We start from the raw sequence: 66180 nt of genomic DNA on the forward strand, positions 1-66180 counted from the left end.
AATCCATGATTACATAACACAGTTGCTCCACAGAGGAAAAATCGGCCAAGTCAAGACATTAGTGCGCGACAAACAGGATGATCCGAGACCTCTCCAAGGAGTGAATGAATGGAAAACAACCTTCTTCACACCAAGGGATAGAGAGGTACTGGAGTTTATTGATCTAGACACCTCACAAGGAGGAACTGGGAACCAGAGAGAGAGAGAAAGGCAAAGAAAGAGAGTGAGAGAAATGAAAAGGCAGAGAGAGAAAGAAGGGGAGAGAGACAGAAAAAAAGAGAGAGGGAGTAGAGAGTAAGAGAGGGAAAGAGATCGAAAACACCAACCACCCATGATGTATTCATTCATGCTTAGAATCAGACAGGGGTCCCAGTTACAGTAACATCATCCTCAAACAACAAACCCCTTCCTGAAAACAGACCATAAAGTGCTGAACCGAATCAGAAAACATAGTGATCATGGTGCGGACTCAATGTGAACGCAGAGCAAACAAGGCACTCTAACACAGCCCAGACCGAGGTGTACTAAAACACCACACCATCCCCAGCTCTCCGGGGGATGAGGGAACACCTGCACACCTACGGCCCTTCCGGCTCCTCCTGACAGACACATCTCCGCAAGTGATGCCTTACCTGTCCACGTATCTGCGGCTGGGGACGGGCAGGACGAGGCCGTTGGGGGCGTGGGAGAAGGGGGGCCAACGCAGCAGGCGGTAGCGGAGGGGTTCGCAGCCCTGGCAGAGCGGGCAGTCGGGCTTGGAGGCCAGCAACGTGGCGTCGATCTCCAGGTGCTGCTCGGTGGTGTAGAACTGCACGCCATACACCTCCTCCTGCACGTCAAGCCTGAGCGTCAGGGGCGTGTCGCAGAAGACGGAGCTGGGCCCCAGGGACACGTTGCCCCCGCCCACCGTCAGCAGCAGGACGTCATGCAGGGCGGGCGGCGCCGTCTCCTCGGGCGAGAAGAAGGTGACCCAGACGGTGAGGGAGTCGGGCACCAGCGGCCGGGCAAACTCCAGCTGCAACATGCAGCCCTGCTGGGGGCAGGGGGGCAGGCCCACGCTGGTGGGCTCCGCTCCTGCGTTGGGGCTCCAGGTCCGAACGCTGGGCTCACAGGCCTGCTCCACGTCTGGAGGGCCTGTGGCGGGGAGGGGGGACAAACACAGTGAGCCTGCCACACACACACACACACACACACACACACACACACACACACACACACACACACACACACACACACACACACACACACACACACACACACAGAGTTATATACACACACACACACACACACACACACTCAGCGTTATCTTGAACGCCACCGAGACTGTGGAGATTCCCGCCTAATTTTGGCTTTTTCGCTCTGTGACGCACGGCCTCCTCCTGTTATCAGAGCTGATCTCTTTTGGAAGTGTTCATCAACTCCATTCTTGTTTTACAGGAACAGCAATAATTTGTCATTAATGTCACATCGCTCCCACCCCCCCCACCTCCCCACACACACAGCCACACACACACACACATACACACAGCCAGAGCGATGTTCTGGGTCCCATCACGCGCAAAGCCAGGGAGCAGTGAGTGTACACAGCTTTCACCCCAGAGGGGCAATTAGCCCCTGAATAGTCCAGTCACATTTGGAGAGGGCAGAAGCCCGCACTGCTCACTGTGACGTACATGTGTAGCATTCATCAAGCTCGCTGAAAAGCCAGAGTTGGGTCGACACTGTGTTCCCCGCACTTTCCTTTAGTGCAGTTCCAAACTGGCGACCGCAATACCCATTTCCTAACCTCATTTCTGGGCAGAGCACAAGACTCCAATGTTTAATCAACTGCATTCAGTTCCCAGGCCACAGAGGGAGTGAGAGTGTGAGAGGGAGAGAGAGAGAGAAAGGGAGAGAAAGTGTGTGTGTGTGTGTGTGTGTGTGTGTGTGTGTGTGTGTGTGTGTGTGTGTGTGTGTGTGTGTGTGTGTGTGTGTGTGTGTGGCTGTGTGTGTGTTTGTCTGTGTGTGCAAGTATGTGTGTGGCTGTGTGCATGGTCTGTATTGTCTTTATTTAGTTTCTTGGCAGTTTCAAATGTATGTGTGAGTGTATATTGAAGTTTTTGTGTGTGTGTGTGTGTGTGTTTGTCTGTGTGTGCAAGTATGTGTGTGGCTGTGTGCATGGTCTGTATTGTCTTTATTTAGTTTCTTGGCAGTTTCCAATGTATGTGTGAGTATATATTGAAGTTTTTGTGTGTGTGTGTGTGTGTGTGTGTGTGTGTTTGTCTGTGTGTGCAAGTATGTGTGTGGCTGTGGGTGTGTGTGTGTCGGGGGGGGGGGGGGGGGGTGCTGTGTGTGCGTGCACATTGGGGGAAGGGGGGGGCTGTGTCTGTGTGTGTGTGTGTGTGTGTGTGTGTGTGTGCGTGTGTGTGTGTGTGTGTGTGTGTGTGCCTGTATATTCATGTTCCCTATTCACTGTGGTTTTTTGTTCCTGCTGATCCTTTGGAATTCCATCCATTGTCTTTAACTGTGGAATTTATATATGTTCTGTCTGTTCAAAATCACTGCTATTTTTACCAAATGGCTCACAAGTAGCATAAAAACTTAAGCATGTATTAAGCCATCATCAACTGCTCTTAACATCTGTGTGTCACAGTGTGTCTGATGTTCCAAATCTGTACATATTCTGTCAAAAAAACCTACAGCTCATGACAGTTTTAAGGTCGACCTCATAGACCTCCTTCCCTGCCCGCCATTCTCAAAATTATTTGACTGAATTTTGGAAAATAGGAAAACTTCAAATGAAGGAAAAGCTCTATACTGCATTTCCAAATATACAGAGAGCACAACTGTTTAGGACAATGCATGTTTTTTTCCCAAGAACAGGAAAGTGGAGGAACTCAGCTGTCAATAAACTTCTATAAGAAGAGGGTGAGAGTGAGGATTTAGCCGGTAAAGCCTGATTTACTCACTATCATCATCATTATTATTCTTACTCTTTAATGGGGCCGAAAACCTTCTTCCAGACCAGATTACCTTTTCAGACAGGTAATTTCCCACAGAAAACAAGGCCTTGTTTGTGCACCTTCATTCAGACAAAATGTATTTCTCGTTGGGTTGGCGCAAACTCCAAAATAAAAAAAAATGTAATAGTTCAGGGAGCTCTTCCTCTGAAATTTTCATTAAAACCATATTCCGGATGATTAACCGAGCTTTTCGACTGGACATGTGAGCTGCCGTCGCCTCCTGGACGACCGAAGGGATTTGGAAGCGACCAGACCGTTCCGATTTTTCTCTGAACAAATCCCAGCCTTGCTTTCTCAGTTGATTGGCTAACCCCAGGAGGGTATTAGCCTGTCTAGGAAAGTTCTCATTCTAGGAAAAAAGCGGGGGGTGGGGGGTTTGGAAACAGGCTTTCGGGGATAAATTCCCGCTTAATTGCAGTGGGTTGAATATGGGGTGCTCGTCCACACTCCTGGCCCCCTTCAGCTGTGGGAACCAGGCGGCCAGAGCGAGGTGGCCAATGAGAGAGAGGGAAATGAGGGGATAAGCCGCAAGAGAAGCGCCCAGACGGCCCGTCTACCCGCTCTGACAGGACCGGCATGTGACCCGCACCAAAAGCGCCCCTGCCAATGCCACACACAGCCCTAACGCGCCCATACACATTACATTACATTACTGTCATTGAGCAGACGCTCTTACATAGGTTACAATTTTATTCATTTATACAGCTGGATATTTTACTAAGGCAGTTGCAGGTGAAATACCTTGCTCAAGGGTACAGCAGCACTGCCCCCACTGGGGAATCAAGCTAGCAGCCCTTTGGTTTCGAGCGCTGCTCCTTACCACTATGCCACATTGCTGCCGCACTTATACAGACAAAGATCACAACCTCTCACACTAAACAGACCATCAGCTGCAGCTCTAAGGATCTAAAAAAAACAAGCACCAGAATATGAAGATATAACCGCTAGGTCAATCTGTTTTTTGCTCCCAGGAAAAATGCCCAAACTGCGCCCCCCCCCCCCCCCCCCCTCGCTGCTGTGCGGGCCCCCTCTGATCTTGCTCTGGTTGGCTCACCAGGCCGCCCTCACTGGCACATCATGAGAGACGGAGCACGGCACTGACACACGAATGCCTTCCGGCACAATCAGTTCCCTGTTCCTAGCAAACGACTGTGCGATATTTCAGGGCTTAGTTATAACTCTGCCGCATACTTGCTCCGTTAAGCATTTATGCAGGAGAAACCGAGGTAAACACGTTCTTTTGTTTAACTTGTTTTTAGGTCCTTTAATTTATTTCTATCCTTATTCAGGCTGCTACACCTCGCCGCCATCAAAGGCCTATTTGGTTAGCGCTGCTGGATGTTTATAGCAAAATCTAGGTAAGCTACCATTAGCCCAAACATAAAACATCGACACATCCCAGGTGAGACATATAAAAAGTGTCTCGACAGGGATTCAAACCTATGACCACCAGGTCTAGAGAGTCTAACGAGTTTTTACTAGAGCCATTGTGGAGTCCAGAGGGAAATGTCTCAACTGCAACCTCCCGGTTCAGAGAACGGGAGGCTGATGATATGAATCCTTCCAGATTGTTACTGCCTGAGGAGACCTGTGTGCGGCCACAATATCCACCAGCGGCCTCGGCTGAGAAAATGGTGTGAGTTTGCTGATGTCACTCAGTTCGGTTCATTGACAGACCCAAGTCTTTCTTTCTATGGAATTTTCGTGTATATCTCCTTCTGGAACATTCTGTGGTTCTGTTTTAAATTTTCAGTTGTTTGCTTGTTTGTTTTATTTCTGTTTCACCCGCCTGCCTCCTTTTCAGGATAACTAATGAAAAAAGTCCAGCAGCTGAGAAAGGGAGGCTGTGTCTGCTGTCTGGTCATACCTCCAGGTTTCAGAACCAAGTCCCAAAACAGGAGTCACTGCACTTCTATGGTTCTGAAAAGCAGTCCAGTCCAGCTTGCCAGCGCAAGAGGATTAAAGCACAGTGAAAGCTCTGGAGAGTTCTGAAAAGCGTTACGGCAGCCGTGGGTGGGTATCTTCAGCCGAGCGTGACCCCCCCCGTGTGCAGACTCCCAACAACAACGTTCTGCGTTACTGAAAACCTCACGAGAAATAACAGGGGACAGACAGCCAGGAGGCCAGAGTGTGCATCCAGCCACCTCAAGGAAAAGTCTGCATCCAACCACTCCGTGAACAGAGTGATTCAGGGCAAGGACTTCAGCAGAAATGGTGTAACCACAGGGTGATGGCACAAGCTGAACGTAAGCCAACCAATGAATGACACAGACAAGCTTGATCAATGCACTAGATGACCTATAGTGAGGGAGTTAAAAGCAGCTTCACGAAGCCCGCAAAATGGGCGGAGCTACCATGTGTCACCAGTGACCGATTTCAACTGATCATTAGGATTTACTATGGAGCAAAAATTCTTTGGATTGTTTCTAAATGACTAAAGCTGCGCTCACGTGGAAGCTTTGCCTTGTGCTGGAGGTCATCAGTTTCCAACTGGAGCCCTGTACTGTAGCTTGAAGTGTCTGCCATATTGAAGCTGGACAAAACTGATCTGGCATAGGCTTGGGGTATACTTTTGGGCCCTCCCACCATGCTACGAACAAGCTGTAAAGATACACCCGATAATCAGGTTAAAGGAGGATCTCTGGTATGATCTGTGGCTTGAATTTGAGTTCTCCTCCAAAATAACACTGCCCCCGTAGTTTGAGTGATATTAACTGAAACACCTACAAATGCAAATTTTTATAATTGTATCTTCAGTTATTGACAATGCACAGTAACTGAAACCCTTTGATGGGGTTCAGGAAACCTCAGTCTCCATTCAAGTGTTGCGCAAAAAGACAGGCTATTGCACAATCAAGCGGGGTCATCGAGACCTTACAGCATGGGTTTTCTTTGCCCTTTAATCATGCATATATTTGGTCTGTTCACCCAGACAATAGACTTCTGGCGTTATTAGGGACTAACCATTAATTACTGTGACCACGCCGCGCCTCAGAAGAAAGCATGCTTGCACATCGCTCTCCCATAAGCAGGTTCATGGAGGGCAGCGGGAGTGTGGAGCGGAGCTGGCAGTGGGGGGAGCACTGAGGGTCAGGGCCGCCTGATCATCTCGGGGGTGGGGGGGGGGGGGGGGGGTGGGAGGGGGATGTATCTGCCGACCTCCCGCTTTTGTGGTCTGCTCTGCTCGGGCTGTTTCTCAGGACTGTCGAGGACGATGACAGTCACGCCAGGCATGAATGGCGCTTTCGCTGCTTTCGCTGCATGCTCGGTTGAAGAAAACATGTTTTCTTTTGTTTTTTTGAGGTCGGGGGGGGAAATGAGGACACAGAGAGGGCTTTTACCCTCCATGTTAACTCCAGACCAAGCTCTACCAGCTCTATAAAAGGTGCTGTGTAACACAATGGTAAGGAGCAGCGCTTATAACCGAAGGGTTGCTGGTTCGATTCCCAGCTGTGGCACTGCTACTGTGCCCTTGGACAAGGTAATTAGCCTACAATTGCCTGCATAAATGGATAAAATTGTAACCTATGTAAGTCACTCTGGATAAAAGTGTCTGCTAAATGACAATAACGTAACATTATGCTGGGTTCAGCTTTAAAATGATTGTAGGCTCATTTCAGTTAAGGGAATGGGCTGCCTTGTTTTCTTCTGCATATCATTTTTACAGAATAATTGATCAGACCCTCTAGTAAATTCTAACAGCTGTTACTGTCTGTGAATGTGGGCACACGGTTAATTTCTAATCGCAGGCTCTATCTTCGGAGTAGGCCTTTGTCTGTCATCACTGGGACCTCTCCTCTGTGAGGCCGTCAACCTTCCCATCCTCACCCATGGATCCAGGGTCCTTCTCCTGTTCAGCTTCTGTTTCTTATCTCTCGACACAAGAGACAACGGTGGGGGGTTGAGTCATGTAAATCAATAGCCAGTTGAAAGGTAACTCTAAACGTTGCGGGGCTGGACTCGTCCCTCCATTTCTTTGGAAGGAGATGAACGTTACCAGTCAGTCAGTGAGAGAGGAAGAGGAGGGCTCTTTCTGACCTTGCCAAAACTACAACCACATGAATGTTTTGGGTGTCGTTTGTGTCCTGGGACACATTGATCATGACAAAAAAGAACAGAAAGTGTTGCAATGTCAGGTGGTTCTGTTTAAACCTGCTGGCCCCTGCTCAGGAGTAGCCTACACCTAACAGCACGGGGCTCTGAATCCTGTTAGCTTCCTCACACAGGCGAGGCACGTGACATCAGAGAACCTGTCAGACTATGTTCACATAGAGAAATATTGTGTGTTGCGCAGAAGGCTTCCCCTTTAATCTGAAATATGTCTCTGCAGCGCACCAGGTAAAATAAGAGTGGGAGCAGTGGGCAGTGAAGGATCAAGCTCGATGCTCGGGCTATTGTTGAGTTGGGGGCCGGGGCAGATCCCAGACAGTGAGCACATTCCACACATTCCAGAGTGTTTTTTTTTTCTCTTCTCCTCTCTCCCAGGTCCACTTCAGTGACTCTCCTGGTTTCAATCCACGGCGAGGGATCTTTCTCATGAAAGCTGCTCGGCACGGTTTGTTTTGGTTGTTTTGTTTTCCGTTTGCTGTCCTACTGACGCAGGAATGAAAGACTAACGCGTGAAGTGGCCTTCAGTGACAGGTGTCTGAGGGAGCAACGCCAGCAACACACTCTCCATAACATTCACCAAAAGTAACACATCGCAGTGTATTTTGACATATATTAAAACATAATTTTAATATGTCAAAATACACTGCATGTATAACAGATAACAATGTTACCACTTTTATGGATGTCATTTTTGCATATATTTTACAATATACTGTAAACTGTACTTTACAGTACATACTAGAATGCATGGGTAATAAATATATTTTTCAATACTTTTTATACATTTTTACATATATTATAACATTTTATTATGTTTTGAATGTATGTATTTGTTATTGTATGTATGCATTTATTATTATGTTTCAGAAGGTGCATGGTGGCCACCATCTTGAATTGGTGCCTGATAGTTTAAGGCAGTGTTTCTCAATTGTACTCCTGGAGGCCCCCTGTCCTGCATATCTTCTATCTATCATTGCTGCTTGATTAAATCAGGTGTGCTCAGCTAATCAAAAGTCCCACTGATGAGTTCAGTCAGGTAGATAGAGCAGGGAAAGATGGAAAACGTGCGGAGCAGGGGGCCTCCAGGAGTAGGATTGAGAAACACTGGTTTAAGGCAGGTGAAATGGATGTGATGACTGAGGCAGTAATGGATATGATTGGACAAAGAGATATGACATGGAAGTAGGACTGATTACGACTGGACAGGGAGTGTGAGATGGGAGTGGTTTTGATTAGACAGAGACAGTGAAGTGAGAGCGAATCTGATTGGACATGGAGTATGAGATGGGAGGGGGTTTGATAAGATAGTGTGAGATGAGAGTGATTATAATTGGACAACGCATATGGGGTGGGCGCAGAATTGGGCGGAGCTTACCCTCAGCCTCCCGGGGGCTCCAGTGTCCGGAGGGGGCGCAGGGGCGGGGCGAGGAGGAGTTTGAGGCGTACTGAAGGAGGACACCCCCCTCCGCACATTTATCACAAACAGATCCCACTTCTCTAGGAAACCAAGAGACAGGAACCAACTTAGATACGTTCAACTCAAACCACACCTGACCTTGTTGTTTTTTGGCTCAAGTTTGATTTGTTTGAATGTTTCTGAGAGTTATTTCCTCTCCAGGGTTACTGCAGAAATTGTTTTGGGAGTTTTTTTCTGCTTTTGTGTTATTGATGTTCTAAGGTTGCTGGTCCTTGTATTGTATGATTTTCACGGAAGCTATGTGGAGAGAGAAATTCAGCCAGAATTATGTTTTCATTCATGCAGACACAACTGGCCTGGAGAAAGAAATGCAGATAAAAAGCCAGAAACATTACTTTTTTTTACTCCTATTTAATTCTCAGATAAATGGGCTTACTCACTAATCTGTCATGCTGATAAATATTTTCATAAAGCAACTCCCATCCCATAATGCTCTGTGCTGTTCATTTTCACCTGTCGCAGAACTGGCCAGTAATGGGAGGGAACCACTCCAGCGTGAGGGCGTCGTTCTCCTGCTCCACCACACGGGGCGCCAGAGGGACAGGTGGCGGCTTGCTGTCCGGCTGCCAGGACTGATAGATCAGGTCCAGGTAGCAGTGCATTCTGGACACTTGATTGAGTGTGAAGGAGTCTGTGCAGTCATCGTCTTCACAGGGGAATGGAGGGATGAAGATATATGATCAAAAACAAGAAATGAGGCCATACGACAGAGCGAGAGCGAGAAAGAGAGAGAGAGAGAGAAATAAATGGAGGAGAACAAAGGAAATGTCAGTTAGAAAGGGAAGGTCAACAGGGACATAAATTCCAGTGAAAGTGTTTGGTTGGATGGGTCTTGTGACAGACATTCACATGATGTTTGCGCGGTGCCGCCAGCCACACACTTGCCCTGAGGTTCAGCCTCTTTTTACTTATCCTGTAGATAACTTTAAACCATACATCTCTGTTTATGCTTGCCATAAACAATAACATACATGTAAGGGAAGTTACTCATGATAACAGCAACAGCAGCCGTGACTCTCCTCAGGCACAGGAAGATATCACAGAAGCCTGTTCATCCTCCCATGAAATAGCTCTGTTCCTGTCACACAGTCTTCCCTCTCTGCTATTGAATGTTTCCAATATACCTATACATGTACTTTGGCAGTACAATACCTTGTGTTTGTCAGACAATAAAGCTGAGTTGAATTTGAAATTGAATAATGCTTTGAATCGGAGTGTGTGTGTGCGCATATGCGTGTCTGTGTGTGTTTTGGTGTGTGAATGTGCGTGTGTGTGAGCATGCGTATGTGTGCGTATGCGTGTCTGTGTGTGTTTTGGTGTGTGAATGTGCGTGTGTGTGAGCATGCGTATGCCTGCGTGCAGGTGCACTTTCCCACCTGCGTAACTCATGTAGTTGTTGAAGGGCGTCTGGGTGAAGTGGCGCCTCCCGCAGGTGTCGTTCCCTGGCTCGGGGTCCCTGCAGTGCTTGTATTTGGGCGTGGGGTTGGTGTCGGCGCAGAGGTCGCCCGTCTCCATGGAGGGCTCGGTCTCCAGGCACGCGTCATTGCAGGACTCGATCTCCGAGATGCCCCGAAACACGTGGTACAGCCCCAGGCTGTGGCCGATCTCGTGGATCATGGTGTGGGTGTGGCCAAACGTGCCGTAGAAGGAGGGGTTAAGCACAATCCCACCTATAACAGCGCACAGGGAGTCGGCTTTACAAGCAGTAACAGTCACACACGCAAACAGCCAATCACACACATGGCCCCTCACACACAGAAACAGCCAATCACACACGCACACTCACACACGCAAACAGCCAATCACACACAAGCACACACACGCAAACAGCTAATCACATACATACAGCCACTGTCTCACACACACACACACACACAGTATATACAGTACAAACACTTCTGAAAGACAAAAGACATACTCTTGAAACCTGTTTCAAAAAATGCATATTCTGAACACCAAGCAGCACTGAAGAATATTCTTCCACAAAAGCAATCATAGCTAATTCGGCCGTGGAGATGGAGACCGAAACAGATGAAAAAAAAAGAAATCCCTGCCACATCGTGGGTTTGTTTAGTTCTGTTTCTGTTCAGTACAAACATAATGGGGAAGAAACGCCATTCAGACGTTCTCTCTCTCCCTCGTTTTTACCTAAATGCGTTAGGGCCTCCTTGTCCCACGGCCAGGTGGCGACGCCGGCCAGGTCTTCATCAGAGGAGTTGGCGAAGAAGACGTTGAGATGCGTGGAGCCGGCCAGCTTCAGTATGTCTTTCAGCTCCTTCACGTCCAAATATGCTCTGAGGTGGAGAGAGGATCCATTACACCTTACAACACAGCCGCCCACCCCAGAGACGCGATTTCATTACGTCCTGTTTACTGCGTGCCGCCAGTGTTATATTAGCGAGGGACTGGGGGAATATTATATTAGCAAATATTATATTAGCCGCGGACCCCCCACACACACACGCCTGCATCATGCCAACCCTCTGTGTTTCTGACAAAGGCCGTATTTCACAACAAAGGACGCTGGTGGTCTTGGCAAAGAAATCTGCATGCTAGGCTTACTTGAGAAGGCGAACATATTTGGTATAAATCATATGCAAATGCACTGGCTGTAGATGGCTTTGACTACGCATGGAGACGCGAGTTTAAGGGCAACTGCCGTCTGTTGTTTTGTTTTGTGTTTAATGTTATGTCTGGAGTGCTATTGATAGTCACTGAGTGAGTGGCATGTACATGGTGGTATAACAGACCTCAAAGAAACAATTTAGGATGGTAAACCACACCCCTGATCATAACCGCAGCCAATCCATGGTTAGCATGTCTCTTTGCATACATGTGTCTACCCCATTCCTCCCATGGTTCAAAACAACCTTGTCCTCATATTTTTTCATTTATATATATTTTTATTTTAGTTTATGCAACTACAGCAATTGCATGACCTTGAGAAGCACAGAGAGTCACAATTCTTTGTCAGGAAATGTGTCCAAACCAAGGGTTATTCATTACTTCAATGACTTTAACATCCCACCAAAAACTGTTATTGTGGCCCACTGTCCGAAAGGCATTCAAACATGCTGTAAAATTACATGTTGTGGAGAAAACTGAGGCACTGAAAATCAATTGGCCACATTCCCATCTAATATGTACCTGGTACAAAAGGAAGAATAAAAGGAAGAATAACAACAATTTTCAGCACAGTATCAAAGCCCTATCAAACCTGTGTCATTTATTTTATTGATTTCAGCACTACCAAACTATAATCCATTTATTTCACTATCAAACCTGTCAAGTGATGCGACAAAACTTGTGAAAACAGTGTGTGTGTGTGTGTGTGTGTGTGTGTGTGTGTGTGTGTGTGTATGTGTGTATGTGAGTATAATGAAAGAGAAGGCCAGTCAGTTGAACCATTCCAGAATTGCATTAATGCAGCTGAGGTCAGCCAGTGTAGTAAACAGCAGAAGTTGCTTACCCCCCCCCCCCCTTTTGCTGGTTGCATTCGTGAGACTGAGCTCTATCGGACACGCTTCGGATGTGCACCCTTACCCATGAGTTCACCCAATCTTTACTGGGGAAAAGATGTAACAGCTCTCAACCTCAGCGTTTAAGATCAATAATTCTGGAGACACATTCGGTAGGCGAGCGATGACATGTTGTCTTCTTTGCGTGGAAACAGTGAGGGGGACGTTATCAGAGCAGGACAGCATCGAGCCTATGGGAACCGGGACTCCTGTACTACGACCAGGCCAACACTCCTAATAATTTCCAGAATTTCATTATTTCCTAGGAAAATATTTGTCTGGCTTTTTGGCTGTGTGGAAGGGGGGGGGGAGAGGGTCAGGTTGTTCAATGGTGAAACGAGTCACGCAGCTGCGGACAAAAGCCTCTCTACTGTGGGTCAGAGCCACTTAATCCGAGTTCAGCTCAGTCCAATCCGCTCGGCCCGGTTAAAAAAAGAACCCAAACACAAATCAGATGTGAACTTCGGCCTCTCACAGAAACAGCAGGTTTGCTTACGCACCTACTCGGGAGCGTGTCTTGCATTTGTGTTTTTTAATGTCCGTTTTTATGTGTGACATACAGCAGTGCAGCAGGCGACAGCGTTTTGCTGTGACCCCACACTTCCTGCCGTTGCCCCCTGTCCCCCTGCTGTCTCTCTCTCTCGGGATTCGCCGACGGCGGGCCACCACAGGCTCCGCCCACATTTTTTGCATGGACGAGCCACTAGAGAAAAGCACATTTTTTCCGTTCACACCACTGCAGCATTTTTCACCGATGCATTGGGGAAAACCAAGATTTTAAAAAATAAAAATAAAAAGTAAAGCCGCTCAACAAAAACATGTTATAAAAAGGCAGAATGTTTGACCGTCCTTCTCTGACTGCAGATGACACCGCTGTGAACTGGCTCTGCATGGCTGGGGTTGCAGAGTATTCCCGAGGGTGTGGTAATGCATTTGTATTTTTTTTGCATACTAAGTATGATAATGGATCTTTCCCTGTACACGCCTGTATAATTCATATGAGCCTGTGACATTGGCCTCAATGTTACCAGCTGCAGAACACTGTAGGCCGGGCAGGAGATAAGAGGGCGGCCCCTCTGACGCCCCAGTCGCCGGCTCACTCGGCGCCTCGGCCCGTAAAGGTGCCGTTTACTGCTTCTGTAATCACTGCCATGGAAGGGGGATGCACCAGAAAGCTCCACCGCGGCGATGTAGCTGGCGTCCCCGAGGCAGAGAGGCCGAGGCCGGGGCGGAAAAAGATGGGATGGGCCTGGCGTCCCTCCACGCTACGCGCTGAACCTCCCGACGGGAGAAGAGGGGGGTCACTCTCTCACGAGAAGGTCACAGATTCAGGAGGATTATGTCATCCGTAGCTCTGCCGTCGGCCACGCCGAACCTTCTGCAGGCCTTTGCTTATTAGCGGTTAGCAGCTGCCCCTCTTTCCTGTATGACTTACATAGCTCTCATTTTCACACATTAGCCATTTACTTTGAGCCATTTGGGGTTAACAGCCACACTTCTAGCAATGGGGGATTTCAGCAGCGCTGACAGGTATTTAAAGGGAGCTGCTAAGGGCACGCTTTACACTGTAATCCCCCATTAGGAGAAGCCATTAATGTCTCCCGGCTTTATGGTCTGGGGGGGTTAAGATTTACATTGGGGACTGTAAAGAGCCCCACTCAGTGGGGGCCCTGAGAGAACTACCCCCCCCCCCCCCCCCCTCTCTCAGAGGAGCAACACTGCCCCCATCTTTGAGAGTGATGTCACAACGAGCGCTGCTGACAGCAGAAAGGGAGCCATGCGGCCGTAAATCGTCGACCCGCCGTTTCGGCGCACGGCGGAGGGGAGCACACGGGTTCAACGTGTCCTCAGCGCGGGGGGAGCGCGCTTTCTGCACCTGCACACGCACCACGTCGTCACTTCGTGGAATAAATTTCCAGAATAGTCCGGCGCGCTCCGCCTGCAAGGGAGGGTAAGGGCCTGCTGCTAAATACCTGCAGCCCACGGCAGATGGTGGTACGGATGCTGACAAGACCTTCCTCATGCCCTCAAATGACCTAAAATGGCGCGATTGCCCCACAGCAGTGCAGTATACCGCTGTACCGAATGAAAACTCGATTATCATTAGAGTGCATTCAGATACAGGGTAGACAGCTTTGGAGCCGCGCTGCCAGTCACTAAATCTCTACAGTTAGGCATGGTATGTTACAGCCATTGCGTTGGTTTGGAAAGGAACAAACACGTCAGTCAAGTTCTTCTCGGAAATCGAACCACAGGGAGGCATTTGTGCATTTAGTCTAAAACAGCACGACGTCCACAGACAAACCACAATGCATCCCCAGTAGTGGATCTCTTTCCACACCAAGTACTAAACGCGCTGACAGTCCCACTCCGAGACAGCACACTGAACACAGCCGTACGAGGAAGCTACAGGGATGAAACGGAAGGAGGGTAACAGAAAAACAGAGAGAGAGAGTGGAGGAGACAGAGACAGAGACAGAGACAAAGAGAGAGAGAAATATCATATTCCGGGTTCTGTAATTAGAGAGTAAAAAGAAACCATGTCTGACGGGATCAGGGACTCTAAACAGTCATTGGCTCTCAAAACGCAGCGCAGTCCTTGCTCCGATGCTGAGAAAGAGCTCGCTCTCATCAGCCATCCAACGGCGAGAGAGTTCGCCCTCAGCGGTGTTTCTGCAGCGTCTCCCGGTCTCCTCGGCTCCTCACTGGCCGGAGTTGCGGGTGCGCTAAGTGGTACCAGGCCGAGGGGGGGCCGGGAGAGTAAACTCAGCCTCCCATGGCCCTCGCCATGCCCCCCCCCCCCCACCCCCCCCGGTTCTCCCAGAATTCCACAATCAGCGAGGAATGTAAAGCCCTGTTCGTGATGCAGGCCATGGCAGCGCTCCCCAGACATTCCAGAACCAAACAAAAATAAGCAAAAAGGCTGGAGAGCCCTGGCGTTATAAACTGCAGCCTCCTGGTCCCTCTCTCTCTCTCTCTTTCCCTCTCTCTTCTCCCCCTCATCCTTGCCTCTTTCTAGGAACACTTCTGTGTCTGTTCCAAGCCTTGAGGACGGAGGCCTTTTACTCCAGCCAGTAATCAGTTTCTGAATGTAATCAACAGTGTCAGGGTATTCTAAATAGCCTACATGCTAAATGAGGATAACGGACGACAGGTCTCCCGATGATGGTGAAAGCTTGTATTTACTGCTGCATAGGTGGATTGCACATCTGGACAATGGTCTGCTCTGCCTTGGTTTATGGGTGGCCCAGATTATTATTACTATTATTATTATTGATTTGTTGTTGTTGTTATTACTATTTTTATGATGCTCCTCAGGTATTGTTATACAACCAATGGCAAATTGGTTGAGGACCTGGGCTTTCTACCAGGAGTGGTATATGTTTTAATCCCAATAAAGGAACTACTGTGGTACTCTTGAGCAAGCCACTTGACCTTGACCTGAACTGCTTAATTAAATGTCCATCAGCATAAACAGGTAATGTGTAACATATAAGGTATGTAAGCTGCCCTGGAGAAGGGCTATTTAATGCCCTCATGCCCTCATTTGTAGTGGAAATCAAAGTGCTCAACAACAAACCCAATCTTTTCTTTTTGGGGGAGGAAAATGACCCATAAATGATCCACAGCACAAGGTTGGCATTCACTCACCTGAGTGGAGAGCTGGGGTTGAAGCAGGTCTTGGTGACATCCGTGATGTTGGGGTTGCAGCAGTCTCCACTGTCATAGCCGTGAGCGTCCACGTTACACTCGGGGTCACATACCCCGTTGCCCGGCTTCTCCGGGGGGCAGTGGGGCTTGTGCTTCCTGCAGTATCCAGCATCGTACCCCGTCAGGGTGTGGTTGCACTCCGGGTCGCACTCCTCGTCGCCCACCTTGCCCGCATCGCAGTTGGCCAGCACCAGACGGCGGCGGAGCGAGGTGTTGTAGACGTTGTGCACGCTCAGCTCCCAGGTGATGTTGTAGGGGCCGAAAGCCTCGTTCAAGTGCTGGTGCTGCAGGCTGATCTGCTTGGCCGTGACCGTGGGCCTCCGCCGGCCATCGTCATAGACGTTTACTACCCGGTAGCGCACCGTCCGGGGCCGGCGGAACTCCCAGAAGCTGTTGTAGCTGGCTGCCACCTCCACGTTGTCACAGACGGTCTGGCCACAGGCCGGGGGCTCCAGGGAGGTGTCCAGGGCCCCGCCCCCCACCCCCGGGCCATCCCGAGGGAAGCTGCCGTCCTTTACCGTCAGCCACTTGCGGGAGGGGTTCTCGAAGGTCTCGTGGATGACCAGGTGGGAGGGGTCGGAAGGCCGCTGCCGGCTGCGCATGCCCCCGGCGATCTCCTGCTGAGGCCGCGCCCAGCCCCACAGGGATACGCCCTCTACCGCCCCCCGGTAGTTGTTGCTGAGGGCATTGCCACCGATCATGAACACCTTGCACTTCTTGGTGAGCGGGCTGAAGATCTCTCCTGACTGCTCCCTGCTCACGCCCACCTGGGCGCCGTTGACGAACAGCTTCATGTGCTGCCCGTTGTAGGTGACCGCCAGGTGGGTCCACTGGTTTGGAGCATAACGTGCATTGGAGGTGATGGTGGTGGCCTTGTGGGCGCGGTCGGTCTTCAGGGAGAAGAAGAAGCGGGGGTCCCGGTTCACCTGCTCGCTCACCGCCTTGATGCCCAGCAGCCAGCCGCGGTCGCTGGAGGCGTAGAAACACTTATCGAAGAGACCTGAGGCCGAAAGAGTGACCGGAACACAGTCAGAAACACGCCAGTGTAGCATAGTGGTTAAAGAGGTTGCCAGTTCGATTCCCCACTGGGACATTGGTGCTGTACCCTTGGGCAAGGTAGTTAACCCACAATTAGCTCAAATAAATATCCAGCTGTGCAGGTGTAGGATAGCATTGTGAAAAAAAACTGTAACCTTTGTAAGTCGCTCTGGACAAGAGCGTCTGCTGAATGTCAATAATGTAAAGATGCATGAGTCCTTAGTGGGTCTATTGAAATACAGTAGTACAAGTAAACAAAACTGATTATCCTGCATACTGATTGCTTCTATCCCAATCATAATTTCCACCCTTGCATTTTTACAAACACATGCGCACATAAACACACACACACACACACACAAAACTATATATACATTAGCATTAACTATGGCATTCTTCATTACTGATTCTCCTAAATATCTCCTTTCATTTCCCACTGCTCTCTTTCTGAGTCTGTTAGGCCTGAGGTTTGCAACCAGTGGTAGCACCTGGTTACGCAGTTATATAGTAAGAGAGGCAGAAATCATACAGGTGTTCTGGAGTTCAAGCCGGAAAAGACTGCAATCCCAGAATAGGGCTGAAAACCTATAGGGCATCTGAAAAAACCGTGCGTGTACATGAATAGCAAAGGAAGGCGAATTCCACAAACATTCTCCGGGACGTGGGCGAAGCTGACTGGCTGTCCTGGTCGAACTCGCAGGGGCGCTCTCGTAAGGCCACAGCAGATGAACATGGAGTCTGTTCTGCTGAAATCTGCCTGATCAGCGAGAGAGCCAGAAATGGCACTTTCTTCCAAAAGTCTTATTATGCAAGAGGCACCACAGCCCCTGGTTTCCTGTTACTGTTGGACGGCATGTTTTAGACTCAGGAGGGTGACGCGCTTCAGCATCTGAAAGGATCTTTCTGCAGAAAAACAAACCTGTGGGATGAATCTGAAAATCCGAAAAACGTGTCCATCTCTGCACGTGTGTGTGTGTGTGTGTGTGTGTGTGTGCGCGCGCGCATGTGTGCATGTCTGTATGTATGTGTGTATGTGTGTGTGTGTGTGTGTGTGTGTGAGGAAAAATTAGGTTAAATAAAGATAACCTGCTGTAACAGTCAGACGCCTTACCCAAGACTCAGTTAGAAACTCAGTCTACTCACCGTACTGTAAGGACAATTTGCCAGCAATAACGGCCTTATTACAGCCATTATGTTCTCTGCCTTCAGCAGTAAGCAGGAGATTAGGTGCGAGCCAAGCCATGTCTGAAAACTTCTGAGAATAGGCTACACTGCAGTCTTTCCAGAGCTACTCAAATCCTTGGCATATACATGGCCTGACACCTCCAAGTAATGTTTAAAATAATGTTGTGTTTTGTCATCACACACATAGCTTTTTTCATCATTATTAATTTTAGGAGGACGCCAAACTTACGGCGTGAGAAAAACAGCACGTGCTGCGCTTTGTCGCTCAAAGTTTAAAACAGCACACTGTGTCTGGATTACCCTGGAGTCTGCTCATCAGCCCAGCTGGAGATACGCAATGCAAAACAATTCTTGTTCAGCCTCGTCTTTCCAATGCAAGACTTAGAAGACTTCCTTTTTCCCTGAGTCCCTAACAGGAATTGGTGATGCAGCCCCAGTACAGCAATGTCCAGGTGCAAAGACGAGTGGGAGAGGGGACAAGGGGCAGCAGCGAACGCTGGTTCTGGGGGGTGCTGTGCTTTGAGGGTCCCCACTATTTGACCCCAGGGGGGCAGCAGTGTAGCATAGTGGTAAGGACCAGGGCTTGTAACTGAAAGGTTGCTACCTCTATTCTCCTCTGGGGCACTGCTGTTGTACCCTTGGGTAACGTACTTAATCAAGAATTGCCTCAGTAAATTTCCAGCTGTATAAATGGATAGAACTGTAACCTGTGCAAGACGCTCTGAATAAGAGCGTCGGCTAAATTACAATAATGGAATGCAATGTAACTCTACGGCAGTGGCCCTTCAGCCAGCTCACTCCCGTCAAAGGTATGCGAAACGCCCGCGCCCTTCTTTAGACAAACACCTGCGCCAGCCCCGCTGCGCTCAAGCGGCCGAACACATCAAACTAAGCCAGACGTTTCAAACAAAGGCGTTCGGTTTCAGGCTCCCAGTTTGGCAACAGGTGTCAATCCTGGTGTACCGAGGGCGCAAATCACCCCTGCGAGTGCTTTTCTGAGCGCGGACAATCACAGCCTGCGGCCTGCCTCCGGGGCCGCGCGAGCAGGGCTGAATTGTTCTGTAATGGTCGCATTGTATTCTGCATTCCTGCTGCACCACCACATCGCACTTGTCCAGAGTCAGTCTGTGTACAAACGGCCCACTTAACCCAGGTCAACATCCCAGCTGAATGGTAATGCAGAGTAAGACTTGCGCAACACCAATAAAAAAAAGAAAGAAAAAAAAACTGCTTCGCTGTCAGAAAAATCTGTCTGCCGCTGCCAAGATGAGTTATCTCAAAATATTGTTATGGAAGAGAGACCTTTTTTTCCCTATATGACATGTAGTTTGTCCCATGCGGGAGAGCACTCCATGACCTCAGAAATGTCATGGTAAAATACATTGTGATTCAGATAAATCTAAACCTTGCGTAACGATTTTAAGCTTCACGTTTTTTTTTTTCCTCCCTTCCTCACACAACAGACGCGGCGCTTGTGCGAATCTATTACATAAAGTTTAGGATAAACTGTGCTGTGTTCAGAAGCCAGATTCATCTAGAACCACCTCAACAAACAGACCTGAATCGAACCAGCTACACCCCCAGCATGTCTCAGGTGACGTAAGCCTACAGTCATTAATTCACTGTGATGAAGGGTTGCCAGACTCTTCGACAAATCCCCCAGCTGCACCCGCGCCATGTCGTGTTTAAATTCCAACGTACTTTGCACTTCGCCCTCCACCACGTCCAAATTCCAGCGCGCTAATAATGTAGACCATCTCCAAGTTCTTTTTCACCCGGCGCAGAAACTGTGAGACCAGCAAATCCGAGAAGCAGATGCAGCTGAGGAGGCACAAGCAGAACAAACACGGCCTTTTTGTTTTTTCCAGGCCGCAGCTGTCTGGGTTGCGCGGGAATTTTTTTTTTTTTTTTCGGCGGTGCAGCTGAATCAATTCCCCCTTGCTTTACGGCGTGACCGCGTGCCATGCTGTGCCGCAGAACTCTGCCAGTCTGTTCAGAACGTGGAGTCGGGGGTATTTGGAAGTAAGCGGGGTGTGTGGGGGGGTGCCGTTTGGAGAGGGAACACCAAACCCGCCGCAGCTGAATGGGGCGATGTAGTAAAGACTGCAAGAAAAGACATGGCATGTAGAAACTGCAGCCTGGCGGGCACTGAGATCTCAACTACAAACTCAAGAGCGAGAAGAGCGCAAAAGGGTCAATGGGTCAGATACCAAAAACAGAGGAACTAGGTCTTTTATCTCTGAGGAGGACTGTAATAGCAGGTGATAACTTCAGGTTGAGCAATTTACATCCCCTGACAACCATAGGTCCCCTCCACACCATTGTGCAAAATGACTTCATGTTATGGTGAAACTGAAGCCCAGCTCATTTTGGTTTCGGTACGCTGCTGTTTTATTTTTCTTTTTTGTTTTTTTTTTTTTTCAGTGGGAGAGAAAATAAATTTTAAAGTATGCTCGTCGTTTCCGGCTCTTTGTCTGGGTTCTGAAGCTGCAGAATGAGAGTGTGATCCTGGTTTTAAGAGAGGGTGTGTGTCTGTGTTTTTTTTTTTGTCCTGTTATATCCTGTGGACACAAGCTCATTTTCAAAGCGCTGTTCAAGGTCCTGAATTTTGTTGTTGTTACACGTTAAGCCCTCTTGAAGCAGCTGCGTTCAACGCTTGCATTACGAAGAGAACAGCTACATGTTTTTAACTGACCCATTTCCATTTCCTATCATTAATAATTTTACATAGTTCAGGCAGAAACACATAAAGGCTGGTGTAACGGTTTTGTGGTAGTATAGAAGAGTACAATTTTAGCAATTATGCTTCTCTCTCCTTAGATTTTCCAATGCCATATGATGCGCTAGTTTCCACAAAAGCCCCCAAAAACAAGAATGTTAGACTTTGGCCACCAGTGGAATTCAGAGGAGATAAACAATACATTATGCTCTGCAAAAAAAGATAAAAAAACATTGTGATGTGCTGCCTAATTGTCTATGAAACCAGCCATACTGGAAACCATATTAAAGTGGGCAGAACATGTCTCATGTGGTCTTTAAGGTGGTGTACAGCTGTGAAGTACCATTTGGGACAAGTTCCCTATTCTTTCTTTGCCATAGCAGGTCTAACTTTTCCCGCTTCTTCTAAAGTCACTGAACATGGTCATTTACCTTCATGTTCATTTAGCAGGTGCTTTTTATCCAGAGTGACTCACAAAGTAAAGGTACATACAATATATACAGCAGGGGCAAATGAACCCAGACAGGTCATCAGGCCATATTCATACAAAAGTGTCAGTACATTACACCAGCGTTTCCCAACCCTGCTCCTGAAGGCACACCGTCCTGCATATCTTCTATCTATCCCTGCTCTACCTACCTGACTGAACTCATCAGTGGCACTTTTGATTAGCTGAGCACACCTGATTTAGTCAAGCAGGAAGGATACATAGAAGATATGCAGGACAGTGTGCCTCCAGGAGCAGGGTTGGGAAACACGGCATTACACAGTGCCAGAACCACTATCAGACTGAAAGTATAGACCAGGAGCCACAATAACCAACATGTCAATGACATAACTGAAATGAAATGAAGTGGATATCTGTGCTATAAGACCCCCAAAGTGTTATACATTTAAGTGTTTAACAACACTTAAATGGCAGAACAATTAGTCAGGGGAGCTGTGATGATGTCTAGAGTTGGGTGTTCAGTCTACGGTGCCAGATAGAAATGGACTCTACTGTCCTGCAGGCTATGATAGGCCTATTCCAACCACATGGGTACCAGACCAGACAGGGGGCGTGGCCAGGCTGTGCTACCCAAAAAAGGAGGAATGGCCAGGAGCCCCAAGCTTGTGGAGCGGACAGGTCTGTCTGGTGGTTGCCCGTTAGGTTAGCACCAAGAGCCAGTGCTTTAAAAATAGGGCAGTGAGCTGACAGCAGTGGTACAATTCTGGTGCAGGGCCAATTAGTTAGCGCTTGGCAACGAACCCTGAGCTAAAGGGTCTTCATTCTTCAGAAGTGAAGGGCTTGTCAGCTCGCGTAGCGTTATGACGTCACATGCAGTTATTGCCGCAATATGGCGGGTTGCCTTTACCGATCATCCCTCAATTTAAAATGATACTGATCATCCATTCATTTATTTAAGCTTTTCCAAAAGGCATTACATCATTCACTTACGGTAGTATTAAATGCAATACAGCTTGTATCATTTGTCAGATTTGGCCCCAAAAATATAAATAATAAGTATAATCATTAATACAACATCATTGATAAATGAAGATTACAGCACCGTCAGTAATAGGAGTGCGTGTTTGTGTTATTTGAAATTTTTGTCTCTCTGAAGGTAACATAAGTCTGCAATTTCCACGCAGAGCTTCATCTCAGTTAGGACCCCAAACTGTCCTTGTGTTCGGCTAAATGGGAATTACGCTCTCTGTTGGCGGTCGGGGGGAATCAAATGGGAACTCTCACTTTTCAAAAAACCTCGACTATTTACTCTAATTTCCACTTAGTGCTCATTTATATAACTGTCCTCAAAGAAGGCATAGGACATAGGATACAGCCCGATTCCAGCCCATCGTGCTTCTCCCACAGCCCGAACGAATAAATGCCTCACAGGTGGTTTGCATTTAAATACACAGATACACACACACACACACATGCTACAGAGCCGGTCATATATCCAGTCATCAAAGTCGGGCGAGGGGACCAGGGAACCCTCTCGTGAGAGCACCTTGAAGATAATTAGGAATTCCACCACCGTCCCCTGAATTACTACGCTGCGAAACTGCGCGCGGGTAATGTGACACCGCCTTTCATTTGGGGCGGTCGGGCAGCGGTAAAATCGGTGAGGGGCGCGCTGCGAGCGTAACATTCGCTCTGAATGCCGAGCCGAGCGAGGGGGAAACCCTCAAGCGCTGCTTCTGCCTCGTAACCTCAGCCGACCCAGAAAGAGTCGGCAGCTGCGCTATACGGCGGTCCAGGCAATCCATTATAATTAAGTGGAATTTTACTTTCGTACGATTGTTTTACACGCGCGTGTACACATTGGCAAAGACTTTTTTTTCCACATATGTAAACCGTTACAAGTCGAAGCTGTCAACGCATGTTTACACCTGACCTCCTCCGAGAATCGGCCAATAAAACATCCCAGATTGCCCTGCCGCATATAATACGGCAGTTTTGAGTTATCCACATGGTTAGATACTGAAGCAGTAAGTCAATTACTTTGTGTTAAAATTTACTATTGCGAGTGAATCCCCATTTTTTTCATTTCTCGCTGTCTTTTTACTTGAAATTATCAGGATGACCAAGACTGTCAATAAACATGTTTTGCAATGGCTTTGCAAAACAGCATTCCTTATTGACACACTAGCAGCGGTCTGATGTCAGAATTGTAGAACAAAATAAGTAGGCAAAGGAGACAAAAACACTAGCATGAAACCTGTCCAGAATCTGCGGTTACACGCATTCAGTTGTTCGTTGAAAAACGAAGTCGCTTGTAAATTGATTCATCAATCTGTAGCGTACCTGCAATCACAGCCGGCGAGCGCTGACCTCCCTCTGGTCGAATCCACATTTCCAGGGTAAAGTTCCCTCTTGGTATCTCTACGCCCGGCTTGAGTCGTAGTTGGTCTCCTCTGCCGGTAAAATAAACAGCTTTTCCCCGACCTGAGTTATTGTCCCCCGTCCGAGACTGGCGAGACGATCGCCTATCCACGCCCGGCAAAGAACGTTTGCCCCGGGGCAGGCGTGTGGCACATGCTCCAGGGAACGTAGTTTTGGCTTCCCTAATGCGCACCAACTCTCTTTTAGATCTCGCTTTTCCCCGGACAGTGCCGCACTCTGATCCGTTCCACAGAAAGAATGCCATAAGGCAAGCAAGCCCGGGGAGCAAGGTCAAAAGTTTCATTTTCAACAGGAGTGAAGAGAATTTTTAAAAGAACTAATATTGGCAATAAATAAGTCCCCCCCCCCCAGATCGAGCCTCCACAATATTCCCTCTGACGTCTTCGTCTTCCCGGTTCTTCGTTCGGAATTTATGATAGCTTTAGAAAAAACAAATTCTAAAAGCACAAACCAATAAGGCGATGCAGTTATTTTTCCCTCATAATGTTAAGGCACGACCCCCTGTACTTGCCCCATCTGTGAGCAAAAAAGTAAAATACTTCAACGCGGATCGAGGGGGAACATAAATATGTTAATTCCTGCAAGTGCTCCACGTTAATTGAATGAATTTCATTTAAGCAGAGGGATGGCTAATAAGAAATCAATCATAAGAGCCGGGTTTGAATAATTTCCGACCATTTTTTTCCGATTCATAACCTGTATAGATAAACTTGCTGCATTCTCAAATCTTCACAAATTGTCACAGCGTTCTGTTGTTTCATTATCCATCTCGTGAAAATATTTACAATTGACATGAATGAAATAAAAAATAAAAATAAATAAATGTGAGCCGCCGCATTTCTGAAAATGAAGACGGACCTCCTTAAGTTGATTCTGAGGTTTAAAAGTTGAAATGCGCAAAAGTATCTTGTAAAGCGATATGGAACACGGTACCCAGCATCGATGATCCTCATTGATTTGTCAGAGGCAGAACGCTCTCGCAGCCTGAGCTTGGCGTCCGCGTCGGGGGCGGATTGTTTTGTATGTCTTTGTTAACTGAAGCAAGCCACTCTGAAGTTTCGATTTTTTTTTCTTTTTTTTTTAGCTGGAGTGGGAAGTCACAGGTAACCTCTGACGGCGATTTCATTTCTCTGCGCGTTTCTCAGACGGGACGGTGCTCTTTGGAGTTCAGCAGAAAGCGCACCGGGCCCTCTGGTGGTCACGGATGGATCAGCCAAGCGTGCGCTAAACTTTACACATAAGTCTGGGCACGGAGCGGGCCTCGCTGCGTTGGAGCAATCCACCGTCAGTTGCATTTTGGAGAGCGCTCCATTCTGTGTGGATATGGGCGATGACGTCATCGGGTAATTAGCTGTCGAATTTGGCAGTCCTCAGCTGATCCAGGTTCAGTGGAGGTGAGCTGGCCGGGGACCAGTCTGCTCCTATTCAAGGGGCGTAGCGAGGGGCATTTCGCCACTGAAAGTACCGGGCGCTCTTCCTCGCCAACTCTCATGTTTGTTCTGTCGTTACAGGCCTGTGATTTGAGGTGGTTTATGGCCAGTGAAGTCTGACTTCAACCACTTTTTCAATTGTGAGATTTTTTTTGCTGCTGCATATTCCTATTATTTCTTCAATGTAAGATCTAAGAAGTAAGCCGTTTTAACGTCTGATCTTCTGAGCAGTAACGTAGTGAATGAAATGTCATCACTCAGCGTAGGACTACACTCAGTTGAATTAACTTAAGTCATCTTATTCATGAAGGCTACAAGCTAGCTGTCATTCTGTTGACTGCCACAGTAAGATTAAGGTTAAACGTCCAGTCACGCCAAAGCATTCGGGTCTTATTTCTGCCCAGCTGATGGTAAGAGATTACAGTTTAATTCCTGCAGCACCCCAGGGGGAAGAACTTCTGGAAAAAGCAGGGTGTCCCAGGGAAGTTAAGTCAGGGTGAGGTGCAGGGTTACCATGCAAATGCGTAAACATCCATCTTCATCCACACCTGGAAGAAGACTAACAATCCTGCTAACACTATACATGTGCACTTTCTTACTAATCTTGATTAAATAAGAAAAACGTGCACATGATTTGCCACTCTGAACTTGAAGGACTACACCAAATGCCTTCTTGTTCCAGTGGAAAAAAGGGTGACACACCATAAAAACTTTTATTATTATCATGACTATTATACAAGTATTGGGGAAAAGTATACTATTAGTTTTGTAAAGATTAGTATTGTCTCTTGGCCATATTAGCTCAGCTTATCATGTTTTTTGTTAATTTGATTGTTTTTGCAGAATTTTAAATTTAAAAATACGTGAACACTCTCTGTTCACGAGCTGTGACGCTTAGTAAACAGCTCTGTTCTGCCTTCTGTTTAAACTGCACAGGAAACATTCCTATATCAGCTTATCACCACAAAGAACTTGCATTAAAACAACCTGCCAAACTAAAATCCCGCACCCCCAAAAAGGGATTTATATGTTGCATGGAATGTCATTAGCAACAGGTAGGTTGTTGGTCTTCTTCCTCTCCATTAATTTAACGATAAAGCATTTGACCCTTCGACCCTCTAGCTTCAAACACGCAAGCTGCCCGCCTCACAAATTTCTGTTCTGCAACGTTAAACAGATGCATCTTCTTTCATTCCAACCTGAAAATACTCCCATTTTCTTAGCACAAAGTTGTAGTATTTACCAACTGCTAGTCACTCGCAAAACAAACAGCTGAATGATCCAGCTCCCATGTCTCAGTTAACTTAGTAAGACTGATTTCAGAAATATTACACACTACGTAGCCAACCCTGCTGTTAACAAAAACAGATTTAATATCATGCCAAGTAAAGTATTCTTTCTGAACTGTGAAGCATGCACAAGGTGCTTGATTCACACCCAGACAGTGCTGCACTATTACAAACAAACTAGCTGAGATATGTCAGATATTCGTTACATAACTGTAGTACTTCATTTTACCTGCAGAATGAGTCTCGGTCCTCAGCAAGCGTAATGGCAACGCATAACAAAGCTACGACTGCCCTCCAGTGGTGGAAAAGCAAAACAGGAAAAACACCAGCAATCCATCTCCAGTTCTTGAAAATGTCAACGATTACTATAAACCAAAACCAATCACAGGTTACAGTAGCTTATAACATACAATTCTCAGCCAAAGCCCTAATCATACACTCCCTATACTGTAATTTTATCAATGGGCCAGGTTTAGCCCACTAGCAAAAGTAAATGCATTTCATAACCAGTGTTCATTTTTTTTTGTATTTAGTGGAGTGCAGCCCGTCTCACCTCTTGCACTGTATACAAACAAAAACAGTTAATTGTCCCGGGTGTGTGAAAGGGGAGTTGTGGGAATGTTCTCTGAATTAACATGTGAAACGTGGTCTCTGTAACCTGGGAAACCAGGGTGCTTTCGCCCCAGTGACTGGGATGGGAAACAGTTGCAGAATCGGGGCCCCACATCCCCCATCTCCGGCCCCATGTAAAATATCCCTCAAATCTCTGGCCCTCTGAAACTCTCTCTCTCCCACATCCTGGTCATGGCAACAGAATCCACCTCTTCACACATGTAAAAACCACCCAGGGATAAGGGCAATTAAGATACCCTTCCCAAAATAATATTGCCCCTATGAAGCATTAAAATCACAGATTCAGTACATTTCCATGTACAGTGATTACTTTTTTGTATTATGTTAAATGAACGATGTGCTGTACGAGTAACCAGTTGCAGAGAGTGGTTATGAATATACTAATTCAGCAAACATTTTCACTTCTACATGCAGAGTGACATAATGTTTAAGGAATATGGCCTGTAATTGCTAGCCTCCAGGCTTCAGTTCCACACCTGACACCAATCCCATACTCCTGAGCAAGGCACTTTATCTGAATTTCTTTCTTTCTTTTCTTCAGGTATGTAAAATGCATTCTGTGAAAGTCCTCTTGGACAGAGGCATTTGCAAGGTAAATGAACAACATAGATTTGCACCGGCAATACTCAAATTAGGCCTTTTGCAGAGCCGGAACTAAAGCTATACACATCTGAAAGCTGCGGATCCTGTTTATGAGTGTGTAGAGCAGCGTTTCCCAAACCTCTCCTGGAGGACCCCCTTATCCTGCATGTTTTAGATCTCTCCCTGCTCCAACACAGCTGACTGAAATGATCAACTCGTTATGAACTCCTGAAGCTGCTTAATAACAAACTGATCATTTAAATCAGCTGTGTTGGAGCAGGGAGAGATCTAAAACGTGCAAGACAAGGGATCCTCAAGGAGAAACTTGGAAAACGCTGGTGTAGAGGACACTGCATGGATGTGAAGAGACTTCTGTAGTACAAGACTGTTTTAGCGATGAATGCTGCTTATAAGGTCATTTAAGATATACACCCCAAACTATGATGCCAAATGAAATCCTCATAAATGTACATCACAGCGTTAAAAACACAACAAAAGTCCATTTTTTCAGAACAAGGATACACACACCTGCCTGGCATTTAAGCTAGTTTTATTAACACAGCACATATTATAGTGGGTAACATATTCTGAGCACACTGCACAGTGCTGTGAACCTCTGACATTCAGAAACAAGAGAGACCTTGAACGCTGTCATCAGCATTATATAAAAATAGTGTCGCTAAAAAAGTATAAATTAGGGCCTACCTGATTAGACAAATCACATACACGAAAACCAATGAGAAAAACCTGCCAAGTTCTGTAAAGACAAGACAAAAAAAAAAAAACAAGATGGCTGCATCCAAAAAGCTATTCAAATAGTTTTCTGTAATCAAAAAAATAATAGAAAAAATACAATATTGAATTTAACCATAAATAATGAAAAGAACACTGAAATGTGTACTTATGAAGTGGTTATAAATGGAAAAAAAACCAACTATTAACAAAACAACACAGCGTTTGATTCTTATTATTTACACATTGATCTCTCCCCCCCACCTCCCCACGTAACTCGCTGAAACGGAGAGGAGTTGTATTTCCATTCTTCTCCCTACATAATTTACAACCTCTCAAGAAAATAAAACTTTAGTTTGAATTCGTTTCCCTATAACAGTAATAACCATGTGTTTTATTTACCAGTATGTCTGAGTCAGCTTGTAAAAAAAGAAGAGGTACACGTTATCAGGCGTCATACAGTTTCCCATCTGTGGAACACTTGCTCCCCCTTGTGGACAAAAACAGCAGTTTTTTTTTTATTTCAATGAAGTACACATTGAATCCCCAGACGAAGCCACTTCCTTAAGGAATCCTCAGAGGCTAAAATGGCCTGTGTGTGACATCAGCTAATCCTCAAACCCCGTGGGCTGCCCACAGGGTTCTGGTACAGTAACTGCATGCATATCGTTCAAACAATCGAGTCTCAGTGACAGAAACACCAGCCAGGCCGTGGAGCTAGCCATTTGAGAGGCTGGGCCTTCTCAAGAGGAACTAACACATGGCCGTGTCCCCTGTATACATGTAGCTCTGCTGCAGTTTGGTGCAAAGGTCTGAGACATCTGTAGCCTCAACCCCTTTTGTCCAAAGCAAGCCTATCAAATAAAACCATCTGGGATTGGGTTGCTTTGGAGGTTACATTTTCACTTTTAATGTCACTATAATGTTTATCTGATAAGCAGGTATACTTCAGGCCAGGGATTCACGATGCTTAGTTTCATGGGACATTTCCTGCAGTCAATATACATGGACAGATGATTTCTGTTTTTTCCTGGAACCACTGAGGTAAAAGGTACTTATTCCAGGGTTTAGTACTTCAGATGGAAATAAGCTATTTACAGCTTAAGTGGAGATCTTGCAGACTTGAATCAGCTACTTCCTTGGATGTTGCTACCATTTTTTTCTCAAAACCAGCTTTCACCGGGGAGTCTCACATCACAGCACTGACCTGGGATCAGTTTCACACTGATGAACCTGGGTGGTCAGCCAATCAGTGGTGCTGGCTTGTTCCTATTGCCTTTCCTGAAGAGACACCACGACGTGGTGTGGTGCAGAGCTCACGCATAAAACCCGCTTTCACTATTCTGTCACGGCATTCCCATGCAATGCCAGCATTTTGAAAATGACACTCATATTTTCAGCGCCCTTATACCCTGAATGGGAACTCCAGCATTAACACTATTAATCAAGAACAGTCTTTCGTTGGACTTCACCCTTACAACGGGCATTCCTACCCACTAAAAGCACTGGCCTTTATTCAAAATAACTGCAGTCCACTTTGGTTTTAACTTCTAGAACAAAATTTACACAAACACTGCATTTATTGTGTCTTGCAGAAATTTTTCATTCATGTCAGTAACATTCGGTACTAATATTATAGTGACATATGAATGTATTTTTAAAATTTTTTAGAGTTTTATTTACCTAATGCAAAAAGCAGTGGGTGATAGATATACAAGATACATACACTGCCAGTTAATAAAATTTACGAATAAAAAACTGACACTAAGGCCGTTTTAAGTTTCCTTCTGAACAGATAAAAGAACCGAGGAGTGTTTGATCAGGTCTGATCAGGTCTGATCAGGTTTGATCAGGTTTGATCAGGTCTGATGAGTGTGCTCCAGTTACTCTGAATCCAGGCCTCTGTGTTCACATCTAGGCATGAGAACTCCTGATTGTGGCTATGTCTCACCATCCCGCAGGTAGATGAGTGTTCAGAGCAGAGGTGGCTACATGGGGACCCGTTTTGGTGGCGTGGAGACTGGGAGAAATTTATCAGAGCAAATCACACACAGGCAATGGAACCAACGTTCCTGAACAAAGTGACACGCAGACCGAGTCTAGAAGAAGCTTCCAGAAGCACGAGGCAGCTTTAGACAGAATCCAGTGCATGACTGAGGAGGGGGAAGGAAACAGTGGAGCCACATCTGTATATTTCTTTGGAATATCTGCTACTGTGGAGTATTCTACACAACGAGAAGAGACAGAACTGTATTGTTGTCTATAGCTAGCTGTGGATTTTCTGAAAATGAGCACACAATGAAGTGACCCAGGAAGACTGAGATATTGTTAAGAAGTCACAAACAGGTTAAGAAAAAAAAAATCTCAGAAAAAAAAAAACGAAGTCCGTCTCTAGCGTGCGATGCTGTCATACAGGGAGCCGCCAGAGAAGAGAGAGCTGGAATCTCACCGAAAGCTGACATGGCTACCTGAAGCCCGTGCTCCGACACCTGGAGCCCAGGTGAGCCTGCATCGTCCTGCTGCACCACGCCCAATCTGCGCACCGCCCACAACCTTCAAGTCATCCGGCGTGCATAAATAATAAAGTCCAACACCAAAAAAAGGTGAAATTCCCCAGATGCAACCAGACCTGGCCTTCCATTGTCCACCAATCACACCGTTAGTCTAATCATGCTGTACGGACAAAAACTGAGGTCAACCACTAGAGGAACAATGGAAAACAAGGCCATTATAACATTACAAATTCCACTTTGAAATGCAGGGTTCATTGCAGTACTGGGTGATTCAAATGTCCCGAAGACCGATCCAAATGACAGAGTTCACGACACCTGCACTTCGGTTACAGCGCCCAGAGTTCAACCTCAAACGCAAGTGCGCCTGTACCCCCCGCTGCTGCTGACCTACACTGTGCTCCTCCAGTTCTTTCACTCTTACAATCATCTCTGTTTAAATAGTTCTTTTAGTCCGTAACCCACCGCCCCGCCCTCTGAATCTCACCGCTCCGTGTTCTGGATGTTAAAGTACGTTGCGCTGTGCGTGTACGGTGAGGTTGAAGCGGTCCTCCCTCGTCTGTGGATCCCCTGATCCCTGCTCGTCCCTGGGACACGAACCGATTCGAGGTTCCACATGCAGCTGCAGAGGTTTGTGTGCAGGTGACGCACGCAAACAGAAGCTTATAGACCGGAGTAGAAGAGAGAAGAGGTCTGAACCGTGAGAGACGCTGCACAGAGTGGACAGCGTGGCTTTAGAGTAGTCGTGTGAAGCCAGTAAAGCTCAGCTGCATGTGGACTGTCCTCCCCGTCGGCTGTTAAAGGCAGATGCGTTGCCGTGTTTGGTTAGAGCGTGAGGGCTCGCGCCCTCCCTTGGTCTCAGGCCATGTTGGACTTCAGGAAGATGAGTTTGTTCATGTCGTCGGCGGTGACCTGCTTCCTGCGCTTCATGGCGAGGGTCTGCTCGCACACGGCCGCGCACTCACCCCGCACGCCCATGGCGGGCACCGCCAGCAGCCACAGGGCCAGGCGGGCCAGCCTGGGGTACTTCTCCATCACCGAGCTCCAGTATTGGAACAGGTTGGGCGTGGCGTGGAACAGCGGCTCCGACAGGTACTGGAACACCTCCTTCCTGACCTCCTGCTCGTCCTCACTGCCCCGCCCCTGGCCTCCCCCTCTGTCCAGACGGCCCCTCTTCCCCCCTGGGGGCCCCTCCCCATCAGCATCCTCCCCGCCGAACCCGGCCCCGCCCTCCTTCATCTCGGCCGCCGCCTCCACCACCTTGGCAATGATGTCGTCGTGCTGGTAGGCGGGGATGGGCCGCAGCTTGAGTTGGGGGTCCAACACCATCGCCACCTGGTGGGGGCGCTCCACTTTAAACTTCTCCTTCAGGGCCTCCAGAAAGTAGTGGCAGAGCTTGCTGCCGGTGCCGGCCTCGCTGGCCTTGGCGGTGAAGAGCTTCTCCAGACGCAGGTAGGCGGGCAGCACCTGCTGCAGGGTGGGGCGGCCCTCAGAGCTGAGCTCCAGCACAGCCTGCCGCATGGGGGCCAGCAGGGCCGCCAGTGTCCCCAGCAGGTGCTTGTTCAGGCCCTGCAGGAGGGGCGCGGTGGCCTTGCTCCGCCCGTACGCTTCGCAGATCTGCTCGAAGCGCTCGTGCACCCTCAGCAGGGCCTCTGTGGTCTGGTCCCAGCAGGGTGGGGGCGGGGGTGCGGGCGGGGCCGTGGGCGCGGCCGGGGCGGGGTCCTCGTCCCAGGACACGCCCGGCGTCCCGGCGATGTCGCGGCAGGCGACGAGCAGCTCCGCCAGCTCGTGGAGGCCGCGCGTCTGCAGGCTCCGCCTCCCCAGCACAGCCTGCACCACGGCGCCCAGCGAGCACCCGGCACAGCGCAGACACGCCCCCGCACGCCCGCACGGGGGCCCCGCCCACGCCCGCGGCTCCGTCACGTACACCGTGCGGACCTCGGGCATGACGAACTCCGACAGCACGTTCTGCGCCCACTGGTGCACCTGCTCGCCCCCGTCCCGCGGGTCCAGCTCCCGCACGGCCAGGACGTAGTGCCGCAGACGCGCCCCCTCCGCCTGGTGGGCTGTCAGCACATAGCAGGCGTCCGGCCCCGCCGTCTGGGCGTGGCAGGTGACGGCGATGCCCGGCGAGGCGCTGGAGCCCAGAGCACAGGTCACCTTCACCTTCACCTGGTTGTACATGCGGGGCAGCTGCCGCAGGGCCAGCGTGCCCACATCTCCCAGGGCGTCCCGCAGCGGGTAGGCCCCGTGCCTCGCACCCGTGTCCACCAGCGTCTGTGCCAGCTTCAGGAAGTCCTTCCCTCCCAGCACATTCAGGGCGCCCAGGTCCGCGCACATCACCCGTAGCAACCGCTCCGCCAGCTGCTGCCGCTCCTTCTCAGGTAACACGCTGCTCACTGCGCAGAGAGAAAGAGAGAGAGAGAGAGAGAGAGAGAGAGAGAGAGAGAGAGAGAGAGAGAGAGAGACAGACAGACAAAGAGAGGAAGAGAGAGAGAATGAGAGAGAGGGAGAGAGAAGGAGAGAGAGGGAAGTACAGATGGAAAAAAGATGGAAAATGTAAAGGTCATAGAGAGGGCAAGAGATAGGGAGAGAGAGAAAGAGATGGAGAGAGGAGGAGCCAAAGGAAGGGAGAGAGGGAGACAAAGAGGGACAGAGGAAGAAAGAGAAGGAGTGACGACAAGGGGAACGATAAGGAGAGTGAAGGACAAAGTAAAGGGTAAAGAATGAGAGAAAGGGCAAGACAGTCCAGGAGAGAAAAAGTGAAGGGAGGGATAAAGACACAAAGGGTTAATTTCCAGACTGACAGTCGATGATATCTCGCCGTTAGCGACTGGTTCTCCTGGTTACAGACACTCACGGTTAGCGGTGTGGTTTCTCTGGACTGGGGGCGGGGACTTCCACATCTGTTCCGGGGGTGTGGGGGCAGCTGATGATTTGGGAGAGTCTGCCTTTAAGTGGTTTTCGTTATCCGCTGTGGATAGAGGCAAACAGAGAACAGGACAGCAAATAATGTATAAAAGAGACAGAAACAGAAAAGAAAAACAACAGCACACAGAGCAGTAACCCACACCGAACGCTGACAAGGCCCTTCCCCTCAACTCCGAGGCAGCCAATCAGAGTAAAAGACCTCTCCATGCCCTGCCCTCTCTGTAGTGGTAGATGGCGTGAAGCAGCAACATAGATATAGGAATACTAGATTGTCTGCAGCGTTCTGCTTGGTATGCGTCACTCGCTTATACAAAACGGTGTCCTGATTGGCCACATATACAGGGAATGGCTACCTGGCATTATAGCAGCCTCTATGTGCAAAGGGCTTTAACAAAAGTGTTTTATTTATTTATACGCTTCTTTGTTTCTTAATTTATTTGTCAACCGGAAGGGTTCCGATGCAATGCGGCCACCCTCCCCGGCCCGCATTCCACTCGACCTTCCACTCCCCCTTTGGATGGGGCAGGACCAATCTAGTACTCTATTTCTATGCCGCGGCTCACTCACCAGCGTGGGACTGCATGTGCTCCAGCAGGTTGTTGCAGAACTGGAACTGGATGCCACAGGCTCCACAAGTGAAGGGTTCTAGAACACAAGGGCCGCGTTCCGTTTAAACGGCGCAGTGACAGAGCGAGAACGACGGTGGCGCCACCTCCTCCTCCTCCTCCTCACACCCCCCACCCAAACCCCCCCCCCCAGCCGAGCTGCACCGCACCGCGCTCCGAGATACCCGCGAATCTAGGTCACCGCCTGCTCCTCTGACAAGCACTTTTAATTTAACAGCTGGGAAAATTAGCCGCAGTGTCCTTCTGTGGAAAAAAAAATGAAAAAAAAAAAAACCAAACGAGAGGAAATCAAAATCTACTCTTTTTTCTACAAAACCTAATGAATTCATCTGGCTGGGTGTCTCATATTACAAAACCTAAGTAAGACATAGTTAGGTTTAAAGGAGACACTCCACGCCAGCAATTTAATCTGAACGGGGACGGTCTGGGGAAAGGAAATGGGGTTTAGAGTTTTAAACATAATTACACTGAACCTGTTACAGAATGACAATTAACAAAGCTTGCCAATAACAGTTCTGTCCACCAACGAGCAGCTGATTAACTTTCACTACACTCTGTGATTCCACAGTGCTACAGGGTCCTGTTCCCATTAAACCATGAATTAGTATTGCAGTTCTACAGTAATGCAATCGTGAAGAAACAAATCAGTTGCTGGTGGAGGAGTCTTGTTTAAATTTCAAATCGGCAAGCTTGGCAATCACAGCATACATTCAAAATGAGGTTCAATAGAGTTAACAGATGCAGAGCCTCAAGAGTTTTCTCCTCCCGCCGTCCGTAACCCAGTGGGCACTACTGAATCTGATACCAAATGAGAAAGAGGAGGCAACATGGCCACTATATGCAACAGGTGTCAGGTGTCAGATGGCCACATAATTCCCCATGTTCTCCGTATCTCATTTAGTTAATGTCTTTCACCCGCATTGATAAGGTGTTGTTTATACCTGTGCTCTCCGTTACTTAAGCCTTGGCCTTTGTTCACGCCTCTGCTCAGTTTTGAGTTGCCACACCTAGTGCGTGTACGTGTGAGTGTGCGTGTGCGTGTGCTCCTGCCCAAGCCTGTTTGTACTCTGCAAATCTCTTTCTTGTGTCTCGAGTTCTCTCTGCATTTGGTTTCACTCTGCTCCTTGTCACAACACCTGCTCAGGCCTACAAGTATCAACAGCTGCCGACTGTATCCATTTCCCACTCAGCCCATCGTGTCTGCTTGTGTGTGCTCTTTCAGCAGGCATTAATGACTACAGAAGTCAGGACAGACAAAACAGTTTTTAACTCGCTATATTTTGTGACAAATTTTTTAAAATAAATTTTCAGCTTTCGCACACCCAGTAGTAGTTTTTTTCTTACACTTCAAAAATCAAATGCTTTTTCTGAGCTCTCATGTGTCAACCCCATGAAAAATCACATGTCTGTGATGAGACATCCAGCCCACATTTTATCACAGTGAGACTTTCACAAGCTATTCCATTCAAGGCAATCCCCCTGCACCATTTTTGTTAATGAGCATATTATATAATGATAAAAACAGACATTCAGCAAAGAAAAAAGGGGGGGGAGGGGAGAGACACCTTTGCAACGCATGCGGCATCTTTTTTTCTGCATGACCAGGCTGGCTTTCTCCTTCACTGTCTCACCTCCGACTGCACTGAGAACGCAATCAAAATGAACCTCCCATCTTTCTCCGCTTGGCCTACTAATCACTCCCTACAGATAACTGCCTGTGAAGCTGACTGCTAAACAAGCTGCAGTCCCCTGAAAACCGGGCTCCTCAGATCCTCAGGTAACCGTTAAACTCCTCAGATCCTCAGGTAACCGTTTTTTTTTTTTTATCAGAGATTTCCCAAATCCAGCATTGATTTTTTTTTTCCCGAAGATTGTGACCATTTTCATACAGCTTTTGTATCTGTTCTGATTAAATAATGACTGACATTTTCAGATCATATTCCGTGTATACTTATTTCTTGCCCTCCTCCTATCCCCGATTTGTGATTAGTGGGAATGAAACTGGCTCAACAAAAAGAAAACCGCTTTCTGCAGTTTGAAACAGCAGTGTCATACAAAATAACACTTTTTTTCCCAATAGCAAATGCAACTTGTGTGTGGCTTTGTATAGCAGACGTAAACTGAGTTGAATCTAGCTAACTAGGATCGTTATGTTAACCTCTTTGCAAAGCAATAACAGGAGAATGAAGTTTCAAGAACCCCACAGTGGGTGGAGCTACAATGGTCTGTCAATCACTGACTCATAAAAACCAATCAAAAGACTCTCCTCTTTACAACAAAACAATATGATTGGTTCACATCGTTGCTTCATTTGCAGCATGTCACAGCTCCACCCAATTTTGGCTTCACACTTTACACAAGCAAAGAAATGGGGCGCTTCTCCTCCACACTTTCTCCTCTTCCCTGGCATTTCTAATGAAGACCTAACCTACCTAATCACTAGATGAGTCTGTTTTGTCCAGAATGGTTTTCCATACACAGATAAGGCCATACAATGGATAAGTGTCCACCCAGGATGTCCCATGACCACAGGTGTATCTCATGAGGAATACAAAGGCGTTGGAGAGGAGGAAGAACGAACTGACAACGTCACTGTCGGATCCACTCGGAGAGGAGGGTACTTACTCTGCAGAATGGAGAAGGTGGTGGACACCAAAGGACTTATGGTGCCTGGAAAGAAACAGAGAAAACCCTCAGAGAAAGAGAAGGAGACCTTTTTACACCTCCCTCCCTCTCTACATCTATCCCTCTAAACCGCTCCGCCCTCCTCCCACACCCTCCCAGCCAAGGGGTGAAGCCACGCTGTCGGACATATGAGTAACTCAAAAGGTAAACACTTAGTAAATCGCTCTGCGCAACTTCATGGGTGACAGTGTATATTTATCTTTGCCTGGTTTTATCTGTCTGCTAAATATCAGGGAGGGGCAGCATGTCTGACACGTTATTTTCCTCCCAGCGAGGACTGTCGGCAGACCTCAGAGACAAATTCAAAGGGAACGACGTGACCTTTTTATCAGCGCAGAACACAGGAAATTGCAGGTCCCGCCTCCTTGCCAATCAACACAACAGTTGCTATAGAGACAGTGAATGGAACCTGAACCAGGCCGAAGCCTTCTACACAAAGGGTATTCTCTGAGAGGGAAAAGCGCCTACAAAATTATGGAGTGTGTATTTTTATTCGTTTTGTTATACACTTGAAGTACTTTTTTAAGACATGAACATAACATCCACAGGGATATGAGGGGAGAAAGCATCTGTTGGAGGAGGAGGATGGTGTCAGATATCTGGGTACTCATCCCTTGAATTCATGAAATGACTGAAGGACTTTTTTTTTGGCAATCAACTAATCACCACCATTTCCTCCCCAAGCTGGTCTAAAGGCAGCAGTGTAGCATAGTGGTAAGGAGCAGGGCTCCTAACTAAAAGGTTGCTGGTTCGATTCGCTGCTTGGACATTGCTGCTGTGCCCTTGGGCAAGGTGCTTAACCCAGAACTGCCTCAGTAAATGTCCAGCTGTTCCAGCTAAGTGCATACCATGTAAAAACCATAACCTATGTCAGTCGCTCTAGACCGAGCATCCGCTAAATGGCAATGATGTAAAGGTTACTGAAGAAACAGGCTGTGATGTCAGAGGGGGCGGAGGGGAACTCACCGCTCGAGTTCAGCGAGTTGTTGCCGTCTCCAATGCTTTGCACTTTCCCTTCCACCTTCCGAGAGAAAGCGCTCTCTGCAAAAGCGATCGAGGGCCAGCACTGTAAAGGTTATCCAAGGAAGAGGACCCCAAGTCAGGGTCCGTGATGTCAGAGGGCGCGGAGCGGGGGGGGTACTCACCGCTTGAGTTCAGCGGACTGTTGCCGTCTCCAATGCTTTGCACTTTCCCTTCCACCTTCCGAGAGAAAGCGCTCTCTGCAAAAGCGATCGAGAGCAGGCGGTGTAAAGGTTACCCAAAAAAAAAAAGGACCCGAAGTCAGGGGCCGTGATGTCAGCGGGGGCGGAGCCTGGGGAGTACTCACCACTGGAGTTCAGTGAGCTGTTGCCATCTCCAATGCTTTGCACTTTCCTTTCCACCTTCCGGGAGAAAGCGCTCTCTGCAAAAGCGATCGAGAGCCGGCACGTTAGTATGGCACAGACACAGACACCCCCGTCGGCCCCGGGGTTATGCGTGATGCATCAGCAGGGCCCAATGTGGAAAACAGAGAGGGAACAGGAATGTGCTACAATGAAAAGGCCAAACGCACCCTTTAATATCACACTCTTTACCGGTGTCTACACGAACAGCGCTGACCTTAGCGTTTCACAATCCAGGTAGAAAAAACGAAAATGGAATACAGGCAGTATTAATACTGAGCTCAGTGGCGCTCGCCAGTGCTTAGTATAGGCACTGACTGTGAGTATTCACACTACACTACATACTGCAATGATTGGTGTAAAGTTATCCGATCCAGCTGACAGTTAAGAACACTTCCACATGCTGCTAGCCCCGATACCCGATTGGCTGCAAGATGAGAGTCATCAATAAGGGAGTAAAAGGTAGTGAACTTGATACAGCTAAATGATAAATGCTATCATGTTATCATGTTATTGATAAAATAATTAAACGTGACATATGTTATGTCAAAAGCTAACATTTAAACTGCAGATGATTAACCTGTGCCAGTAAAATAAAACTAGATTTGTGTGCATTTTTTGAAGAAAATGCGATGTGTGGTTGCCTGTGTGCATTATTGAGCGTACGAGTTGCCGTGTGCCATCTCCGTCCCCCTCCCTCTGTGTCTGGGGCGGTGAGACTTAGAGTGGAGGCTGAACTCAGCGACTATTTCGGCTCATAATTCAAAAACCGTATTTTTCAAATGCAGAAGTAGAATCCTCCCGCTGCTCAGTCCCATACTTTGGAAGGGGGGTAAATTTTTGGCCGAATTTTAAAATAGGGTCATTCCATGCCAACTCACCTAGGACCCCCCAGTTCATGTCATGGATTCTCTCGAAAAAATTAGTGTAAAAACATCTATTTAATTCATTGGACTTTGCAAAATACAACAGCTCTACTCCAAATGCTTTTTTAGTTATGAACTTTTGAAGTTTGGCCCTCGGAGCTAAATTTCATCATTTTTTGCGACTCTTTGTATGTGTATTGTAAGCCTCACCAATTGCTTATTTTTCACTGGACTGGGTTGAAATTTGCACTGAACATCCAAGAAACCCTAAGGGTAATTTGCAACATGTATTCTTGTAAAGAGTTGTGCTAATATCTCCACTAGTTTTCACTTTCTTGCAACCAAAGGTCTTGTATGCATTTGTCTTTTGGCCTGCTTCCCTCTTCCCCCTTTCTTTGTGTCTGATGTGGCTGAAGTCCACAACTAATTAGGCTCATAACTCATAAAGCGTTTATCATTTAGATGAAGACATTGTGAGAATCTACACACTTTTTCCTAGATTTCAATGTATAATTTATGCTTCTATAGCCAGAATTCAAGGGAGATACAGCTGTATAAAAAATTTACTGTTGAAAGCTGGGAGTAAAATATCTTTCCCATTCTTTGTTAGCAAGTATGCACACCCGTGCCTGATTGTTTTGGAACTGTCACTTGATACCAGCTGTCTCTGACTGGCTCCGTAGCAACAATTTAAATATCAACTGTTAAACTGGTCAGAGTGAGGGGATACCAAAGACCGAACAAAGGCTCATAATTCAAAAGTCGTATATCACAGCTGAGATTAAGACATTGTGAGAATCCTCGTTTGATTTATGATTTAATTTATGCCTAGATGAGGGAGAAATGGCAGTTTGAAAAGTTTGTGACAGAGGAGCTGCTGTCTGCGTCATAATACTACTCCACACAGAAATACAAGAACAAGCACACCAATGGTGAACTAAAATGTCCATTTGGCATTTGTTTGGTGTCTGTAGCATGAACAGTTTAGGTGCAGTTAGGGCAACCACACCAAATATCTCCTCCAGAAAATGTCAGAGGCTAGCAATATTTGCAGAGGTGGGCTAGCCCTATAAATAAAAAAACCTCAGTGTATGCAAAATTGCAGTAACGGATTCCCTAGATTCTAGAAAATATACATGGACAAAATTACTGAGGGAAAATGTGGAGAGTCTAAAAGTAGGAATATGTTATTGGCCACTGAGACCAGATTTCTGCTCTACGCTTTGCTCTGTGACAATATCAAAAGCTTTTCAGGAAGAAGTCTTTAACTAAATTCCCTTGTATTAGCTGGAAGAATGTGTTAGGAGGTGGTCAATTTGAACAGGACACTTTCATATGTGGTAAATTATGTTTTTTTTTTTGAATGCAATATGTTACCTCCTTGCTTTTCGCTTCGGCACACATTTGTGATCTAAGCACTTTGTCTGTCACTGAAGCTTGCGCATGTGTGGTGCCCTGTTTGTGCAACAGTTCTTGCCACTTTAATATATGTTCTTATCCAGAGTGACTTACACAGTGCACCTGCTAAATGAATATAAACGTAATGCAATGTAATGTAACATAGTGGAGCTTCTGCAAGTGACCATAGCATTCGAGGCACATTGGAAAGCCAACGGTACCTCCTGACTGGTGTCTAATTTTAGCTCATTTAAACATGGTGAGATAAACTCTAAGCATTGACTAGGCAACACTAGACCGTAGAAGCGTGAATGAGAATGGGCAAAAATTCAAAGAAATCATTCTCAACTTGCAGAATAAATTCATTCCAAAAGTGAGGAAGAATAAGTTAAGTAAGCAGTTTCCGCAGTGGCTAAATAAACCCTTGTGGAAGAATTTAATACTGAAGTAGAGATTATACAAAACACATTAAAAAATACTCTACAGAGAGTAATAAGTTAGCATTTTGTAAAATACATGCTGATGATGAAAAAATAACATGAGATCCAAAAGATCGTTAGAGAAACAAATTACAAAAGATGTGAAAAGTAATCCTAAGTGCTATTTTAAACATTTCAGTAAAAAAAGGGAAAGTTAAGGAAGAGGTTAGGTGTGTCAGAAAAGTAAAGGGGTTTTGCATTAAAGTCACTGCAGTTGAAATTCACCACAAGAGCTGCACCAGAAAGAATACTACATGCATGCCTGCACTTTGGTCTGATACACAGGAAACATTAGATTAGACTGAAATAGAGTGAAGTATGAGAAAAACTGCAAAAACCAGAGACAAGTAAGTTAGTGGGTCCTGATGGTACACACCCAAGAGTAACTGAAGAACTAGGAGAGATTATTTATGAATGAAAACATTTATGCAATCACTTGAAACTGGTGAAATTCCCGATAACTGGAGGATAGATCAGAACATCTGTAACAGATACTCTGGTAAATGGCGGCTGAGGAATCAATCAGACTTGCCCCATAGTCCCCATGTTTGGGGACAATTCGTTGCATCAAAGTGAATTAAAATCTGTCCTTTCCCAGCATTATAATGGGACAGTCTGACCCATTTAAACGTCAGGAACAATCTTTAAATAGTTTTCAATGACAGTCCCATCAGCACGGCTCTCAACCAGAAGCATGAGATAAGGAGGGATTCGAATAGCATAAAGGACCAAGGGTTGCCATTTCAATTCCCAATCGGTCTGATGCTCTTGTACCCTTGGGCAAGGTACTTAACACAAACTGCCTCAGCTGTATAAATGAATGAAATATGAATTATGCAAGTCCCTATGGATAAGAGTGTCCTCTCAGCAAATGTAACATAACAGAAAAATAGGCACTTACAAAATAACACAAGGTGAATATATTAGAGAATGTATCCGACTGCAAAGTTAACCTCCGCCTAGTGTCTGAAAATAAATAATACAATGTTCTGCAAAACAGTGTGTGCGTGTGTGTTTGTGTGTGTGTGTGTGTGTATATGTCAGGGAGGAAGGGGGCTTACGTGTGTAAGAAAAAGACTACTGACAACTCAACTGCTGACTCCCCTCCACGCCCCTCTGGTCACCTTGCCATCCCTTTCCTAAAACAGTCCGTCTTCTCAGTCACATCTGCCCCCTACTCTGGCCCCCTGGGTGGCAGAATGAGCTCCCCACACCAGTCAGGACAGCCAAGTCACTGTCCATCTTCCTCTGTGGACTGAAAACCCATCTCTGTTAAACTAACCCCACACTCTGCACACTCACACTATATCCTCAAATGTATCTGCCAAGTACGAGCACTGTAGCCCCAAACCCCCTTTTTGCACCTACTGTGGCACTTAGCAGAGTGCTCTGTGTAACGTAACCACTGCTATTGATTTTGACAGTGAAGACTTGTAAAGTTCTGCTCTCAGCCTACCTATCTTTGTATGCACTTCTGCAAGTATCTCTGGATAAGAGCATCTGCTGAATGACTATGTAATTGTAAATGTACCTTCTTTCCAGGTGCATTGTTCCTGAACTGAGATACTAACTTCTGAACATTGTGGGGGTGGCAAACCGTAAAGCATAAAGACCTCCACATGCGTCAGCACCTACGTATTGGGGCATGCAGGGCCACATGCTCCTGGTAGGGGTTGAAGTACTTGTACTGTTTCCCGCAGAACTCACAGACGTAGCTCCCCGTTTCTGTGGGCGTAAAGAAAAGAAGAAAGAAAGGAAGGAAAAAAAAAACTATTTTACAGCACCACTGTGAGTGAACTTTAAAAGCTTGTATGTACAGATATTATTAATAACACCTGTCTGACTTGTTTGGCATTTCCAGAAACAACCAGCCTGTCACCATTAATCACTCTGGTAGGACAGGGGGTGCGTAAGAAAACTGTCAAAGAATTTGAATTTGAATATAAAAACCTGCAGAATGCATATTGTGATATTTCCCCCACAGAACAATTCATGTAGGGTTACATAAAAAAATAAAACATACACACATGTGCACATACACATACGTACACACACACTAATGCTCAAACACACACACACAATCATCAACTAAAACAGACTAAAATGAACATACACTTAAACACTATTTCCAGACGAAAATATCTTCCTTCGAACGAGGCAAATACTTTTCGCTCAGCAAGTAGTTATAACTGTGAAACAGTGGGGACTGTGAGGCTTCATGAAGGTAACAAAAGAGTGGGAGGGGCTAGCATTTCCTGTCAATCACTCATACAAACCAATCAAATTACTTTCCTCTTTACGGTGCACCAACACTTACTTGGTCCCATTTTCATATAGGACTCCACCTGCTGCTCCTCCTCCGTCAGGTCGGGTATGACTACCTGTTCATAGGGGTCTGCAATGGTGGTTGGGGATGGTTAGGTTTGCTTGCATCATGAAGGAGTTCAGATAATCTAAGTATATTTTAGTATTCTGTGCAGATAATCACAGTAACACGTTTTCCGCTGTTTATGAGAGAGAGGCAGAGGATAAAGCAGCATACCATCAACAGCATGGAGATCCCGGTGCTCCTGGAAGCAGCTGTAGTACTTGTACTTCTTCCCACAGATGTCACAGGTATAGCGAAAGCTGTCTGCAGGGGACACAGAGAAAGAGCACACTGACTCTCACTGCCATTAGGGGGCAGTGTGTTTCATTCAGAGGGGGTACCAGGGCCAGGATAAATAATTAGGAATAACGTTAGTTTGACTAATGAATGACCAGTTAAAAGGCTGGATTCTACTGGCCCATCTGAGCTGCATGTGTGGTGCCCTACAGCCTCACCTGTGTCATGTTTTTATATACATGACCCTGCCAATATTGTCAGTTTGTGCATGCTAGCTCGTGATACAGGAAGAGATCTTGATGTTTTTGCTTTTGTCATTTCCTGTTTAGCAGGAGGCCACAACAAAAAAAGATTACACACGCGTCTGGCACAGAGCATGGGAAGGCAGAATGGTTATTTTCAGGTGTGAATTACGATGACGATGCGATCAATATCAGGCCACCTTGCTGGAACTGTGCACTGAAAAAGTTACAAAGTCATTCCCAGGGCAGCTAAAAATCGCATCCAGGGTGGGCCCGTTGTCAGCTGTTCCACTCAGGTTACTGTGGAAATGCTTCAGGTGTGCCACAGATACAGCTGAACCACAAATGAAGGCCGGTCAGTGTAGCGGACCTGTTTTTGCCAATATTGCTCGGTAGAAATCTAATTTAACACAAGGAACCGAAAATGTCACGCGAACCCTTAAGATCAGCTATGGTGATATACATTTCCCATTATAAATAACAACATCATGAGTCTTGGTGTCACTTCCTCTTTATGTGCTTCTGACTGCAAGCCAAAGCACAGAGGGGTTCACCCTAATGTTTATTTTAATGTTTTCTTTTTCCCCTGTGTGTCAGGCTTCATCAATCCCAAAATGAGCAGAGGTGCCAGGTGTCATCAGTGACTCACTCATCTGAACTAATCACACCATTTTGCTACTTAGGGAAAAACCTGTTTGGTTCAGACTGGTCAGTGATTGACAGCACATGTTGACTCCACCCATAAGAGTCCATGAGGTCCCTCGCTCCAGTTCCAAACTCAAACAATAATAATAATAATAATAATGCTACTTCAGGGTAGCTGGTGGGCTGCAGTGTTGGTGGGAACCTTGCAAGACTCCCGATCTCCAGCAGAGGGAGCACAATGAACAAGCACATCTGCCTGCAAGGTGGAGCCGGAGCTCTCGCGTGTAGGAGCCTCCAGCCTGCAGGCTACTGCACACCTGCAGCTTATATAAACGACACCATCATTTTCAGACCAAAGGCCATGTGCAAGGGGCAGCAAGTCGGGCCAGAAACAGGGACAGAGAGAGAGAACAGGGATCTCCGCACAATCAGAACACATTGAGGAAATTTATGTTATATGCATATAAAACGGCATTCCAGCCAGCTGCAAGCTCCGGCTCCACCCTGCAGCCAAACCCTGCTCTCGTGGGAGGAAGGTCAGAGGTCACGTGGAGAACGAGCGCCAGCACTCACTGTTCTGTCCCTGGGAGCCTCCCTCTCCAGAAGGCACCTCCAATCCTGGAACTTAAGCAGAGGGTGAGACCCTGGATAAATACGCGAGCGCAATAACGATTTGTTCCAAAGAGCAAATGTAATGACAACAAGGGCATGGTTCATTTCATCAGAGAAACCGCCAAACCAAGCAAGGCAAAACCCATGGCTATCAGGGAAATTAAGAGACAGAAAGGAGTTACATACAATAAAACACAGACAGAAAAATAAACAGAATGATATCATGTAATAGAGCTGTTTTTCATGCAGGGAAACTAACAAAAGGATTATTCACTGGGCTCCCACGGTTGAGGTGGCTCGTACTTTGAATCTCACATATTGACAACGTTCAGTGTCCAGTAATGGAAAAAAAGGCATCTACAAATATCCTGTATGAAGTTTTTCAGCACCTGGGTTACCTCTGTGAGCTCGGACGTGCGTCTGAAAGCAGTTGTAGTACTTGTATTTTTTCCCACATACCCCACACACATAGGAGCCTGTAAAGAAATAAGCAAGAGGACATACTCTCAGTGTTACCCACCTGCACCAGAACTGCCTGGTTAGCTACTGCTAGGCCTGTGCAGGGTTTAAAAATACCTCTATGGAGCGATTAAAAAAGAAAGGATATTGTAATTTTAATGTTTAGTGACAAGAGCTTTTCACACTAGAATAAATGTCTGAGCTTTTTTCCAGTCTCATGATCTCCCGTATTTCCCATATTTTTTTTTAAGTGACTTTTGAGAATTTTCCTGCCATGTGACATGGGTGAAGTCATGCTGGACCAGGAAAGGATCCTGTAATCCTGCACAGCAAACACCGACCACAGCGGGACCCTTTCCACCTCAGAGCTGCTTCATAAAAACATTTTCAGTCAATGTATCAACATTTCCACACTTCTGACGTTGAGGTTTCAATGCATCAATATCTTACCCAAGATTCCCCTGGAGGGGGAAAAAAAAAAAAAAAATCACACACAAGTATGAACCATAGCCCAAGTCACTGCTGTAGAGTTACTGTGACTATATGACTATTTCAGTACCGCACACTTCGCGGACCTGAAATCCTCACAGGTGACTGGGTCAGAGGCACTGCAGTCGTGAGGGCCGTACCCGGTCTCAGAGAGCTGCAGGCCTCTCCGAGGACCACGCATATCTCAGCCGGCGAGTTGCTGCCGCCGCCGTTGCTGGACGTGGTCGATCTCTGCTTTCTCTTTGCTGGGGAAGGGGAGGAGTCGCCCTGGTCCTGCTCGGGGGCGGGGGTCACCTCCTGAGCATTCTTTTCACTGGCCCTGCCCTGCCAGCCCTCCTGAGGGAGGCGGGGAGGGAGAGAGTTGCTGTCCCCCACTTGGCCATTGCTGGAAGAGGCGGAGCCCGGCTCCCTCTTGACCGTTGCAGGGGAGGAGCCGCCCTGAGGGCACCCAGCGTCGCCCTGGTCCTGCCCGGGGGGGGGCACCTCCTGAGCGCTCATTCCGCTCACTCTGGACTGCCAGCTCTCCTGAGGGAGGAGGGGAGGGGGGAGAGCGGGAGGGAGAGAGGAGAGAGAGAGAGAGGGAGGGAGCAAGAGAGAGGAGAGAGAGGTATAGATGGAGGGAGAGCACAAACCAGAGAAAGACAGGGTGAGAGAGGGAAGGAGAGGGGACAGAGGGAGAGTAGGAATGAGAGAGAGGTTGAGGAGGGAGGCAGAGAGAGAATAGTTAGAGAGGGAGGGAGAGAGAAAGAGGAGAGAGGGTAGAGGGAGGGAGAGGAAATAGGGAGAGCGAGAGAGAGAGAGAGAGAGAGAGAGAAACCAAGAGAGAGAAGGACATAGGGTTACAGAAAGAGAGGGAGAGGGAAGAGGGAGGAGAAATAGGAGAGAATGAGGAGAGAGGGAGAGGTAAAGGGAGAGGGAGGGACAGAGCAGGAGAGGGAATTGAGGGTGACAGGGAGGGACAGGGAGGAGAGAAGGAGAGGGAGGTAGAGACCAGAGGAACAGAAGGAGGAGATGAGCAGAGAAAGGGAGGAGGGAAAAGGAAAAGGAAAACAAAGAAGGAGGAAAGAGAGTGAGTGAGAAAGACAGAGGAAGCATGGTATCATTTTTGTCCCCAGTGACCTTTTTTTAAAAAAAAAAATTTATGCAACAGAGCAAGTATAACTATCAAGATTCAGAGAAGCCCATCACTATCAGCTGTCTGAAATACACCCTTTGTTGGGTTGTTTTTGGATGGCAGGTTTTTTCTATTTTTGTTTTTTTTGCTTTTTTGCTTAATGTGAAACAACCAACTGTCCCTGAAATATGACTCAATCATTATCTGATGATTCTGAACCAAGTAGGAAAGATACAAGGGCGAGGCCGTTCCGCAACTACATCTGCATACTGTCACAAATCACCCGTGTTGTTAAGCACTGAGAGGAGGCACACTGCAGTAATGTCTATTTGCAATTACTATTTTGCATTTGCATTCTGTTTTTTTTCCACAGTGTTGTAAAATCACTCTCCATAGACTTCACCCCATTTTACCGAAGACAAAGTCGAACCCGCCAAACTGTCTGAGACAGGCGCTGCTGCAGATGCGAAAATGGCCACGATTACATTATTTCTGCTTAGCAGGCCCTCTTATCCAGAGCACATCAGACAGCTCATCTACTTAAGTCATGCCAGGTAGGTGTCTTGTTCACAGACACAACAGCATTGCCAGGACCTGGGAATTGAACCAACAACGTTTGAGCGTCAAAATCTGCTCCTTCACCGCGACACCACAGTGCTTACACAGGGAAACACAGAGCCGCAGGGTAGAATAGGAACAGCGCTGTGGTTATGTTGTGGTCGCATGATGTAAGACCCGCCTTGCATTGCACTTGACGGTCCCGTTTCCCCTTGATTTTTTCCATTTTTTGGGCCTGTGTGGTAATTTCCCTCTGACAACAAAGTCATTTATTCCACACTCTGGCCTGCTGTGCCATTAGGGAGACAGGAAAACGCAGCTCCCACACTGCACGTTGTGAGACAGGAGCAGACAAGCTGGGACTTTGTGTTGTTTTTTTATTTTTTTTGCATTGTCTTTCTGCTTTAACCTCCCTCTCCGTCCTGTTAGGAATGGCTGACGGTGCTTCATACAGTTCATCTCTTCACACACTCTCTACAGCCACGAGGGCTGCACGATATAGCCGTTGCGATATATCGAATTTTTAGCGCAATAACAGCTATCCCCGGAATGTGGCGTTAGGTTTATTCCCGTATTGTTTTCCCTTTAGTCATACCTGATGCGGGAGCACACCTCCAGTTTTCCGAGGCCGTGTGAAATGCTTTCCAGGGGAAAAAACACCACTCGTATATATTCAATGTTGATATCACAGCAACAGCACTATGCTGCTTCCATGTGGTAGATAGAAACACATGGCTACAGAGATAAACACTGAAAACAAATGCTATGTGTTTTTCAAAGCTAACAGGTAAGTTAACAAACATATAGATACAAGTGATATTTTTCTGCCCCGGAAGCATTTCACTGAACTTTGGAGGTGTGCTCCCGCATCAGGTATGACTAAAGGGAAAACAATACGGGAATAAACCTAACGCCACATACCGGGGATAGCTGTTATTGTGCTAAAAATAGCTATTCGATACATCACGACGGCTATATCGTGCAGCCCTAACAGCCACACAGGAGCTCGGATGAAGCCGGAGGCTGCAGGCCCCACAGTGCACAATGCCCGGCACACTGTTGCTGACGTCACTGAGGGAGGTCACAGGAGCCTCACGAGCCCTAATAAGGTCCCACACAGAGGTAATAAAGGAACACCGGCTGACCTATTCATTCTCCCTGAGCAAGCAAATGCCATCCACTGCTACAGACTTTAGGGTCAGTATTAGCAGATGGGGTGGCCAGTTTTGAACCCCGGTCACAGGGCTCAGCCTGTGCTTGAAACAAGCAGCTTAACTCTCTGAATCACTCGGGGGCCCATGCAGTCATTTTATTTTGTTGCACCAGACAGGGAGAGGGACATACACAGACTATCCAATGACGTGGGAATGCCTTCTGCATGTCAATAAACTAACGCATTCACTCAGCCTAACCTGTACGCCACCCAGTCCTCGACTCCGATTTAAAAAAAGTATTACACTGTTTTCCTAACTGCTGTACACTTTAGGCATTCACTGAAATTAACATTAAAAGGATATTTGTGAGGATTGCAAAATGTAGCCTAATACTTCCATCATGCTACGTTGTACAGGTATGATATTCCCTTACCCTGATTACCACTGAGTTCAAATAAAAAGAAACAACATCAAAACCAGGGATAATGTGCTTTGCAGTGTGGCTGAATTTAGCACTAAGAATATTTATGAATAAGTCTTCCTACTTAAAATCATAGAATAAAGAACGGAAAGAATGAGCAGTTCAGCTGTGATCTTTCTAGCAGCTTTTTAAGGGAGGAGTCTGTCTATTGCCCTTTACCAATAATATTCAACCGTTAGTTCCTGCAACAAAACACCTGATTTAGCCGCTCACAAAAGCAAATTAACAGAAAGGTCCGTTACCGTGGCAACAAACACGGGGGAAAAAGAACTTTGTGTCAAAGTGACATTTTGTTCACCACAGAAAATGAATGAAACACCTGACCTGGATGATCATGGTGCAAATTAACACTATTGAGGCTTAAATGTAACATTTAATAACAAACATATTTTCATTACAAAAAATTGTGATATGGATGAAGATTCACTGGAAAAAAAATACATTTTTACTTACAAAGTCCTCCAATATTTTAAGCTGTTCCAGCTCTCTGGAACAGCTTTACTCTGGGATGTGAATTAATTGCTCTGCATAATAATAGGTTTGAAAGGTCAGCTTCTTCAGTGCCTCTGAGCACATGGAAATTCAAACAGGTGACAGCAGTGTAGCACAGCGGTAAGGAGCAGGGCTCGTAACCAACAGGTTGCTGGTTCGATTCCCTGCTGGGGCACTGCTGTTGTATCCTTGGGCAAGGTACTTCACCCACAACTGTATAAATGGATAAACTACTCTATGCTGGTCACTCTGGATGAAAGTGTCTGTTAAATTACAATAATGTAATGTGTCCAAACAGACAGCATGCTGCTAACTGTAGCAGTCTGTCAAACCTACCCAAAATTCCCATTTACCTGCTCAGAACACAAGCCCATGGGCTGGAAAGCATATTGTTTCCCTTCTGTTTTTTATTTATTTTTTTAAGTTTCCCTTCTGTTTTTCCCCCAGGCCAAACTTATAGAAATATAAGTCCGATTTAAAATCATAAAAACAGATTTTTCCGACGGCTATAACTCCAAAACGGTAAGAGATATTCACACCAAACCTGGTAGGTTTGTGGCGTATGTGTATGCAATTTTGTCATAAAGTTTGCAGATGTGGGGGGCAAAGCCCCCCTCCATAAAAAATCTATAATAATCTCAAAATATAATGGGAGTCTATGGGAACACTTGCAGTACTTAATTCTTCCATGAGAGGCGCGATCCCGTGTCTTGAACAGAAACTCTTAGGACTTGGCAGACAGGAAACATGGCGGAGCACGCAGTCACCTCATAAAATTTAGGGTTACTTCGCCACGAATCTCAAGTTCAGTCTTCAGCTGAGAAAAGTACTTAAGTTAACGTCCATGCGCTTTACAAAGATTACATTCCTCTCCTCAATACACGTTGCAAATCTTAATATCACCGCGGAGCGACTTATATATGCGCTAGCTAGCTAACGGTATCTTGGTAGGACGGTGAAATGAACGAAAGTGCGCATCTAGCGAGCTAGCTAAGTTAATGTCCATGCACTTTACGAACGATTACATTTTTTCAATACTCGTCGTGTAGTAAGTTTTAATCACCGCGTAGCGATCAGTGCAGCTAGGTAGCTACTGCAGAAACTGTTAGCAACTTCTCTCTTTATTACGCCTTGATTAAAACACCAATGCAACATTTTATGTAGGTTAAGATGAGCGGGTTGTTAATAAGCTTACGCATCATTAAAAAAATAAAGGTCTGTTTGAACGAATCTTGTTATGACTCCCACAATAAAATAATGCGTGTTGTATCTGTAGATAATAACCTAGTTGACTAGCAAGCTAAGATATTTTTCATCACTGAACCTATGTAGACTTAACTCAGATACAGCTGATCTTTTGTTAAATTCTGTTTACCTTTGGAAAAAGCAGAAATGCTAGATTAAAATGTTGTTTTCTTAACCGTATTTGCTGGCACCTTCCCAGTATAGGTGATTTAAATAGGCTAAGCAAGTTATTTAGTTTCCAAACGTTCAACGTCATTACTGCAATGAAAATGTTTCATCATGTACTTTAGTTTCAATGGCTGATGGAAAGCTAGGTAGCACACTAATATTGTGAGCACGTTTATCAATTACTTCTCTAAGTTTAACGGAAGCGCACTTGATATGGAGTTATGTATTAGAAGAAAGAAGTGCATGAGTCGTGAAACGAGCGTCCTGTTCAGCGTTACTGCATTGCAAAAAGCAGACTATTATTTGAACCTGTGTAGCTATGTCTGTGAATCAGCGAACGTTGTCTTTGAAACTTGCTGTTTAAATTGCCTTAACACTGGGAGCACTGAAGTGCCTGGGTCACAGTTTAACTAGTGTCCTGTTCAACGTAACTTGGCGGCACTGCCACTAGTTGAATTAATAGAAGTTGCGAAACTGTATCTGTGATTCAACGAATGTCTGTCATTGAAACTTGCTGTTTATATTGCCTTAACACCGAAAGCGCCGATGGAACTATGGAATCTTGGAATCTTGTCGTGCACAAAAACCGTTGCTGTTTTAATAAACCACCAATAGATTGTTTCAACATAATCTTTCATTCTCTCAAAAAACAAATATATGTTTTCAGGAACTAAAATAACCAAATTAAAAAATTGAAATTACACTATACTGTTTCTTTCCTTCATATAAAACCTCACTCAATTCACATCTTGTCCATAATTGGATGATGTTTAATTATACACTATGCCACATAGCATTAGCTACATAGCAAGAACATGTGCAACCACAATCAAACTTTTACCACAACAAAATGGCAGTCATGCACTCTTTTTGTAAGAATTAAATAGAATCTATTGGTTTCTTAAATAACCACAGAAATAAACTTGCTAACTTTTACAAAACATAAACCTGTCACAAACATACACACATAAAATACTTCCTACAAACATTTCCCCAAGTAATTTCTATAGCATGTGTACCCACACTCTTGTCCTTACTCACCACAGGCTGAAGTTCCTCACATTTTCTGTATCTTGCCATGTTCTGACTCTTTTTCCTAGGCATCTGTAATAAGACATTTGGGGAACAACAGGAAGTCTTACACCAGAAGGAGGAGCATGAGTACCTGCAAGCATGCTACTGAACTACAAAGGCACACTGGAGAGTGTAGTTTTTCTTTCAAATGGACATGTGTCTAGTCAGACACCAGAGGAGACCTGCGCAACCCATAAAACCTTGCTCCTAGCCAGAGAGGAGGCGAGTCTGAGAGTGTGGTAGGCATATTACAAATTATTCATGCTTAGCCTTTCTCATCTGACAAAGGTCTTGCTCAATCCAGGACAGACTACAAAAAAGTCTATGAAGCAAGATAGCTCATGTTGGGATCTGCCCAGAATCTTGCTTAATTTTGTTGTAGTAGCATTTTTACAGGGTAAAAGATGAATCTTACACTAAGCACTAAAACCCATTTTTTTCTTTGTAGCAACATGAGGAAATTCAGTTTTGGGAATTGGAATCAAAGCACTGTTTTTCTGTTATTGTTCATAGAAAAATCCAAACAAATATTTATTAGTAACTTGTGCCTTTAAAATCATGTACAAAGACATAATGCTAAAATTTAAGATGAAGAGATTTTAGCACACACCCCCTGGCAGTTTTCAGGCTTATTAATTTCATTAGACCCATATCCGTCTGCAATTCAAGATTAATTAAGATTACATTTAGCCATCATGGGCTTTTGTATCCTTGCATTTTCTTTGTTAAATTACTGTACCTCTGAGATGCAAAACAGAAAAATAAGAAGGAAATGCAAAAAAAAAAAAAAAAAAAAAACTTAAAAAAAAAACCTGTGGTCCTGCGGTGAGAAACCCAAACACAGGAGATTTCATTATGGAAGCACGTCAAGCAGGTCCTTGTATCATCAAATTCTAGGCGTGGCCAGAGTCTGTGCCTGCTCCACCCGCTTTTCACCTACTCCGTTAGGCAGGTGTCTCTAACTACCGTACCCCGGCTGAATGTTGCCTGATCTAACCACAAGCTTTCGGAATTAGCATCAAACACAGGGCCTTGGCTACTGTGTGCACACAGCACACAGTAGCCAAACAAAATAACACAAAGCCATATTTATCCATGAATTAAATTCTGATGTTGATACAGTAAACTGTACTCTTCGACTTCGGGTTGCCCTGGGTGCTGCTACCGTGGTTAAACTTGAAGTGACTGAGTGGGACAAGTTCCCACCCACGCCCCCCCCCCAGTGTACTCCCCCCCTCCTGCAACCCCCTCGTCATCGCCCCCCCCACTCCAATTTCATACTCACTGATGGATTCTGTCATTTATTTCTCCCTGACGGAGGTGAACATTACAGGATCTGTGAAATCACAATTTGCCTTTTCTTTTTTTTTTTTAAATAATGTTCTAACAGTAGTCTGAATGTAAGCCTCTTGCACGTTAGATTGCTTTTCCCGAAAAAAGGCCAGAGGCTTTCGTGAGGGGGGTTGGGTTGGTGATTTGAATGTTTGCGCTTTGCAGCCATAGAATATTCAAATATATAATTCTTTGTTAAAGAACATCCCGAGTTAGTTTCATATCACGGTGCATGCTGGCCCATTATCTGAGCAACTGCTGTTTGCACAATTTGTTGTTGACTATTTCTTTAAACATGTATCCTCAGAAAAGAAACATAGTCCATTTCTTCAAAATAGCACTTTTTAGCAGCAGACATTGAATGCCATGCAAAATGTATCTCTGTCCACCATTTTCTTGTACACTTTAAGCAAATGATTTCACATGAAGATATATGTACTCATGTCACATTTGTCTCTTAGCCAACTATGTCAGCATGCACATGAATTTTTTTTGTCTGAACAAAGGATCACAGAGCTGTTTTCTACCTGCGTAAAACCATATTCTTTCATCTGCAGCCATCCAATAATTGTGTCCTCTAGCTTCCACCGAAAGTTTTTTTTTTTTCAAAAAAGTAATAACAGTGGAAAAAAAAAAATCTTTTTTTTTCATTTCTTCCATATTAACTGAAAATGGTTTGAAAACAGAAACGCGTCGACTTGTAAAATTCCATCCTAGCCGCCTGAAACTCCATAAAACCATTTCAATTTATATGTTAATGCTCTGAATTAAAATTTAATAACTGGGGATATTGAAAGGCAGACTTGAATTATATGAAAATAAATCCTGCAAGAACTGCCTAAAATTAGAAATTCAGGGCAGCATCCAACGGCCAACTAAAGCCGGGTGCGCTTTAAGATTAAATTTTTGATGAAAATCGGAATTGCACTGCAGACCATGGGAGAGGCAGTAAACCTGCACTGTTCTGATTTACGGTTTCATTAAACTGAGGGGGGGGTTACCCCTGCTAACAACACACACCCATAAATCAGATTCTCTTTGCAAATTGCAAATTTGTGTTTTACAAAGCCAAGCCCTAAGCCCTAGCTTTCTGAAAGAGAAAAAAAATCACTGTTAACTACATGCAATTTTCTCAAAGCCTGAGTAAAACTGCTCCTTCATAAATTATTCATAGCACCTGCTTTAGTTGCTTGCAAACAGAAGGGGGGGGGGGGAGAAAGAGCAAACAATTTTTCAGATGCCAAAACCACTTTCACAGTATTGCAAATCTCGAATACTACCCTGTGGGCCCCCATAAATGTGATGACATTTTCTGGGTCCTTTTGAATTTGTATGAAATGCTTATATAGACCAGATATACACCAATGTGCTCAGGTATCCTGCAAACAATAATTTGTACTTTTGGTAAGAATTAAAATGACCATGGTAATTAGGTACTGTGATTAAAAATGTCCATTGCATTTGTACACAGGTGCATTATGGGGAAAAAAGTTGAGAGAAAGGAGTAAAAGTACAGCACCCATTTTCACTCCAAACTTGTAAATAAATAACACATTTGATTCTTGCTGATATAAGCTTCATTTTGGCAGTTTGGCTCAATGGCTGAAGGCCTCACACGAAGGATGATGAATGAGCAAAACAAACTTATGCAACACCCTTCATACATTTTCATGGACCTCAAGGCAAGTTACAGTGAAGGGGATGTGACACACCTCCTGCAATGTGTGGTGTACTGCCCCGTACTGATTATAGCACCACGACACTCACAACACAACAGCACAAGGTGGAGAGGGAGGGATTTCTGAAACCCTGGGGGATGATTAGATGGCCAGAATTAGACACCCAGATTAGGAATCCGGCCAAGGCGTTGGGGAGTCCCAACTCCACTTTCACTATAAGTGCCCCTGGGATCCATAATGACCATAAGAAATCAGGAAATTGCATAGCGGTAAAACTGAATTCAGGGATGGGGAAAAATGTACAATTACGAAACAAAAAAAAAGGTCTACAACACCTTAAACCAGAGTAACGTGTTAGCAGGCTTGTCAAAGCTCTTAAGTCTCTGTTTTTTTTCTGTAGCCCCTAAATAGGTACTTCAGCAGCGATTCATAAATTGACATTTCATTCATGTTGTTGAGATTTTACTTTGCAGCCCACCGTTTCAGTGTGGCGCTGGTAATTGTGTCACCCTGTGACACACTGATGCTTTTGTTCAAACGTGATCTGGCATTTTCTGTACGTGCTGCTCATGCAGTCCTATCACATGCACTAACTAATGTACCTTTGCTTTGTCATCCACTGTGAATTAAATCATCTACCGGCTGAACAAATGCAGCTACCACAACACAAAGAATGCCAATAAGCTCCATTCACACGTGACATCATAGTTTCCCCAGTTTTGGCAGTGCAGAGTGAGGCGGAGCTAGACTGACTCAACTAGGGGGTGACTAGTTCAAATCAGTAAGCCAGTGATAACACACCAGCCACTGTAGTACTCCTTTCATCAGAGGAGCTTCATTTTTACCAACTGAAAGGTCCTCTGTGGCAGGGGAAGAGGGTGTCAGCACACCTGGTGTTTACCTAACGTTTGGGAGCAATTAAAATCCTGCATTGGTTTCCTGTATCCTGCAATGGGCAGCAGGCTGCCGGGGGGGGGGGGGGGGGGGGGGGGGCTGTTCCTTACAGTGTATACACACATACAGGAGGCAACAGACAGGTCCTAGGGCTCAAAATTACACTTCCAACTCAAGGTTTTTTTTTTGGCTTTTTTATATACAGGATCAAAAGAATTGATTCCATTGCAAATTGCTTTTGCTTAGGTGCTGCCCGAGTAAGCCTATTCCCAAACTGTCAAACTTCAGGTTAAAAAATGTAAAATACTAGAGTGGCTTAATCTCCACATGTACACATGCACATGTACCTACTAACAAAACATGCAGTACTTCTGAAACTGCTATAATACACTTGCAGTGAGTGAGAGTGTGTGTGTGTGTGTGTGTGTGTGTGTGTGTGTGTGTGTGTGTGTGTGTGTGTGTGTGTGTGTGCATTTACTGTTACTGTTAGTAACGTAGTGCCTCCAGTTCCAATCTGTACCGCCATCATAAAACTATAAAAAACAAGCGTGCATGAGAACTTTCAGTATCTTCCTGATTTCACACTCAAGATCATTTCTTCCTGTGACACAACGGTGTTTCTTCATTTTCTGATGTGTGAATAATCTCCACCCTCACACAGGTCAGATTCTCATCTTCCTCACGTTTATCTTCCGCGAACTCGAAATCGGCACGGGCCGCTCAAACGGAACGACACAGAACGTCACGAGGCGCGGAGAGGGAAGGTGTCCGCGCGACCCGTTTCCCACTCGTGAAATTGCCACCTGAAAATAAGTAACTGATATCCTAAGTGGGTGAAATGTCAATGCGAATTCGAAAAAGTCCTGGCCGTGGATGCTGGAAAGCCAAGATGTCTCATCCATTTTTACCGGTGACAGAACAACATTCAATCAACTATTAAAATTCAGTCAGAAGTAAAGGTCAAAATTAGTCCAAGGGAAAAAATAAGGCTCCTCCACGTCTGGGAGGCGTGGGTGTTTAGAACAGGAAATTGTTTGGTGTCTAGAAGATTAACTTCACCAACTACGAGTTTTGTTATGATTTTTTTTTATGTTTTCAAAATCTACTGAACACATCACTTTTTTATTTGTTTGGCCAGTGTCATTACCTGTCAACGCTGCACGTCACCATTGCAGGATCTCTGACAGGGTCGTTCACTTCACATCACGTGACTAAAATATTTTCTCAGAGGCATTGTTACACAAACTACAAAGTGTACCAAAGAAAAAAATGTTTAAACTTGACATTTATACAGAACGCACAGCCGGTATAATTCTGTTCCAAAACAAAGGCCATTTATTTATTTTAGTATTGCTTTTTTTAGTCGGCTCATACGCCAGAAGAATCTTCATACAAGATCCATTCTCAAAGCGTCCAAAACCGCAAAAAGCAGACTTCAAGAGCACAAAGACGTTTCTTTTAGTTCATCTCTTTTTTACAAAAACAGGCTTTGCTGCATCTTCTGTTCTCATCCTCTACATCAAACCACATCTATGTCTTGCAAACCTGTGAGTGCGGAGCAAAATATCGTGCCATAAAATGCACATCAGTGCTTTCCTGCTGATGTGTATATCTCCATGATATAACACTCGCAGCCTCACAATATCCCTTGTACTGCAATTAACGACTTTACGCAGCACTAAACACACCATTTCTTTGATATGCCGTTTTATCTTCGTTTTGTATTGTACTGCGAACCAATACCACTGAAAACAACTCACTGTAACATTTTCACATACTTAGAGTAAGTACCTCAAGGTCAACTCTATGTCTGGTTAATTTGCCCCAGAGGGCTGGCACATAGTCAATTCTAAAATAGGCTTGATTCTAATTGAAAATGCAAGTTGCTGATAAAACCATACTAAATAAAATCACCTCTTAAAAAGGAGCAACATTTCAGATAAGCAACAACAGTTTAAGACTCTTGATTTGAAATTCAACAAAACAGTCATTTCAAATATTTATTTGGGCTACGATCGAAATAACTGTAAAAGTAAAACAAATTAATTGTAATTTCTTATTTTCATCAAATATCTGCCGACAGGTGGCGCTAATTTAATAAGAGAAATTACCTAAAAAAAACCTTTCAGTGCATAAATTCTCCGAAAACAAGCCGGAGATTTTCGAAAACGACTCAGATTTTGGAAAAAAAAAAAAACTACTGCCATCGTAAACAGAAATGGGAACATGTATCATGTAGACATGTGTGACGATTTAAACAGGATCACAGACAAATGCCCACGAAAGAAAAAAAAACGGGAAAAAGCTACTAAATATGGCTGCGCTAGCTTTTTGTGTTTTGAGATTGTTCCTTGCCCTTCACGTTCTTTCCGTAACAGTTTCAAACAGCACCGAATTCACAAACTGGACAAAGACTAGAAATTGCATTACCTGAATTAGATAATTAGCCGGCAGGCTGCAAGCAGATTCAAAAGTTCATCTTAAAATGACTTTTAAAATCAACAGATACTTTCCTAGCACGCTGGCTAGCAGGACTGGTTGGCTACATTTGCCTCTGAGCTTTGCTTGCTGTTGTGGCCGGGAAATGCGAGGAGATAGCGAGTACAAACTCACTAGCTGCGGCTAGCGTTTAGCCATCCGCTGCCTGAATTTTCCAATTCTGAGATTTCCAAATCAGAAAAAAAGTACAGTAAGAGCTAAACGTTTCAGTTACCTCCCAGACTGATGCGGCTCATGCGGGTAGCCAATGTTGCTGGATCTCAAGAACCTCCTAAATTTCGGATGGTAGCACTGGTGGCGCGATTAAAGAATGAAGTAGAAATTAATCCTTCTTCCTCGGTCAAAGCAAAAAAGAATATAAATCGCCGCGGTTATGTCTTAGTGTTCTTCCGGAATCTCTCCGGGGCGTGCTAACTCCAGCGGCTGGCAGGCAGATCGCTGCGGTCCGTCCTGCGCTCTCTAGTCCGCCATCACGCAAGGATAGAATCGAGCTTCGCAGCGCCTCGCCGGAGCTAACATTACATCAAGTAGCTAGCACAGACCCGACAAAAACAGACGAACGACAGTAAAGTTTCACAGGAAATTTAAATTTTACATTTGAAGTTACAAACTTGGGAAGCAGACTGCAGGATTATACAGTAGTGCTTTTGCATAGCTGTTGCGAGGCAATAAGGTGCTCTAAGACTGATATTTGTACGCAAACGAGACAGTAAAGTTGGCTTGTTTGTTAGGGAGACCGGTGTAAAGCATGAACCATCTAACCTGCAGGATATGCAGCTAGATATTCAGAAAGATCACCTGCAGTTTGTTTCATCACGTTTAAAATTCGTCATAAATCACAAAGAAACTATTTTCAGTAGTTTTCACTATACATTCATCAACACAGACGATGTTTTAAATTATTTTTAAAGTTTTAAGATATAAAGAGATGAACTTTATTTCTTCTCAGACTGACACGGTTTTGAGTTACTGCAATTTAAAATGTCTGCAATAGTCTAACCGCACATGTATCCGTTGTGTATGTAAACACACACACACACACCGCCCAAACCTTTTTTCTCTGCAGTCACACACAACCACAAAACTGATTTTATGTGTATAGTCTACGTTATACTTTAACATTTTAGTTTTAATATTAAATATTTGAAATCCTCTCAGCTTATGGTTGTCCTTAAATCAGTATCAAAATACAGGTTAATTGTTCTTCACCTTTATGTCCGTAATTAATTCATTATAAAATGCAGTAAACTATATATTTTGCTTTTGAGTGCACCGTATGAGAGGAACAGAAACAGGCACCGCTAGGCTATTCTTGTGCTTCACAACCCTGGGGAAGTACTGGTTGGCCAGCAAATTTCAGAAGGCAAATTTCAACCCCCTCACGTCAAAAAATTTAAATTGGAAAAAAAAGAAAGGAAAAAAAACCTTAGCTTGGTGAAATTCTGAAAAACACCCTAGGCCAGTCATTTTCAAATGGCTGTGTGAACGGGATTCTGCTCACGTTTCTTCTAAAAATATAATCTTGAAAGGAAAACGAGCCAAGCTCCTCTATTCAATTGGCTGATTCAAGTGAATTTTATATTCTGCACAATACACATCCTTTCAGCAGTGCAAAACTGCTGCCGTTTTCAAAGTAATTTGATTTTCACTCCGTCATTTATATATTGCGCTGTAAAAAATGTAACAAAAAATAATAGCTAAAATAATGTCAACATTACGGTGACAATGTCTGGCCGCATAAATATTTACCCTTCTTGTTGAGCGTCAGCTTCTGTCTGATAATGACGATCGGCATTCCCTGTAGTAGCCTACATTATTAGTGTTAATTATAATTAGCTTGCTGGGAGCCTTTTATGAATATGGGACACCGGGTACCACAATGTGACCCGTGTCATTTCTTGGCCTCTTTGAGGAAAAGTCCACAGACGCACTTCGCATATGTAAGTATAGTATCTGAAATTCGTGTTCCACCAGATTTAATTTTCACTTTAGACGGACTTTCTGCCTTACCATCCTGTGATCATCAGTTTGCGAACCCAAAACATACTGGAGGAACACAGCAACACTCTTCATTTCGGTAATTAATCATTGCAGCCTTGTTCTTCTTATTTATAGTGTGGGTGTACAGTAGACTACATGTTATTTCTACATATTATTCTTGAACAATATATATTGTTCACATATATGTGGGGGCTACTGTAATAATATGTAAATCCTGAAATGCTATTAATATTTCATTTACCACAGCCTTTAACTGTAGTAATACAAATCTAATATGACAGTATGACATTTAAGAAAAATAAATGAACATGTCTCTTGGTCTCTTGTCCCAAGTTAATCAAGTTAATCTTATGTGTGTGTGTGTGTGTGTGTGTGTGTGTGTGTGTGTGTGTGTGCGCGCAAGCATGTGAGTGCTATGGCCTTGGTATGAGAGGGACGTGAGAGCTGCCCACCGTTCTGAGCCAGCTCATTGTGTCATGTTGTGCCAGACTGGGTGGATTACCCATTATCTGTTCATACTGCAGAGACTAATACTGTTCAAATTAAGTGCCTTACTCTGGGATACAACAGCAGTGCTCCATCTAGGAAGCAAGCCTCCAATTTCTCTCACAAGGGTGCCATATTAAGTTACATTTCATTCCTTAAGTCTTGACATATTTGCTTTTCATTGAATTAGACCATTGTTTTTCTTCTCTTTTATGGTCTAATATATTTCCTGTTCTTATTTGAAAAAAAAAAAAATCCAATACAACATCTGTTCTATGGGAAAGATTAGTTTGCTGGAGAAGTTGATATGCAGAATTCTTGATTTGCACATTATGTTATATTTGAGAGGTGGACAGTGTTTTGTAATATTGTATTACATATTGAAAACAGCAAGAATTTGGATCACCACACATGTAATATTACTGTTAGTCACTTGAAAACATTTTCAGTAAAGTGACTAGATTTTCATTATGTGCTGGCTGTATAAAACTAATGAGCATAATCTATAAGCGCTTTCCAAATATACAGAAGTATCAATGTGTAGGATATGGGAATGCTTTCATAAGCACCAGAGACCACTTCCTGTTGTGCAAATTCATAGTGGAAATGAGGAACAGACCAAACAAACTGAGTTCATTTGGGGTTGTTCGAGTGAGAGCCACCCAGTCTAGATCTCTCTCTCTCTCTCTCTCTCTCTCTCTCTCCCTCCCCCTCTCTCTCTCTCTCTCTCTCTCTCTCTCTCTCTCTCTCTCTCTCCCTCTCTCCCTCTCTCTCCCTTTCTCTCTCCCTCTCTCCCTCTCTCTCTCTCTTTGCGAGCTACAGGCTGCACTGCCTCCTGCTGGTGTGAGGGAGTTCCTAGCGCCAGGTTCCTCACAAGGTGAAGATGACAGTGATTTTTTTTTTTTTCCCCAAGAGCTGGGAAGTAAAGCAATGGTTGGAGAGTGGCAGGAGGAAGAGAGAATGCTACTTAGTTTCAACATGCCACAGCTTGGCGTTTTTAGCGGGATCAACAAACAGGACCTCTCCGCAGTCTGTATGAAGGTGATGCACCTTTGTGCATTACAAGGCCTGGGAGTCTGTTTATTGAATGTGCGCACTTAAGGGGCATTTTCCTAGTTAGGGAGGAGTGTCAATGTCTGGGGGAATGTTTCTCTTGGGGATTGCTTATAGTCCAAAGTATGTGGTGTCAAGGAGAGGAAGAGTTGTGCTTTTGAACTTTTTATTTGGTCAAACCAACATGGCATATAGTTGACCAAAAAGAATCAAATAGCAGCAAGAGGTGAAGCTAACCCTGTATAAATGTTTAAAAGGCTTCCAACATCAAGGTTGAAAATTGAGTTCACCTGTTATCCTTTGACTAAGTTACTTTCGCAGGGTCATGGGGGGCTGGGGAGCGCACCTGAGGGCTGACTGAGAATGGGAGACCGAAACTTAATTTTTGAGTCCTCCTCCAGGGTTGTTGTTAAGTATTTTTTTATTTGCTTTTTTGTGTGTTTCCTTTAGGTTGGTTTCTTTGTTATCTTTTTGTCATTTTTAATTTTTTTCTGTTTTTAAGTTTATGAATAATAATGTTTGTTGCATTTTGTGATTTTGGATAAAGTCAAAGTCTCTTTCAGTCTTTTTCTCGCTCTCACTCACTCACTCACTCACTCTCACTTTCTCTCACTCACACACTCTCTCTCTCTCTCTCTCTCTCTCTCTCTCCCTCTCTCTCTCTCTCTCTCTCTCTCTCTCTCTCTCTCTCTCTCTCACTCGCTCTCACTTTCTCTCTTTCTCTTTCGCAGTGACTGCACCTGTGGCTCAGCCCCCTGACACTGAGAGGCTTATGCAAAGCGTTCGCCTCGCACCACTGGACAGGAAGACAAGGTCATCGTCAGACAGGAAAGCCCTGACGTCCCTGTCTCAGACACTGGTGGGCCACACCTGTCACCTGTCAGCTCAGAGTGTCTGGACTCACGTAGTGAACTGATAGATAATTTCATGTGCAATCCCTCATGTGTTTCCCTTCCTTTGTTTTCTTTTCTGAATTTTTCCCTACATGCCTCTCAACCACCTTTTCCTGGGGTCACGGAATCATTTCCCAGTTCATTCCTCAGTTTGTTATGTGTTTTGTGACCTTTGCAGCAATGCAGTTCGTCCCAATGCATTCTGATTGATTGACTGATTGATCGAATTGTCACTCTCACTACTTAACGTCTATCCCCAAATCTACCAACAGAAGGAGGCTTAAAGGTGTTTATGAAACACACTACGAAAAAAGGGTATACGTATGTGCTGTGGAATTAGTAGTGCAACAAATGTTATGACAAGATCTTAGACAATGGTTTATCCATTTCACCTTAATTGATGACATAAGTTAAGGTTTTTCGTTATTTCCTGGTAGTAAAGTAGCATTGTAGGTAAGTACGGGCTTTTAGGGAGAATTCTGCAGCTCTCCTATTGTTGAAGGTGCAGATGGTCTGATTTGCTGGCTTGTTTTGAACATTCTTGGAATGTTAATAAAACAGAACATTCATTGTCAGTAAAGGACCACAGGCAACACCAGAACCTCCTGCTACCAACAAGAACCTTCTAGGCGGAGGGCAGAAGGAACTCTGGAGCTAAATATCTGGTCATTTTAGAATATCTGTGGTTGTTCATTCAAATTCCAGCTCAAGCACAGCAAGCTGTACCCTTGTGAATCGTTTAGTTATGCAATAAAAAAAATGCACTGTGTAAGTTTCCTTGGATAAGCACATCTGTCTAATGCGTAAATATTTATTTAAAATTATTCTTGTCCAGTTAATCTTGTGATAGCGGACAACAAGACAAATGTTAGGAAATACGTTCTTTCCTCTGGAAACACTACATTATTTGCATTCAGTTTTAATGTAGTAGAGGTTGAATGAGTTAATCCTCAACTACATTTTGTGATTTATTTTCACGGTTTGTTTCACTTTAAGAGGCAGTGCTCTCAGGTGACCTTGTGGGTGTGGTTAGTGTATCTCCTGTGGGACTCTCAAAGAGAATTTTTTTTTTAATTAAACAATGCAGGTGGGTTGGAGTTGTGGTTACTCAGCCCTAAAACTCACAGGAAACAAATTTCAAAAAACAATTTCAAAGTCCAAAATTCCAGAGCGGGTCATCTGTAACTGAAAACATAGCTTAGACCATAATGACTGGTGTACAGTTCTTATTCAAATAAAAGTCAATGAACCATGCATCAAATTTGCTACCACCATTTATGCTGGTTAAATCTGAATGTTCACCTGGATGTTTACACCCACCTGCTCTATGTCTCAGGAAGCTGAGAGCATTCTCTGCCTTAGCTCATTGTGTGGGAATTGTAGTTCTGAGATGGCTGCCATTTGTAAATGTAGTCCATGAACCTAGGTAGGGGAATACACAATGTCTGGAGACACCTCTCATTTAATATTTCAGATATTCACCCCAGGCAGCATTACCAGCATTACATGCCAACACCTACAATCTTACGCTTATTTTACATAATTAAAAAAAAATAAATTTGATATACCTTATGATACTTACATGTGTGGTTATAATTCTTAGTTGTCTCCTGTAAGCCTCTGTCTCCATCCAGAGCTGAAGAGGATAAACAGAGAAATACAAATGTCCTGTCCAAAAACGGCTGTTTTTTCTGAGGTACTCCCCAGATAAAGGAACCTGCACCTGGCACCAATACACATACAGGTCACACAAACCAAACACAAGAGGCTTAATCTGAGCTAACCCTGATGTGTGTGTATATATTTATGTCACCATTGTCACCATTAATCTTGTGTTGGCTCTTGTTGGCACCATTAAGCTCCTGTAAACCCTTATGACACTGATGTCATAGACCCGATAGGAGTGGCTGCATTCACACAGGTATGTGGCCAGCCACGGAAATGTCAATCCTTTTTGTTAGTGGGAACAATATTGCAGTCCTGCAAAGTGCAATACGTTTATAAAACCTTTAAATGGAAGTTGGGAAGAGTATTTTATCACCAAAATGTCCAGTTTTGTTCCAATGGGCAGCAGTTTGGGTTAATGTTTAGGGTGCTGCTGGGGCAGATGGCTTCAGTTGCTGGTCCCCTGCTGTTGTATCCACAAGCCAGTTACTAACCATAATTGCTTAAGTATAATATCCAGTTGTAAAAGAGGATAATATGCTGAAAGACTGGTAAGCCCTGACAATCCCCTTTGGGTGAGGCCCTCTGTTAAGCAGATAGATAATAGTAATGGCAATTGTTACTAGTGCTGGCAGAGTCACATCACCCAGGCATTGCTAATTTGAGGGGATGTGAAGTGCATCTTGGATTGCTGATCCTTTAACATGGTACAATATTGGGTAAGGGAACAAACCTGTTGCACAGCCTACAGCTGTAAGGTGCTTGGTGCTGTTCTAAAGTTCATTGTAGCCTTTTGAACCTAATTCCGCCTGCGTTTTTCCACGTGTTACATAACCTATGGTTGTACCGTCGAGTGCTCAGTTTCGTCATGGTATTCATTACAGCTGTATCGTTTTAAACTTAATTAGAGTCGTGCCTTACTCAGTATTCTGTTCTTGAGATTAATAAAGTCCAGACCTGTGTGACTTTCTGTTTCTGGAATGACTAAACTCGTCTTTTCAAACAGCCAAAGCGATTTGATTCTGTTTGATTCCAGTGGTCAATTCTGCTAAGGTTTGGCCCCAACCACTGTGCCCTTCAGCAACTCACATAAGCTGAGTTATAACTGTAACGGGGGAATAATATCCAGCTGTGTTGACAGTTGATA

At 45.3% G+C, this 66180-nt stretch overlaps 2 protein-coding genes across 5 annotated transcripts in view; both read right to left on the reverse strand.

Annotated features, from left to right (window-relative positions):
- Window positions 1-24794, reverse strand: part of LOC118778007 (pappalysin-1-like) — a 73664-nt gene extending 48870 nt beyond the window's left edge. Inside the window, exons 1-7 of the mRNA XM_036529306.1 lie at window positions 23552-24794; window positions 15759-16818; window positions 10738-10883; window positions 9966-10259; window positions 9043-9235; window positions 8488-8609; window positions 633-1134 (exon numbers count right to left, since the gene is read on the reverse strand). Coding sequence (XP_036385199.1) covers window positions 633-1134; window positions 8488-8609; window positions 9043-9235; window positions 9966-10259; window positions 10738-10883; window positions 15759-16818; window positions 23552-23933 — 2699 coding nt within the window. The 5' untranslated portion in view covers window positions 23934-24794. The remainder of the gene's footprint in view (window positions 1-632; window positions 1135-8487; window positions 8610-9042; window positions 9236-9965; window positions 10260-10737; window positions 10884-15758; window positions 16819-23551) is intronic.
- Window positions 24795-30024: 5230 nt separating this feature from the next.
- Window positions 30025-59461, reverse strand: LOC118777710 (zinc finger protein 618-like). 4 transcript variants are annotated; one of them, XM_036528823.1, is made up of 14 exons: window positions 59150-59461; window positions 52499-52561; window positions 46386-46770; window positions 45696-45773; window positions 45259-45309; window positions 43736-43825; window positions 43511-43588; window positions 42829-42918; window positions 38396-38470; window positions 38035-38109; window positions 37009-37053; window positions 34325-34402; window positions 33687-33800; window positions 30025-33225 (listed from the first exon to the last, which is right to left on the reverse strand). In XM_036528823.1, exons 2-14 carry the CDS (start codon window positions 52559-52561, stop codon window positions 31685-31687), a joined length of 2763 nt encoding a protein of 920 aa, XP_036384716.1. In that variant the 5' UTR covers window positions 59150-59461; the 3' UTR covers window positions 30025-31684. The 4 variants fall into 4 exon arrangements, with proteins under 4 accessions (XP_036384716.1, XP_036384715.1, XP_036384718.1 ...); XM_036528822.1 differs by having other exon boundaries at window positions 45687-45773; XM_036528825.1 differs by lacking the exon at window positions 52499-52561 and having other exon boundaries at window positions 45687-45773.
- Between the last annotated feature and the right edge of the window lie 6719 nt (window positions 59462-66180).

The sequence above is a fragment of the Megalops cyprinoides genome, chromosome 5 (genome assembly GCF_013368585.1).
Source record: "Megalops cyprinoides isolate fMegCyp1 chromosome 5, fMegCyp1.pri, whole genome shotgun sequence".
In the NCBI taxonomy this organism is placed as follows: domain Eukaryota; kingdom Metazoa; phylum Chordata; class Actinopteri; order Elopiformes; family Megalopidae; genus Megalops; species Megalops cyprinoides.

What these genes read in the sequence shown, in the direction of transcription:
- LOC118777710 (XM_036528822.1), bottom strand. Translation starts at nt 52,561, where the DNA reads ATGCCTAGGAAAAAGAGTCAGAACATGGCAAGATACAGAAAATGTGAG. An exon ending in GCACATGCAGTCCCACGCTG is followed by an intron (nt 33,801 to 34,324) that starts GTGAGTGAGCCG and finishes CTCTATCCACAG; the next exon opens with CGGATAACGAAAACCACTTA. An exon ending in GAGAAACCACACCGCTAACC is followed by an intron (nt 33,226 to 33,686) that starts GTGAGTGTCTGT and finishes CTCTCTGCGCAG; the next exon opens with TGAGCAGCGTGTTACCTGAG.